The following is a 72,089-nucleotide window of genomic DNA, read 5'->3' as shown; positions in this document are numbered from 1 at the left end:
ATGAGAGACATGCTGATTACCCCAGACCTGCTAAGCGAGAGCGGTAGTCTCCCATGCTGCGTTTCCGTCTATTTTGCGAGAAAAGTGGCCAGTAAAGAGATGAAGCGAGTGATAAAAAGAGTGAGAGAACCCCCCTCTGGGGAAACCGGGACTGGGTCTCAGGGAAAGAGTGGGACCCCTAAGTAGGGGAGAAAAATAAAAGGTAATTAATTAGGAAAAAAAAAAATATAAAAGGTAAAATGTGTAGGAGGGGCCCCTAAAAATTCTGCTGGGTTGAGAGATTAATATTCCAAGAGCATCCAGGGTTGATTAAACCTGCTGGATTGAGGGATTAATATTCCAAGAGCATCCAGGGTTGATTCAAACCTGCTGGATTGAGGGATTAACATTCCAAGAGCACACAGAATTAAGTTTTGCTGGGTTGAGATATTAATATTCAAAAGCACCCAGAACTGAATAAAAATTTTGCCAGTTTGAAGATAAATCTGAGAGGATCTGGAGTTGGGAACAACACAGCTGGACTGGGGGTTATCCAAGAACACTGGGACTAGCCAGGGAGACCTAAAAGTGTAATAAGTGTGTTGAAAAATAAAAAGTACCTTGTTGTTGTGGTTGTTTTGTTGTGTGTGAGAGTAAGTGAAAAATAAAGTTAAGTGAATGTGGACGAATGAAAGTATATGTATGCATCCTGCCCTGTTACGCAGCCTCACTGTACTCCCCTAGTGTGACCCACAGACGCAGGTTACGATCCAATAGACAAAAGGACTACAGCTGACCATTGGAGAGTAACAAGCCAACCCAGAAACCTGAAGGTCACCTTGAAGAAAAACTAACGGACTCAGTGTGGGTAATCCAGATAGACCAAGAAGGGGAACAGAAAGGATACACTTACCCCTTGGCTGATGATTATAGAGTAGTGTGTAAAGAAATACATTGTGATTGTTATCCTTTTGTGTGCTTTGTTTGTAAAACTTGTCAAGAACGGTGGTGGGACCATTGCCGCAAAGGAAAGCCACCTACTGGGATTTGCTCCAGCTGCTACAAGCTAGAGCGAGGATTAACAAGAATCATATTAGAGTTAGGGGAATTGGAGAATAAGTGGGTAAGGTTCAAATCAGAAGAGTGGTGGGAGGTTTACAGAAAAGGGGTTAACCCTGAGAATTTTTGTTTCCACCTGAAAGAACCTGCCCCCTTTATTGCCCACAGTGTAAACCAGTGTTGTCGGAAAGAGCTGAAAGAAATCCCGTGTGACTCATCCCCAGTCAAAGATAAGAACTGGGAGCAGTATAAGGCTAGAAGGGGAAAAGGGAATGGATGCGCTGGAGAGTACCGCTGCTGCCGAGAAGATGGTAATCCCCGCGGCTCGAAGCACCCGAGTCGGTGGGCGAGGCAGAGGGGAAAGAACCAGGCTCTTCCCAATCCTGTCGCCTTCTGATGAGAAGGCGGGCGACCTGGTTTCGAGACACAGCACGGCAACCCGGCCTCCCCCAGGTCACTCGGGCCACAGACGTGCACAGACACCAATGTGGTGGATGGTCAAATGGCGTTTATTATCTTATCTCATGGGGTTAAATAGTCAAGGGGGCTTCACTACGTCAGAAGGGGATGGTAGGTCTGGCTAGGGTTAGTAAGGAGTGGAAAACTACTGGGTTTAGGAGGGGCTGCATGCTTTAGGGGTAATTGATTAACTATAGCAGGAAGAAGGGGGGAAGGGTCTAGCTTTCCGTCACATCCCGAGATCTTCCGTTCGCCTGTCCCTATCTACCACACAATCCCAAGTGGAATAATGCAGAAATACTCCAAATATTACTGACTGGGTATTGATAATGTCCCCAAAGGTACCGACTCAACCACCCCAGATAGACAAAAAGGGCAACAAGCTAAAAGGGGAATGGTAGGGAATTATGAGTTAAGTGCAAAACCAGGACTCCATCCTCCTTGGCAAGTTATCCTTATTGTAATTCTGATTATGTTATTGCCAGGGGGATATTCTCAATTCTCACATCAACCCTTTAAGTAGATATTAACCTGAGTAGATAAGAAGGAAATTCAAACTCAGATATTGTCCAGATCTCCTAGTTTTACATCGTCATTATGCACATTAGCCCCCATCGATGTGTCCAGCATCAAATCCAGGAAAGGGATATTGCAATTACCCCAGGGAATACTTCTGTGGGTATTGGGGCTGTGAAACAATAGCATCGGATTGGTCAGTAGAAGGAGATCAATGGCTTACTGTTTCTTAAGGACCCCACGGCTGTAAAGCTCCACAGAAGGACTGGTCGGGCGGCATAGTCAATCAGGGGAATTGCCAATTTGTGTATCTGAATGTAATTAAACCATCAGATCCAGGATGGACAGTGGGACAGACATGGGGTTTTCGGTACGTGGAACCCGGTAAGGACAGAGGTAACATGTTTACCATAAAGAAGGAGCCTATCCCACCAGATACCCGGCCAGTAGGCCTTAACCCGGTAATAGCCAAAGATGGAGAGCCAGGTTATGTTGAAATAATCAGTAATCAAAGTAACTCAGGAATGAAAAATTCAACTATTGATAACCAGACAATAATACCCACTAGCGAGGATTCTCGATTTGACACTCTTTAGAAGCTAGTAGAGGGAGCGTACCTAACCCCCAGGTTACAGAGCATTGTTGGCTTTGTTTTGATGTTAAACCCCCATTTTATGACACTGTTAGATTATCAGAAAAAGCAAGACGTGCAAATGGCAGTAACCCCCTTCATGTAATTAGAAAGATTCGCAAGAGCAAGGAATCACATTAGCCTTAGTAACAGGAAAGGGGAGATGCATTAGCCGAGTGCCCCAGCACATAGAGTTCCCGTGCGAAACAATGACTACAGCAAATCGAGAGGATAAGCCAGCCAAGTGGTTACTCCCTGCTAAAAACACAAAGTGGATCTGTGCAAAAAGAGGACTCACACCCTGCATCTCCCTAGAAATTTCAATGAGACCTTAAATTACTGCATACAAGTAGTTATAATCCCAAAAATTATATATCACCCTCAAGAATGATCATGGTGGGGGGGGGGGGAGCGGGTGTAAGCATGGGAGTGGCCTCCTTAGTAAAATAAACAAAAGAATTTCACTCTCTAAGGGTAGCAGTGGACGAAGCAAATAGAGCAATCAATATCAGCCTTAGAGAAATCAGGGAGATCCCTATCTGAAATAGTTTTGCAAAAAAGGAGAGATTAGACCTCCTGTTCCTACAGCAAAGAGGACTATGTGCAGCGCTCAGAGATGAGTGTTGTATCTATGCAGATCACACAGGGGTAGTCACAGAAACCTAGTTCAGCAGCTCCCCGTGGCTGACTACCCTATTGCCCACAATTGCAGGGCCCCTAATTTTACTGATTTTGGGACTAACCTTTAGCCTGTGTATTTTTAATAAGATCATAAACATAGTAAAAAGGAGATTAGAAGCCACTCACCTCATGTCGATAAAGGGTGCTGTCTGGCGTTTTGGTGGTTCGTCGTTTTCCTCTGGAACCGGGGTGTACGCGTTACGAGGACGGCCCACGAGCATGTCCTGCAAACAGAAACTCGCAATTCTCGTTAGTCTCATTCTGAAGGTCTGGCTTGATTGACTTAAGTGGGCACCACCTGATCTTGCCCTCTTTTTTAACCGCCGCATACCCTCGTCCCGTGAGCACCAGTCTCCTGCCCCGTTCCCATTCGCCCAGCTCATTTTTGATTACGACCTGCGGGCCCTCCTCTAGTGCTCGGGTGACCCAGTGCTTTCGAACAGGACTGTCTGCCTCATCTCTCCTAGGGAATCGATTCAGTGCTAGCAAAGCTGTTGCCAGCATACGCGCTTGGTCTCCTGGGGGAACGGAATTGGCAAAGCCCTCTGCCTTTGCCAATACTTCTAGCTTAGCTTTCAGGGTCTGGTTTGCTCGCTCAACAATGGCCTGCCCGGTGCTGTTATACAGGATACCTTGTACTAAGGTGATGCCCCATTTCGAGGCGAATTCTTGCACTGGTTTGGAGATGAAATTGGAACTGTTGTCAGTTTTAATTTGCTTGGGGACACCAAGCCATGCCATAGCTGTCAGCCAGTGCTGAATTGTGGCCTTAGAGTTAGCTTTGGGGTGCTGTGTGGCTATGATCGCTCCGCTGTAAGTGTCCACCATCACTGCAAGCCATGCTCGGGGCTTTAGCAGTTGACATAAGGTGAAGTCCGACTGCCAGATTTCCCAGGCCTTGAGACCTCTTGGGTTGACTCCACTGGTCCATAGGGGTGACTTCTGGCAGTGAGGGCAAGTGGCCACTACATGTTTTGCGTCCACTGTCGAGATCCCGCATCTCTTCGCCAGTGCTTTGGCTCCGATGTAGAGCGACTCGTGCAGTTGCCGAGCTTCCTGTAGTGTCCACACTCCCTTTCCTGCGGTGTCCGCTTTGTCATTGCCTGTCTGGAAGAAGCCTTTGACTGGGTTGTGGCTGTTGATGTGAATGACAGACACGGTGCCCCGTCGCGAGGAGAGCGCCTCTTCCAGCATTGAGGCCGCTGCTGACGTTGACACGCCTGGTCCTGACATGGCCAGGCAAAGCCTTGCCACGAATATAGAGTCCGTTACGATGTTGAGGTGCTCTTCTTGGAAGAGTCCGCACGCCAAGACCACTGCTGCTGCTTCCAGTTGTTGCACTGACAGTGTGGGGTCACATGTTTTGACGCAATGCCATTACTCTCCTGCCTGCCACACCGCCGCCGCAGTAGAGGTCGTGGAGGAAGCGTCTGTGAAGACCGTCGGTCCCGGCTGCGGTCGGTCCACGACCTTTGGCGGCATGTCTATATCGACAATGGTCAGCAGCTGAGTCCAAGGTGGTCTGGTGGCGTAGGAGATTTCTCCTCCGAAGCCGGTGAGAGCAAGGGCCAGGTGCTCCGATATTGCGGTTGACTCCGTGGTCGGCCGCTTGCGGAAGGGGAGGTGGATTCTTGTCGGCTCGGTTCCCAGGTGTCTCAGGGCGAGTCTCCTGCCTTTCATGATGAGGTTGGCGATGCATTCAACTCCCGGGGAAAACGCACGAGTTGGTCTTCCGAGAACCACCCATTGGATCGGCCGAGACTTTTCGGAAGGTCCTTGGGCCAGTGCTCCCACTCCTCCCTTCTGCGTGAAGTGGACGTATAGATCAAGCGGCGCATCTGGGTCCCACCTGGCAAGTGTGCCAGTAGACATCTGGTGCTCGATGAAGTCGAGGGAGCTCGCTGCTTGCGGCGTCAGCTCCTTGGGGTCCCAGGGGTGTTTTCCTTTCAGGAGGTCGTATAAGGGGTCCATGTCCTCGGGGGGAATCAGGATGATGTTGCGGAGCCACTGCAGAGATCCTACAAGGCGCTGCATGTCATGGAGCGTCTTGATGTCTCGGCAGACCTTCACCTTGGGGGGTTTCACGTAGGAGTTTGTGATCCCCACTCCCAGGAAGGTCACGCAGGGTCCTCTCTTGATCTTCGTGTTCACAATCTCAAAGCCATTGGCCTGGAGAGTTTCCGTGATCGGGGTCACCAAGTGATCCACTCGGCTCGCTGACGGTGCGGCGATGAGGATGTTGTCCATGTATTGAATGATGGTCGCAGCGGGGTAGGATTGTCGGACTGGCATCAGTGCTCTGTCCACGGTGATCTGGCATATGGTCGGGCTGTCCACGAGACCTTGCGGCAACACCTTCCATTGGAAGCGGAGGTTAGGTCGCTCGCCGTTTGGAAACACGACGGAAAAGGCGAACCGTTCCTTGTCCTCAGCGTGCAGGGGTATTGAAAAGAAGCAGTCCTTGATGTCCAGCACTGCGCATGGCTGCCCTTTGGGGATGGCTGAGTTCGTGGGCAGCAGTGTCTGAACTGGACCCATGGGTTGGATTGCCCTGTTCACCTCCCTCAGGTCGTGGATGAGGCAATAACCCTCTCCGGACCTTTTGGGGATTACAAATACAGGGGTGTTCCACGGGCTGGTGGAGGGTTCTATGTGACCCTTCTGCAGCTCGCGGCTGACCAGTTCCAGCAAGGCTGCCATTCGAGGCTTTGACAGGGGCCACTGCTCGACCCATATGGGGTCTGACGATTTCCAAGTCAGTCTGATTGGCAGCGGTGGGTGTACGGCAGTGGCCCTCACGATAAATTTGTGATCCTGACTCCTAATATAGCAAGGATATCCCTTCCTATCAAGGGTGGAGAGCTTTGTAGAATGTAGGGGTGGATTGCCACCGTCTGTTCCGGTCCCTTTTTCGAGTGGAGTGTTATGGCCACCAACTGGGTGCTTTTCCACGCCCGGGATGGCCCTCCCACTCCGTTCACTGGGGGGACCTCTTTGCATTGCCAATGCTGAGGCCAAAGCGCTTGGGGAAAAACCGAGCAGTCTGACCCCGTGTCCGCCCAGAACTGAAGCCCTATGACGTGGGGATCCTGACTGCCATAAAGGCGGCATGTCCCCCACACCATCAGGGGCTCCTTCCCTATTTTCATGGCCAAGGCCACCCAGGGGTCCCGCTCTGGGGCGTCCCCTGCTGGCCCTGTGGCACAGGCGCGGCTTGTGGCGGTGGTGGATACGAAGGTGCCACCGGCGGTGCTGCAAAACTCTGCAATTGTGTCGCTGGTGGGGGTGCGAAGCTGGCTGCCTCCTGTGGGGGCATGGGGTATGAGGGCCCCCCGCCCCACTGAGGGTTGACATAAATGGGCCGCTTCACATTCGTAGCGGGAGGAGGCTGAGTGCGGCCTGTGCGCCCCCTCCGTTTTCCGTTTCCCTGGTGCCGGGACCTGTAGTCCTTTGCGAAGTGCCCCTTCTTCCCACAGCTCCAGCAGGGCCCTCTTGGGCGTGCTTGGGGTGGGGGCACCGCCGCGGACTGCCGTGCCGGCTGGGGACAGCTCACTGCAATGTGGCCTGCCTGACCACATTTGAAGCATGCCATTGCACTGGTTAGGGTGCGGACGGCCGCTTGAATGGGTGTTAGGTGTTCCTCTCTTACGACGTGCCTGATCATGTCGGCTAGGCTGGCTCCGGCTGGCAGGGAGCGCAGGATGTCCTTGGTGACGGAGTTGCATTGCTGGCGCAAGCAGTCCGCCACCACGGGACCCTTTGCCTCCGCAGGCAGGGTAGAGGAGTCTACTGCCGCCTGCAGGCGGTCTACGAACTGCGTGAAGCTTTCGCTCTCTGCCTGTCTTATGGTGGACCACGGTAATGGCTTGGCCACAACCAGAGAGGCAGCCCGAATAGCCTCCCTAGCGGCTCGAGTGGTGGCCCTGACTTCCTCGGCCCGCATCTGTGCGGCTTGTTGCTGAGGTGTAACCATCTTGTCATGTTTTCCCAGCAGCCTGGATAGGCTCGACCCGTGCAGTGGCTGCCCCGCCCCAGAAGCCTGGGCTAGTGCTTTTGTACAATTATCTTCCCAGTCCTGCTTAAACACGATCATTCCTGCACCGCCGAGTATCATGCGACCTATTTGTTTGATATCAAAGGGGAGCAAGTCGTCATTGCCAAAAAGGCCGTCCACGAGGGTGGAGACCATAGCTGAGTCGATCCCTTTCTCTGAGATCGCTTTGACAATTGCCTGTATGTCTTTGGGGTTTACCGGACTATATATCCTTTGTTGGTTCCCCTCTGGTCCGGTGGTTCTCACTGGGAAGGCTTGAACTGCAGCTGAGGGGGCCCATTCAGCACAGGCTATTTTTATTTTTCCCCACTCGGTGAACTGGGCTGGTTCGCATTGTGATTGCCTTTCGATGTGGCTTAAGGCTTTATTCGTTTTTGTTTTAAACCGCGTTAGCTCCACTCTTTCTGTTTCTGAGTCCCAGTCAGCTTCCGTCAGCTCTCCTGAGCTGGTGGAGCTGCTGTCGCCGGACTCAGAGCCGGAAGTCGAATGCCAGCACACTTCCAGGCTTCGGTGACTTTTTGTGCGGCTCCGGCCCCGTCCCTCCCTTCGGGGGTGGTACCGCTCCCGCCCCCTGGGCTTGCCCTGTCGCCCGCAGGGGGAGGTCTCTCCCTTAAATGGTAGCAGCGTTGAGCGCGGCTCCCGATTGGACATGCACTCTCTGCCGCTCTCCTCCTTCTCTTTTTCCCGCGGATGCACATTAGCAAGAACCCGCGACTCCAGGCTCTTCCTGCCGAGAGCCTTCGTGCCCCGCCCATCCCCTTGGTCGCCAGCGCCCTGTTCGGCTGGGTATGGCGGCGGCGCCGCCCGCGCCTCCTCCCAAGCCACGTTCTCCGCGTCCCTGGCTCCCCTCGCCAGTTCCTCCCAAAAGGACTGCGCGCGCTATTGCGCTCCCGGCACCGGACCGCTGGTGGGTGGTGAAGGGACGGATGGGGAACCCGCGGGTTTTTCAGGAGGTTCCGCGGGGGGGTTTGGGCTCTGGCTCGTGGAGGGGGGGAACGCGCCTGGCCCCCCCGGATCCCTGCTCCCAGGCAAACCGCTTTCAGGGGCAGTTTGCGTTGCCGCTCCTACCCCCAGCTTGGGTGTAGCTAATAAACATGTGCGTGCGGCGCTCCATGTTTCCTGTTCCTCTAGCGCACTGCGTAGGGCTTGTTCGACTTTTCCCCACGCCTTGAGGCTTTTGCCGCTGCCTGAGGATTTAGTATCCTCGGCCAGCGCGGCCGTGCATTTTTCCCACACCTCCGGGTGTAATATTTCCACGGGACGTTCAATCGCCCCAAGCTCTAAGAGCCTCGCAATAGCGAGATAAAAATCCTTGAGCCTGCACTTAATTCCCCACTGCTTATAAACTGAACTCACGACCTTCGCGATGGCTTCCATGTCAATCGCTGGTCCGGGGACGTCTCCCCCGCCGAGAGTCGGTCCCGCTGCTCCGGCCGCTGCTCTTGTCCAGGCAATACCCGCTACCCGAGAGAATTTTTCATTCCCGGGCTTCGGCACCACTTTGTTGCCTTCTGCTGAGAAGGCAGGCGACCTGGTTTCAAGACACAGCACGGCGACCCGGCCTCGCCCGGGTCACTTGGGCCACAGACATGCACAGACACCAATGTGGTGGATGGTCAAATGGCGTTTATTATCTCATCTCATGAGGTTAAATAGTCAAGGGGTCTTACTACGTCAAAGGGGGATGGTGGGTCGAGCTAGGGTTAGTAAGGAGTGGAAAACTACTGGAGTTAGGAGGGGCTGCATGCTTCAGGGGTGATTGATTACCTATAGCAGGATGAGGGGGGAAGGGTCTTGCTTTCCGTCACATCCCGAGATTTTCCGTTCACCTGTCCCTATCTACCACAGTCCACGGCCCTGCAATGGTCTTTTCCATATGCACCTAAGTTCTAATTACACACCCAGCTTAAGTAATTAACATACTTAACTAGTTTCTGTCTGGCGGTTTTCTGTTATCTACACAACGCTTCTCCTTTGATTCTCTGTTATCTACACAAGGCTTCTTCTTTCTGTCTTGATGAACAAAGAGTCTTTTCTAACTTATCACAGACGAGTCGCCTCAAATTCGACCTGGAAAGGAGGCGGACCCAAGGTGCCTGGGAGCTTCCCCATTTGAGATCTCTCCGGATCGAGTTTGCAGACGACACAGTTAGTGGTAAGACCAGTCAAAAGCAAGAACACTTATCCCCAGGAGCTAAAATTACCTTGAAGCTTCAAGATCCAGTAAATATTATGCTGGAGGCAACTTTATAGGAAACCGGGGGGGCTGCTCATAGCTATTAGCGGCCAGCTGTTACTCCCCTCGGGACAGAGACGGGGGAGGAGTACCGTCTAGCCAATGGCGGACAGTTGGGGGCCCCTACCAAGGAAGTGGGGGCGGAATTAACCCCATCAAAAAAGAGGGCAGAGGGAATGGTCACCACCCATTGGGACTCCACACCCTGATGCTTTTTGAGGCATGTTTGCCTGATTTGCAAAGACCAAGGAGAAACTTTACCCTGGCGGCAGAACACATTTCACCCCCCTTCACAGGGAAACGGGCAGAGAGGTGGCGAGATGGGGGGGGGGCAGGGAGGCGGGGGGGGGGCAGAGACAGCGCCGGGAACAACAGGGGGGCAGGCGGGCTCTGTAGCCCCGGGGGTCGCGGGGGAAGGGCGGGAGCTGCATTTCCGGGGGCCGCGACAGCGCGGGGACAGTGCGGGGCCGGCCAGGGAGACCACGAGGGTGCGTGGAGCTGCGGCGAAAAAGCGCGCGGCAGCGTCCGTAATGGCGGGAGTGGGATCTGGGGTGGCAGGAGGGGCCGGAGACACCGAAGCGGCCGTGATCAGAATTCATCCACACTGTCTTCCCTAATAAACCTCTGATATGTGCCACTGGGACTTTATCTCCGTCTCCTATATTCAGGGACTCAGACTGGGCAGGACCTGCTCGATTGGTGGAACCTCGGGTGTTAACTAACCAGGTGGCCTTTGCCAAATGCTGCTCCCAGTTTTTGAAAGATCCCCCACCCAATGCTTTCAAGGCAGTTTTTAACAGTCCATTGTACCTCTCCACCTTACCTGCAGCTGGTGCATGCTAGGGGATATGGTACACCCACTCAGTGCCATGTTCCCTAGCCCAGGTGTTGATAAGGCTGTTCTTAAAATGAGTCCCATTGTCTGACTCAATCCTCTCAGGGGTACCGTGCCTCCAAAGAACCTGCTTTTCAAGGCCCAGGATGGTGTTGCGGGCTGTAGCATGAGACACAGGGTAGGTTTCCAACCATCCCGTGGTGGCTTCCACCATTGTGAGCACATAGCGCTTGCCTTGGCGTGTCTGGGGCAGCGTGATGTAGTCAATCTGCCAGGCCTCCCCATACCTGTACTTGGACCACCGTCCACCATACCATAGGGGCTTCGCTCACTTGGCCTGTTTGATGGCAGCACACGTCTCACAGTCATGGATAACCTGAGAAATACTGTCCATGGTTAAATCCACCCCTCAGTCTCGTGCCCACTTATAGGTGGCATCTCTACCCTGATGGCCTGAGGCATCATGGGCCCATCGCGCTAGGAACAACTCCCCCTTGTGTTGCCAATCTAAATCTATCTTTGATACCCTTATCTTTGCAGCCTGATCTACCTGCTGATTGTTCTGCTGCTGCTCATTAGCTCTACTCTTGAGGACATGAGCATCTACATGGCGAACCTTCACAGGTAGTTTCTCTACCCGGGTAGCAATGTCTTTCCATTCTTCAGCAGCCCAAATTGGTTTTCCTCTACGCTGCCAGTTAGCCCCTTTCCATCTCTCCAGCCATCCCCACAGAGCATTGGCTACCATCCATGAATCAGTGTAGAGGTAGAGCTTTGGCCACTTCTCTCTTTCTGCAATGTCTAGGGCCAGTTGAACGGCTTTGAGTTCAGCAAGTTGACTTGATCCACCTTCTCCTTCAGTGGCCTCTGCGACCCGTCGTGTGGGGCTCCATACAGCTGCTTTCCACTTCCGATTCATCCCTATGACGCGACAGGAATCGTCAGTGAAAAGAGCATAGCGTGTTTCCTCTGCTGGCAATTGGTTGTAGGGTGGAGCCTCTTCAGCCCGTGTCACTGGTTCTTGTTCTTCATCTGTGACAGCAAAGTTTTCACCTTCAGGCCAATTTGTAATTACTTCCAAAATCCCAGGGCGATTCAGTTTACCAATACGGGCACGCTGCGTGATGAGAGCAATCCACTTGCTCCATGTAGCACTGGTGGCATGGTGGGTGAAGGGAACCTTTCCTCTGAACATCCACCCCAGCACCAGTAGTCGGGGTGCCAGGAGGAGTTGCGCTTCTGTACCAATCACCTCAGAGGCGGCTTGGACTCCTTCCTAGGCAGCCAAGATTTCCTTCTCTGTTGGGGTGTAGTTGGCTTCAGACCCTCTGTAGCTCCGACTCCAAAATCGTAGCGGTCGGCCACGAGTCTCATCAGGCACCTCCTGCCAAAGGCTCCAGGACAGACCATGGTTCCCGGCTGCAGAGTAGAGCACATTCTTGACTTCTGGTCACGTCCTGACTGGGCCAATGGCTACTGCATGAGCAATTTCCTGCTTAATCTGGGCAAAAGCTTGTTGCTGCTCAGGGCCCCAATGGAAATTGTTCTTCTTGCGGGTGACCAGGTAAAGAGGGCTCACGATCTGACTGTACTCAGGAATGTGCATTCTCCAAAAGCCTATGGCGCCTAAGAAAGCTTGCGTCTCCTTCTTGTTGGTTGGTGGGGACATAGCTGTGATCTTGTTGATGACATCTGTAGGAATCTGACGCCGCCCATCTTGCCACTTCACTCCCAGGAACTGGATCTCTCGAGCAGGTCCCTTTACTCTTCTTGATGGAGAAACCAGCTTCCAGGAGGATTCAGATGATTTCCTCTCCTTTCTCAAACACTTCTGCTGCTGTGTTCCCCCACACAATGATATCATCAATATACTGTAAATGTTCTGGAGCCTCACCCTTTTCTAGTGCAGCCTGGATCAGTCCATGGCAGATGGTAGGACTGTGCTTCCACCCCTGGGGCAGTTGATTCCAGGTATATTGCACTCCCTTCCACGTAAAGGCAAACTGAGGCCTGCATTCTGCTGCCAGAGGAATGGAGAAAAATGTATTGGCAATGTCAATAGTGGCATACCACTTTGCTGCCTTGGACTCCAGCTCGTACTGGAATTCCAGCATGTCCGGCACAGCAGCGCTCAGTGGTGGAGTCACTTCGTTCAATGCACGGTAGTCCACTGTCAATCTCCATTCTCCTTCAGATTTACGCACAGGCCAAATAGGGCTATTGAAGGGTGAGTGGGTTTTGCTGACCACCCCTTGGCTCTCCAGCTCTCGAATAATTTTATGGATGGGAACCACAGCATCTCGAGTTGTTCTGTATTGCCGGCGATGCACTGTTGAAGTGGCAATTGGTACCTTTTGCTCTTCTCCCTTCAGAAGTCCTACTGTAGTTGGATTCTCAGACAGTCCAGGCAAGGTGTTCAATTGCTGGATGCCCTCTGTCACTGCAGCTGCTATCCCAAATGCCCACCTGAGTCCTTTTCGGTCTTTAAAATACCCCCTTCGGAGGTAATCTATACCCAAAATGCATTGGGCCTCTGGGCCAGTCACAATAGGGTGTTTCTTCCACTCATTTCCGGTCAGGCTCACCTCAACTTCCACCAAGGTAAAGTCCTGTGATCCCCCTGTCACGCCAGAGATGGAGACAGGTTCTGCCCCCACATGTCTTGATGGAACCAATGTGCACTGCGCACCAGTTTCGACCAAGGCCTCATATTTTTGTGGTTCTGATGTACCAGGCCAACGGATCCACACAGTCCAAAAAACTCGGTTTTCCCTCACCTCTACCTGGCTAGAGGCAGGGCCCCTCTAAGCCAGGTTATCCTTTTTTCCTTGGGCATATGTCTTAGACGTTCCTTCCAGGGGATCGGACATGTCATCATCACACCTGGAGGCTTGGCTACGGGCAATTGGGGCTACTTTCCTTTTGGTGGAACTTCCTCTTTGAGTCTTACCTTCCTTCAATTCACGCACCTGTTGTGCCAGAGCAGCAGTAGATTTTCCGTCCCATCTCCTCATGTTTTCTCCGCAATCACGCAAGAAGAACCACAGCTCAGCTCGTGGAGTGTACCTTCTCTCCCCGTCTGGGGAACGCCTACGTTGGATACCAGGGCCTCGAATTTGTACTGCCAAGATTTGGAGAAGGTCCTCTTTAATCTCCTCCCTGAGTTTCTGGTGATTCTCCTTTATCTTGTCTTCTAATTTCTGTAGACGTGTTTCCACTGCTGCAATTCTGGCATGTGTCGGGCCATACACAGCATCTGCATATGCTCGGAGCTTCTTTGCCATATCGAGCACGGTCTCATCCCTGTCATCCCGCTTCATTATTGCTAAAGCAGAAGCGTATTCATGTGGCCCAAGCCGTACAAGTTTTCGCCACATCACAGATGTACATGGTGCCATGTCTGGATTCCTAGTTGTTATTTCATCAGAGAAGATAATCTTTGCCACTGCCATTTCTCTTAGGCGTTGGATCCCTTGTTCTATAGTCTTCCACTGGGTCTGCTGCATATAAAGATCATCTGCACACAGGTATCTTTGTGCTACACTTTCCAGGACCCGTGCCCAGAGGCTGTGAGGGTTAGCTCCTCTCATCATTCCTTGGTCGATGACAGGATCATGTGACAGGGATCCTAAATGCCTCGCTTCAGTGCCATCCAGGACTGTGGCTTCACCTGCATCATCCCAAAGATGGACCAACCAACTAATTATAGACTCATCAGGTCGTCAAGTGTAATCCTTTCTCAGGCCACGGAGGTCCTTTAGGGAAAAGGACTCAATATTGGCCTCTGATCTTGTACCAGTTGCTCTGACTCCTGATTTTATGTCAGGAAGCGTTGAGGGTCCTTCTCCTGCATCATAATCATCATTGTCATCCACTGGTCGATCGGTCTTCTGTGTGCACTTTCCACTTCTCGTGCTAGTAGCAACATTCATTGGTTGAGGCTTACAGTCTGGTTTAGCTGCTGGCTTCGAGCCTGGGCTGTTTGCTGCAGCCTGAGTGACTGGGATAGCTGCTGGTTTATCTCCCTGCCCCCTTTCCTCTGTCTGCTGCCCTACAGTATCAAGCAGAGTGCGATAAGCATATGCCAGGGCCCAGCTCACTGCAATGATCTTTTTCTCCTTAGGGGTATCATGGCACTTCTCTTTCAGGTACTTTGCCACCTCTGCTGGGTTCTGAATTTGTTCACATGAAAAGTCCCAGACTATAGGGTCAGAAAACTCCTTTAAGATTTGGCCCATATCCTCCCATTTCCCACACCACTCAGGATTTCTCACATCTGGGTCTACTCCTGGGTCAGGGGTCTCATCAGCCCTTCTAGAAATCTCAGCCCTCATTCTAGAGAAGCTGCAGACTGTATAGAGAAAGCGTACCAAATTAAATACCAGAAAGATGGTTTCTTTAACATTCAGGGGAAACTGAACATTCTCCAATAGGGATGTAACAGATTCAGAGGAGAAGAAGGAAAGCAAAGGCTGAAAAGCCTCATCTCCTGCTTCTCCTCTAACAAACTGGGCGCACAACCATAACCACGAACCATACATTCCTGGAACAGACTCCAGCACCTTTATAAACCTCCTGCAAGCCATTACAACCAAGCCCAGCCCGATGGATATTCTGGTCAGTGCCCCTCTACTGCAAAAACTATGTATTAGGGACAATACTGAAGCTACTTCTGGATAAGAAAATAAACCTAAGGACCATAGAGGTATTAAGACCTCAAAAAACCCTAGGGACCAGAAACACGTGCAGGCCTGCACCCCGAGAGACATTATGAATTCAAACAACATAGCCAGTAACTGCTCTATGCCAGCCCAGAGTAATTGCAACCAAAATATGATTAGAACAGGGTTTTTTCCACTCTCTCGAGCCACGAGTTGGGCGCCAAAATATATGTCCTAGTTTAGGGCAAAATTTGGGAGAAGACCTCCAGAAGGAGCCCCCAGAAAGCAAACCCCCACGGCCCCTCCCCCACCTGGTTCGGGAAGGATTTCCTCAGAGAGAAATGGAAAAAAACCTGTTTATTTAACAAGCAAAAACACTCCCCAATACAAAAAAAAAAAAAAAAAAAAAAAAAAAAAAAATCAGCACCAGATGACAAAACCCTTCCACCGTTCTGAAGAGATGACAAATTCAGAAAGTCTCCCCTGGGAGTGGTCGCCCAGCTATCAGTTTCCGGTGCTGGGGCTGGCTGCTTGCAGGTCACAAAATGCAGACTCTCGGTGTTTCTTGATGTTTCCCAGGTCCAGGTCCAGGTCCAGAGCAGGTTCAGATGATATTCAGGAAAGGGAAAGGGAAGGGAAAAAAGAAACAGTCCAGGGTAAAAATTGGACTGCCTAGCTAAACTAACTAATAAGCAAAAGCAAAAGCAAAAGCAAGCAAGCCAGCAAGCAAGCAAAAGCAAGCCAGCCAAGCCTCTCCTAGACACAGAGCATGGGGGGAGGTGAGCCGGCTGATAACAAGACAAAACAATCCTTCACTTTCAGAGTCAGTCCTGAAGGCACAGAACATAATATCAGGCATAAACAGAACACACGATTTGGGATACAAACACCATACGGTCACCCTAGGACATCCAGACACTTTGGTTGGACACCAAATTTGTCTTGGTTTAAGACAATTTACAGGGCGGACAAAATAGCCAATATGATACTCTCTGGTGAAAAAAAAAAAATTATTTCAAAGAACTAGAAAAGTACTGGGGAAACATTAATTAGAAGTCCATTTTAATTTTGAGACAACTAGAAGCAAAAATTCCCTATGTGAAAAACAGAGTTCACTCTTTAGAATTTTTTTTAAGTTTAATAAAGGATAAAAAAAGGACAACTATCCAGTGCTGGGGTGCTTTTGGCGAACGGCATGTAGTTTAAAACCATGTTCTCTATATACAGCTACATTGCTGGTGTTACATGCATATTCGTTAGTTTATACATTATTCAAACATTCCTTTGAGTTTTCTGATGTTCCAGGAACTCTTTTGTTTGTTTTCAACCTCTGACTTGTCTGCATAACATTCTGTAAATTAGGTCAATATATTTTATTTCTTTCAGAGGTTCCCTCCTGTTGTTTCATACTCCCTGATAACAAGTAGTTAATAAATCCTCTCTGGTGTTCTGGTTTCCGTCACTGTTATCTCTTGGAAAGGGCGGTCTGCGGATGTGAGAAACAGCATAATTGTTTTACACCATTCTCTGAGTTATTTACATAAAAGCATTTTTAACATTACATAGTCTCTATTTTAACATTTTGCTAAAGTCTACAGCATAATATTTTTATCACACTACTATTTATATAAACTATATGGTGCATACATAAACTAACAGATTATACTATACCCAAAAATAGTTAAAAAGTAAGTATAAATTTTACCACATCAAAAATACTTGTGATTAATAACATGCAAAAGCTAGCACATGAATGCGAAAGCCAATATTATATTGTCATTTATAACACTTACACCTTGGTCTAAATATGTGGTTTTATTAAGTGTGTTTAAAGCAATTTTTCACTTCCTGGAACTGATGGAAATCATATAGTCTGAAGTAAAAATAATTCTATGAAATGGCACTGAACAGTACTCGCTGAACTAAAGGTTAAATTTTCCATATGCTCCAGTAGCATCAAGATTTCATTCATTACTTTATACACAACTTCCTAACAGTTCCATTTGCCTTAATACTGTTTCTAGACTTCCCAACCAGAATTTCATCAATTAAAATCTTTTTGTGACTGCTATTAATGTCATAGAAAGTGAATACCCAAGTATTTTTAGAAGGCACTTTTATTTATTTTCTTAAGCACTGTATCATTCATGTAATGACCAAATTACCCTATTTCTCATTTTCCTCCAACCATACATTCTGCCATTAAGAACTGACATGCACAGTGATGAGGTAGTGAATAAGGACTTTACAATTAAAACTGTAAAGCAGGTATGTTTTACTCCAGCTGGGACGCATGGGGAATATTTACACCTGTAGCAGTTTCAGTTCGAACTGGGCAGAAACACCAATTTCGTGTAGTGGTTTTGGTTCGCCAATATGAGATTTCGCCAATTTTGAGATTTCCTGGGCCATGCACCAATGAGAGTGGTGGGTTTCAGTGCTGGCCAATCACCAGTGCACTCACTTCCTGCTGTGGGGTAGGATTAGGAGAAAGGCAAAGCAGGCTCAAAACTTTAAAAGGGTATAAAGAAAAATTTATTAACAGTGACTAAAAGAAAGAGTAATAAGAATCAGAACAAAACCTTCAGAAAACTTCTCCTCCCCCTACAGCCTTTTTTTTTTTTCCCCACTGACAATGTAAAGAAACAAAACCTAAAATTTCAGTCAGTTTACCACCTCTAGAATAGTCTTTCTTCAGTTCACTTAGGGAAAGAAGTCCCTCTTGTTAATGTTATGGAGCCTTCTCCGCAAGAAAAAACAGTTCTCTCGTGGCTCTCTCACGAATATCAGCTGCCCGGGGAAATCTGCAATTGTGAAGTCCCTCCCATTTTCCACAAGCTTTTCCCACATCTGTGTTTATGGGCCATGTCAACTTATGGGGTATTGTTTTAAAGATGAGCTGTTCAAAGACAAAAGTTCTCTTCATCTATCTATGGAATCATCTTCATCTGTGAGAACAGAGATCTCTCTCTGGGGGCATAGGGCCACTCTTCTCTCTTTCTCTGTTCAAACTTCTCATAGGATCACAACTACCTTAACATCTGCTTACTTTGGCACAGAGACCTTTGCTTGATATCAATTTGAACCCATCATTTCCTCATGCTCTCATGTGTTACAGGGAAACAGAGTCTGATGTATCAATTACACCTTTCTCCATAGCTTTACAAGAGGATTTCAGTCCTAGGATTAAGGCATCTCCTTATCCCTCCCATCTGGAACTTGACTTCTCCTTCACTGACCTCAATATCTTCATGTTGCTCCTTCATATGCTTGCATCTTGTTCCTTTCTCTCACTTGAGGGAGGATTGAAGCACTGAAAGAGTTAACATCTCACCCGGGGCCTGCAGATGGTCACCTAACCCTGACCCTGGCCCTGGCCGGTAGCTGTGGTTTGGACAGCCTGGTCAGAGAGAGAAAGGGATAGTTTCCCAGGCATTATTCTGGGAAAAGCTGTGAGAAGCTCAGAGAAAAGAATTAAAACAATTCTTATCTTAAGGCTTTGAAGCTGGTGTTTTGAACAGTTGTTTCTCATAAAGTGTTTACCAAAGGGTGGTTTCTTAATTAGCCAGTGGTGAAGGTGTGTTGATTAAAGGAGCAATCAGGTCTACCTGTATCAGAATAGTGTATAAAAAGGAATAGGTTTCTAATAAATTGCATTATTAGCCTTCTGGAGACCTAAAGTCTATGTGTCACTTTTCACCCATTCCTGACTCAACAGTGACAGGTGGCTGGAACTGTGGCTGGGAGCCTGGGGGGAGGGGCTAGGATCCAATCAGCCAGGCCAGAACTCAGCAGCAGCACTCTGGGTGCAGGGGGGAGGGGCGTGGCTTCTCCTTCCCCCTGCCTAGTGGTTGCGGGCGAACTTCCATGGTGGCAAAATCTTGGCTGAACCGGCCCGGCCCAGGGCTGCTTCTGGGGGCCAGTGGACTCAGCTTGGCCCCGGGCTAGCGGCAAGATGTTAGAAATCACAGCTATGGTCCAGTCTGGCCCTGCCTGGCCCCCAGCACTCCCTCCCCTGCCCGGCAGCCAGTGGGGGGCTGGCGGGTGCCCTGGGGGGAAGGGGCCTAGCCCCATGGCAGGGGCCACCTGGCCTGGCCTGGCCTGGCTGAGACAGGGGGCCAGGGCGTGTTACTTCTGAAATGAAGAGGGCTAATGCCTTTATTAATGTTCAGCTCTTTATTGAAAAGATCAGCTGTGCAGGGGGCCTGACACGGAGCTCACCCTGCTGTTGTAGCTTTCCCAGGTAGCCGAAAGGGAAGGAAGCATGCAGAGTCTGTCACTGAAGTCCAGCGCAGCAGCTGTCCCCTCTTCTTTCCTTGTGGCACACCGGTAGTCGAAGGGTGAGGACGTGTGCAGAGTCTGTTGCTGAAGTCCAGAACAACAGCTGTCCCCTCTCCTTCCCTTGTGGCAGCATTAGGAAGTTCTGTCTTTCTGTCTCTGCTTCCCACAGCCTAATCTAGTCTAGTGTTTTTTAGGTGATGGTGACGGGAAAAGTCAATCAGGGGATGTGTTTCCCTCTTCTTCTTAAGCTAGGGCATTTGTCTAGGCCCCTCTACTGTGTTTAGTTCTTTATTTAGGGGCATCTTTATCCCCTAAAAATATTCCCATGATCCCAAGGGTTTTTTTATTTGCATTTTAGTCCCAGAATGTCGTTGTGGTGAGGGAGGCAGGTTATCTCCAGGTAGTTTAGAGAATACAAACAGAGCAAGTAGCTAATTAACATTTCAATATTGGTACTCAGCTAGAGCCAGCAGCCATTCCAGTGTTGCCATGGGAACTAGGAAGGCCCTGCCTGTATCTCTGGGGAACACCTGAGAACTTTGTTCATTATACTTCTGTCAGCCGGAAAAGGAAGAGAGCTTTCCCAGGATTTTTTGTCTTTTTAGTGTGTTTTTCAGAGGCGTGTACAGCTTCCCAGTGGTTCCACAGACTGTCAGTTACACAGAAGCTTTTGCATCACTTTCCTAAATGCCTCCCATGCAAAACCACCACGCCACCATACATGCATACCTGGTGTGAAAAATGCCATTCACTTGTGTTAAAATTTTAGAAGTTTAATAGTAATAAAATAGTAATAAAAATTAGGACAATAAGAATTTGGACAATCAAAGTTAGAACAATAAAGGACAATAAAAAGCAAAGAATTACGAACGTTCGGATGCTCCTGGGCACTAAGCCACAAAAGCATGCCTTGCTAACAAAGGATTAACCTTTAAAAGCAATAGCCTGTTGCATATTCATATATCTCATACATGATTCAAACATTCTTTTCGAACAAAGGGTGTTTTCTGGTTATTGTCAACTTTTCCCCTCATCTTGTAAATCAATGTTTTGGCTCCTTGAAGTTTGGAAGAAGTCTGGTTCTTCCCGATAAGGAAGCAATAATTCTTTTCTTGAGATCTTAGTGTCTTGTTGCTTTTATCTCTATCCAAATAGGATAATGCGAAGAATTTCTTGATTATTTTTTCCATTTCTTTCACTGGTTACAAAAATTATCTTACATCACATAGTTTCTATTCTAATATTATGCTATAGCCTAAAAACTGTATTTACCACACTACTTAAAAAGGAATAATACAGCACTACTTTCCAACATAACACATATAGTATTCATTTTAATATTTGCAAAAAGTCAATAATATAATATGCATCTATAACACCAGTGAGGCAGGTTCTAAGTTTAAGTACACATTGATCCCACAAGCCCACACCTCCCTGCCCGCCCATTCCCTGCCCATTCTCCACCTTCTTGCGCTTCATATTATAATTAGTCTTTGGTGGTGCCATGCCTCCTGGTGGTCATGGGCAGGGGTCTTCGATGAAGTAGCATCATCTTTCTGAGTGTTCGCTGTTTGACCTCTGCTTCTGGGCAGGTGCCGTGGAGGTTTGGCTTTCTCCCGGGTCAGTTTGCCCTGGCCAAAACTAGGAGCCTGGTTCTTGCTGGCTCCTTAAGCAAAAGGTTCTGCTTTATGGGTTTCAGCAATACCTGAGTCTTGCTTTACTGAGTTTTCTTATCTTTATGGCCTTTACCTAGCAAAAAAATTCTTATGTGTTTGTGGCAGGCACATTCTTCTCTCTCTCAGGATTTTTTCATAGAGGAGCACAGAGAGAAGAAAGAGAAAACAATTTCTATTTCTACTCCTTGTTTTTCCCATGTGGAATGTGTTTAGAGAATTGTTTACCTGGGGTGATTGCTTGATTGGATTCTGGTGAGGATTGTTCGAGCCTGATGGCCAATCAAATCCACTTGTGTTTGGACTCTTGAGAGAGGGTCATGAGTTGTGAGTTAGATATGGTAGTTAGAAAAGTAGGTATGTAGTTTAAGTATCTCCTTTAAATAGTATATTAATGTGTTGTAGTATAGTTATAATAAAGAAACCATTCAGCCTTCTGAACTGGAGTCAGACATCATCATTTCTTCTCACCGGATTCACCTGCATTTACAATATGTGTTCTGTTACAAGTTGTCTCTACCTAGCAAGTTACATTCCTGTTGCAAACTGTTTCCTGTACTTTTGCAAACTTGCTAAATAAGCTATTTATATTTCTGTTTTCTTCCATCCGCCTGAGTACATTATATGCTTCTAAAATTCTGAGTTTTCATAAACATACGTGTTTCTCATATCAATGGTTGCCACCTAGTTTTGAAATATTGCACATTTAGTTCTGTGAAAAATGCATATTAAACGATTGGTTCTTCACAAATATTAAATTGAATACTATATGTGTTATGTTGGAAAGTTATTTTGTAGTACGGTATTAATCCTTTTTAAGTAGTGTGGTAGATATAGTTTCAGGTTATAACATAATGCTATAATACAAACTATGTGATGTAAGATTTTTTTTTAACTAGCTCAAGAAAGGAATTGTGAAAAGCACCAATCACTTGTTTTTTTAAATCTTAAAAGTTTATTAGTAATAAAATAGTTATGAAAAAATAGTAATAAAATTAAAGTAATAAAAATTTGGACAATGAGGATTAGGAAACTGCGAGACAATAAAAAGCAAAGAACTACGAACGTTCGGATGCTCCTGGGCACTAAGCCACAAAAGCATGCCTTGCTAACAAAGGATCAACCTTTAAAAGCAATAGCCTGTTGCATATTCATATATCTCATACATGATGCATAAATTCCTTGCAAATTAAGAATTTGTCTAGTTTTTGTCAACTTCTTCCCCTTAATCCTGGTGGTTCTATAAAGATGGAGAGAAGGTGGAAGAATGTTTGTCTTTTCTGATAAGGAGGCCGTTACTCTTTATATGTCCTGTCGCTGTTATCTCTGTGCGAAGAGTTTCTTGATTATTTTATCCCTTTTCTTGAGGTAGTAAAAAAATATCTTACATTGCATAGTTTCTATTTTAACATTATGTTGTAACCTAAAACTATATTTAACACACTACTTAAAAAGAATTAATACAGTATTTCAAAATAACCCTCCATAATACATACAGTATTCAATTTAATATTTGCGAAGAGCCAATCATAAAATACACATTTTTCACAGGCATGAGATAATCAAGAAATTCTTTGCACAGAGATAACAGTAACAAGACAACTAAGCATTACTGCCTCCTTATCGGAAAAGACAAGCATCCTTCCACCTCCTCTCCGTCTTTAAGGAGCCATCAGGATTAAGGGGAAGAAGTTGATAATAACCAGACAACACCCTTTTTTTGAAAAGAATTTATGCATCATGTATGAGATATATGAATATGCAACAGGCTATTGCTTTTAAGGGTTAATCCTTTGTTAGCGAGTCATGCTTTCAAGAGGAAAGCATCAGAATGTTCGTAATTCTTTGCTTTTTATTGTCCTTTATTGTCCTAACTCTGTCTAAATTCTCATTACTCTATTTTTATAACTATTTTATTACTATTAAACTTTTAAAATTTTAAAACAAGTGATTGGTGTTTTTCACTGTTCTGTTTCACTCTGGTATCCTGTTAGAGACTGAAATATTATGGTTTATGACTTAATCATTTTCATTAAGGACTTCTAAAACTGTATTACAAAAGCTGCAGAGAAGACCATCACACCCTGAAGGGGGCTCTGAGAGGCCCTACACTGCTCGTTGATGAAGATAAGATAAAGTAGCAACTCAGGGCTGGGGACATTCAAAAAGCACAAGCCTAATACCTTTGGGGAGGATGTTGCATCCCGGGTTTGCGTTCAGATTAGGGGTTCTGATCTATGTTAGCTAGCCGATTTCTGTGTACCCCCGTGCACACCCTGTGTTTCCCCCTCCCCGCAGTGGTTCGCTCCAGGCTGCCTGCTATTGGAGCTTCCCCCCATCACTCCTGTAACCACTCCCTGTCCCATCCAGAGAATTCAGTGTCTGTCACCCTGATCCCGCCACCCTGTTCGCCCCGGAGCCCGAGGTCTGCCCCTGTCGTGTCCCCGTTGGGCGCCGTGGTCCACGTCATTGCCACGGTGTCTGTCCCCATTGGGCGGGGGGGGGGGCTCCTGCTCCCCTCGCCCCACCCCTGATAAAACCCCACGCCTCCCTGGTCCTTCCGCCATTTTCGCCCACGCAGAGTTGGGATCGGTCTGCAGCTTCTCCATCGTGGCTCCCGCGGCCATTAAAGCCTTCCAGCCACCACATGGATGAATTTGGACAGTTCCCTCGCCTCTTTATTTCGCCGCTCGCTGCTGGTGTGCGGATAAACGGTATGTATCGAAAGGGCCCTGGGGGGAGAGAGAGAGACAGGACTTCTGGTAAGACATTCAAAGACGTTTGAGTGCCAAACCTCGTTCCTGTGCCTGCAGGCACCCAGCCAATAGGGCGGCTGGGCTGGAGACATGTTCACTGTTCCGACAGAGCAGCCGCTAGCGACTTCTGGGGGTGAAGTCGAGTGAACCCAAAATTTGTGTGCTTGTGGTGTCCGGACATTGTGTGGTTAATGCGTTTGTAATCATGTGAGTGCGTGGTGTATAAAGGGAGTGAATGAGCGAACGAGTGAGTATACCCGCGGTGCAGGGGGGGGAAGTTCTACTCGCGTCTGAAGCGGCATCTGAGGCGGCTGAGTGAGGCCCAGGGCGCCAGCTGGGATAAGCTGTGGGGGCAGGAAGTGCCCCACAGGGAAGTGGAACAAGTGGAGAAACGTGGGTGAGGATGTTTACTGTGTTTAAAGGTGGTGATTTGTGTAGACGGTGCACATTTTACCCGTCGTTAGACGAATGGGGGGGGGGGGGGGGGGTCCCTCTGCCCCAGTGGTTCAGACTTGATTCCTGGAATTTTACTGTGTGCTGTTATTCTGATTGTGTCCAGAGTGAGTGGGGATCATAGGAAGCTGATGTGGATAGGTGCTGAAGTGCAGTATGCTGTGCTGTGTTGAGAAAAGTGGGCACTTTAAGAGATAACACCTTTCCCAGTGAGTTGGTGTGGTTCTTCTCCCGCATTTTGGAAATTTGATTCTCGGGATTGTATGGTTGTGTTTGTGGAGATGTTAGGATTCTGTTTGCAACAAGTGTAGCATTTTACGCAGAAGAGCTACAGTATGGTGATTTATGTTTAACTGTGGTGTGGTAGATAGGGACAGGCGAACGGGAAATCTCGGGATGTGACGGAAAGCAAGAACCTTCCCCCCTCTTCCTGCTATAGGTAATCAATCACCCCTGAAGCATGCAGCCCCTCCTAACTCCAGTAGTTTTCCACTCCTTACTAACCCTAGCCAGACCCACCGTCCCCCTTTGACGTAGTACGACCCCCTTGACTATTTAACCTCACGAGATGAGATAATAAACGCCATTTGACCATCCACCACATTGGTGTCTGTGCATGTCAGTGGACCGAGTGACCCGGGGAGGCCGGGTCGCCGTGCTGTGTCTTGAAACCAGGTCGGCCGCCTTCTCATCAGAAGGCGACATATGGTGCCGAAACCCGGGAAGTGGAAAGGGAAAAGAAGAAACCCTCGGGTAGCGGGTATCTCCTGGACGAGAAACAGCGGCCAGAACGGCGGGCCTGATTCTTGGCGGGGGAGACGTCCTCGGACCAGCGACGGATATGGAAGCCATCGCGAAGGTCGTGAGTTCAGTTTATAAGCAGTGGGGAATTAAATGCAAGCTCAAGGATTTTTACCTCGCTATTGCGAGACTCTTAGAGCTTGGGGCGATTGAACGTCCCGTGGAAATATTACACCCGGAGGTGTGGGAGAAATGTACGGCCGCCCTAGCCGAGGATACAAAGACCTCAGGCAGCGGCAAAAGTCTTAAGGCGTGGGGAAAGGTCGAGCGGGCCCTGCGCAAGGCGCTAGAGGAGCAAGAAACATGGAGTGCCGCAAGCGCATGTTTCTTAGCTACACCCAAGCTGGGGGTAGGAGCGGCAACGCAAACCGCACCCAAAAGCGATTTACCTGGGAGCGGGGACCCGGGGGGGCCGGGCGCGTTCCCCCCCTCCCCGAGCCCGAGCCCAACCCCCCCCGCGGGACCTCCCGAAAAACCCGCAGGACCTCCCGAAAAACTCGCGGACCCCCCATCCGTCCCTTCACCGTGGATCAGCGATTCGGCGCCGGGAGTGCGGCATCGCGCGCAGTCCTTTTGGGAGGAACTGGCGAGGGAAGCCAGAGACGCGGAGGCGCGGGCGGCGCCGCCGTCCTACCCAGCCGAACATGGCGCCGGCGACCAAGGGGATGGGCGGGGCACGGAAGCTCTCGGAGGGAAGAGCCCAGAGTCCCGAATCCTTGCTAGTGCGCATCCGCGAGGAAAAGAGGAGGAGGGGGGCGGCAGAGAGCGCATGCCCAATCGGGAGCCGCGCTCAGCGCTGCTACCATTTAAGGGAGAGACCTCCCCCTGCGGGCGGCAGGGCAAGCCCAGGGGGTGGGAGTGGCACCACCCCCGAAGGGAGGGGCGGGGGCGGGGCCAGAGCAGCACGAAAAGGCACCGGAGCCCGGAAATGTGCTGGCATTCGACTTCCGGCTCTGAGTCCAGCTCCAACAGCTCCACCAGCTCGGGAGAGCTTACGGAAGCCGACTGGGACTCAGAAACGGAAAAAGCGGAGCTAACGCGGTTTAAAACAAAAACGAATAAAGCCTTAAGCCACATCGAAAGGCAATCACAATGCGAACCAGCCCAGTTTACCGACTGGGGAAAGATAAAGATAGCCTGTGCAGAGCGGACTCCTTCAGCCGCGGTCCAAGTCTTCCCGGTTAGGATCACCGGGCCAGAGGGGAATCAGCAAAGGATATATAATCCAGCAAACTCCAAAGGGCAGCCATGCGCAGTGCTGGACATCAAGGACTGCTTCTTTTCAATACAGCCACAACCCAGTGGACTAACGAGAATTGCAAGTTTCTGTTTACAGGACATGCTTGTGGGTCGTCCCCGTAACGCGTACATCCCGGTTCCAGAGGAAAACGACGAACCACCAAAACGCCGGACAGCACCCAAGAGTCCTACACCGGTGAGACCCAGACAGCAACGGTGGCTTTGTGTGATCTTGCTATTAGGGCTCATCGCCGGGGGGCGAGCTAACCCAGACTATTACCCCCATCAGCCATTCAGGTGGGTCATGCAGCATCTTTCAAGTGACAAGGTATCCTTGAACGAATCCAACCCGAACCTAACCAATTCCTGCTGACTTTGCTACGATGTTAAACCTCCTTTCTACGAAGGAGTTGCTCTAAACACCCCCTTCAGTTACTCCACAGCCGAAGCCCCTCACCAGTGCAGATGGGACACTCCCCGTAGGGGAATCACCCTGAGTCAAGTCACAGGCCAGGGCAAATGCTTTGGCAATGCAGCCTTGGCAAAGCAGAAAGGCAACTTCTCCACCGAAGTCATCAAGCCCAACAGAAAGATCAACAAGTGGGCGGTCCCATCCGCATCTGGGATGTGGGTTTGTCAGAGATCTGGGGTGAGTCCTTGCGTGTTCCTTGCCAAGTTCAATGACGCTATCAACTTCTGTGTCCAAGTTCTGATTGTTCCTAGGGTCCTGTACCACTCAGACGAAGAGGTATACCACCTCTTTGAGGAGCCCGGCCGACTCCACAAAAGAGAAATAATAACGGGAGTGACTATCGCAATGCTGCTCGGCCTGGGAGCAGCTGGCACAGCCACAGGTGTCTCGGCCCTCGCGACCCGACACCAAGGGCTTGCTCAGCTGCAAATGACCATCGATGAGGACCTGCAGAGGATCGAGAAATCCATCTCCTTTCTAGAGAAATCAGTTTCCTCGCTTTCCGAAGTGGTCTTACGGAACAGGCGAGGACTGGACCTCTTGTTCATGCAGCAAGGAGGTCTGTGTGCCGCCTTGAAGGAGGAATGCTGCTTCTACGCGGACCACACAGGAGTCGTTAAAGACTCCATGGCGGAACTCCGAGATAGACTAGCTCAAAGAAAGAAAGACAGGGAAACCCAACAGAGCTGGTTCGAGTCCTGGTTCAATCAATCGCCATGGCTCACCACTCTAATTTCCACCCTAATAGGTCCGCTAGCGATACTGCTTTCAACCTTCACATTCGGACCATGCCTGCTAAACAAGCTGGTCTCATTTGTTCAAGCTCACCTAGAACGGGCCAACATCCTTTTTATAGGCCGGCAACAAATGCTGTGAACCAAAAACCGAGGACACTGCCAGTCGCAAAGGTTCTCTAAACTTGCCTTGCGAAGATTACTCAGGTTTACCAAAAACCCCTTTTCCCTTATCATACTATAACTTTGTACCTCACCTTAGTGCCTATGTTTATAACTACCTCATTCATTAGTAAAAAAGGGGGGGGAAATTGTGGTAGATAGGGACAGGCGAATGGGAAATCTCGGGATGTGACGGAAAGCAAGACCCTTCCCCCCTCTTCCTGCTATAAGTGATCAATCACCCCTGAAGCATGCAGCCCCTCCTAACTCCAGTAGTTTTCCACTCCTTACTAACCCTAGCCAGACCCACCATCCCCTTTTGACGTAGTGAAGCCCCCTTGACTATTTAACCCCACGAGATGAGATAATAAACGCCATTTGACCATCCACCACATTGGTGTCTGTGCATGTCAGTGGACCGAGTGACCCGGGGAGGCCGGGTTGCCGTGCTGTATCCTGAAACCAGGTCGCCCGCCTTCTCATCAGAAGGCGACACTGTGGTAAAACAAATTAGAGGAATTCCAGGAATTCCTCCCCTCCACAGCAACTTAAGCCTTGACTCACAGAAATTTCAGATAAGGAGTAAGGAGGCGGGGGGCTCTGTGTTTGTGAGCATATCAGAGTTTTTGCTGTAACAGGCACAGTCTTTTGCAGGGCAACAAAGTAAGTGTCAGCAGAAACAATGCTTTAATTAGATTGCGCAGGAAGAGAACTGGAAAAGACTGAGATTTTGTGAAAGGGAGTTTTTGGTGCATTGAGAGGCTGGCACCTTGCATGAGTACGATTGCAATACAGAGTTTGTGAGAGGGGCTGGTATTGCTGTTCAATGCCCCAAGTGTAAATTGGAGGTTCCTGATCAAGCCGATTCAGAACCTGAGATCTTAAAGCTTAGGTGTGGAGGATCACATCTGATACCTGCCACCTGGACGTCTGTGTGTGAGAAAAACTGAGAAAAGACTGTGAGTCTTGGGTGGAAACAAAAGAGTATAAGGAATGAAAACTAACCAGAGCAAAGAGGTTCCCGGACTAGCCTCTTTGGCGGGGGCGGGGGGGCTCACTGGGAGAAAGCCACCAGTAGGGGCGTCTCGGAAAATAAAAACATTTATAATACCTTATTGCAATCAATGCTGTTTTAAGACTGGAAGGCAAATAAGATGAGGTCTTGTATGCTGATATGTTTTTCACCTTAAAGAATCAGCCAGAATGGCAGAGTAACTAAATGTGGGTTCAGAGTTCCCTCTGACCCACTGGTGTTAGCTCTTGAAAAAGAAAACACAGCAAAGAGAAGGCAAATCAAATGTGTTGTTCAGCATGCCGTATAAGGCAGCAATGTATAAAATCAGACAAAGCTTATCATCTTGAAACACAAAAATATACATGATTTTAAAAGGCTCCTCCTAAGGTAAGGGAGGATGAGGAGGACCTCCCCAAAAGGGAAGAGGACTCAGGCTCCAAACGTATACCCCCTCAAACCCATCCCCCTCCTGGCAGTCCAATCTCATTCAGAACAAGGAGGTAACAGCACTCTGCGAGAGGCAGTGGGACCAGGAGAAAGGAGAGGGTGGAATTTTGGTTGATACAAGGGCCATATATTCAGTTTTAAATAAAGCTTTAGTGGGAATAACTGTCCAGTCTGAGAAGGCATACTTTTGCAAACCTTTAAAGTAAAAATGGGGTATTTACAAGTTTTTGTATATGCCCAACTTGCTAAACATTCTAGAATGAGGAGGTTACTCTGGAGGTAAATGATCAAAGGTACATAGAGGTATTAAGTTTAACATTAACAGCCACTGAAAATAAGGAGGAAATTAGTGAAGAGATATTAGGACAAGTATTTTCAGGGCTATGGGCCTCTGATGTACCAGGGAGGGCAAAGAATGCCCCCCCCCCCGCCCCCATAGTAATCAAGCTTAAGGAAAAGACACAAACAGTGAGAATTAAGCCGTACCCCCTGAAAGAGATAGGGAAGAAATCCGCCCAGTAATTGATAGTACAGGATTGAGGGCTGTCAATTAGATAACAACGGATTTATATCCTGTGGTAGCAAATCCATATACCTTACTAACTTGTTTAACACCTGAACTAACCTGGTTTACTGTGTAAGATTTGAAAGATGCTTTCTATTGCCTCTCTATCCATGAAGCCAGCCAGAAAATTTTTGCATTTGAATAGAAAAGCCCTAAAAGTGGGCACAAAACCTAGCTCACATGGTCCATGTGCCTCAAGGCTTCAAAATCCCCACTCCATTTGGAGAACAACTTGCAAAGAACCAGAGTGCTGGGAAACTCCACAGGAAGAAGGAAGAAGCCTTTCAAATTTCCTAGAACTCCAAGGATACAGAGTATTAAAGAAAAAGACACAGGCATGGCAGAGTGGTGCTGGCTGTGGGTTTATAATTACAGACTGTTCATCAGATAGAGATCTCCAGTAGACAAAGGAAGCCACAGGGGCCTTCCACCAGCTAAAGAGTGCCTCATGTCAGCTCCAGCTTTAGGACTTCCAGATGTAAGTAAACTATTCTTTGTATTCTCCTGTGTGGCTCAGGACTTGAATTCATACCGGAGGGCAGTTGCTTACTTTTCCAAGCAACTAGATGCAATGCCAAAGGATGGCCAGGTTGCCTCAGAGCTGTAGCAGCAGTCGTGCTGAATATACAAGAAACACGCAAAGTTACCCTGGGACAGAAATTGACCGTACTAGTGTCCCACACAGTGTTCGCAGTACTGGAAGTAAAAGGTGGCCACTGGCTCTCACCACAGAGATTCCTGAAGTACCAAGCCATCATAGTACAAGATGATATAGAGAGAGTGGTAACTAAAATTGTCAATCCAGTTTCTTTTCTCAGTGGAAATCAAAGAGAAGCAGAACACCATGATTGCCTGGAGACTACTGAAGCTACTTACTCCAGCCATCCAGACTTAAAGGACACTCATTTGGACGATGCAGAGACCTGGTTCACTGACAGGAGTAGCTACTTTGCCAGTGGAAAGCGACATGCTGGATATGCAGTCACTCCCTGCAGAGAGGTAATATTATCTGGACCCTTACCAATAGGCACGTCTGTGCAGAAGGCCGAGATAATTGCTCTGACCCGTGCCTTGGAAATGCATTCGGAGTTGTGCGCACACATGGATCTATCTGGAGAGAGAGTGGACTGCCGAAGAGATAATCCGGCTGCTGGAAGTATGCATATTAAAGCACACCAGAGAGTGAACTCAGAATTGGAAAAAAAGAAATGAGCTGTTGGATGGAAAGGCAAAGAAAGCAGAAAAAGGTGAGGTAATTATGGACAGATTTCCCGTAAAGGTAAGCCAGAATATAATAATAATACTAATCAAAAGGGACATATAATCAAGAGGGGTGGGCTACCATTGAAGGGGAGCTAGTAATCCCTCCCCATTTGTGTGGTCACTAGTAGAGGGAGGAGCACCAGAAGACACACTGGGGCTGAACTACTTAAAAGCTTTTATAAAGTGTGGCTCCTTTCCCAGAATGACCAAGGCCTCCAGTGTTACAGAGTGCATTGAAATGAAGTGTTGACTTTTAAGTGGTAGTTTCCACAGGCTTTTTATAACACATATCTGATTGAAAGGATCATTACCAGGAATTTATATGCCACTATCACTCAGGTGAACTGACAGTGTGATCCTTGCCTCCAAACTAACCCCAAGAATACCCCCAGACAAAACTTGGCCAGATTGGGAGGGGCCATGGATCTGGACAGCAGTGGTAAATTGGCTTTTCAAAACCCCCATGGAAAGGGGAGTGTCGGTGTTTATGAGTATTGGGAAATACATTTTCAGGGTGGCCAGAAGCATTCCCCACCAGAACTGTCTAGGTGACCAGAGTAAATAATACTGCTTTTGGAGTTCCAGTCACAATACTCCCAGACAGAGGATCACATTTTATTTCCAGAATAGTGCAGGAGACCTATATGGTGGCTTTAAGTAGACAGGTCAAAGAAAATGAAAAGACATGTGGCTGGAACTCAGAGCAGGGAGCTAAGTGAACCAGTACATAACATACAGCCTGGGAATTAAGTATACGTTAAGTCTCTTACAGAAAAGACTTTGGAACCACAATGAGAAGGACCATCCCAGATGCTTTGTTGCTGTTGAGCAGGACGGGAACGAAATGACTCCAAGTTAGAAGGCAAAGAGAATGAACTCTGATTTATTTCAAATGCACTGCTCTATATATAGAGAACATAGTGCAGACTAATTTCATTGGTCTTAGAGTAAAAACATCTCACACCATTGGTGTGCAGTGAATGACGCACGGTGGCAGAACATATCTATAAACAATGTGAACAACAAGATAGATTAGAGAATTATTTACATTCTTTCCCAACTGCTTCCCAGGCTCTCACCTGGTTAGAAAAACCCTCTCTTTTTCTCTCTGACTGAACTGAGAATATCCACAATGGTTCTCACCACCTTCACCGCAATCAAGATTAAGAAGCAGAATACCCGGATCCACCACGCTCGAATGAAGCAGGCCCCAGAAGCCCCTTTAAAATTGACACCAAGAGACAATGGACTGAGACTAAAACTTACTCGGACAAAATGAGTATATTGTGGCCGGGGGTAGCTTGTAATTTCATTTACAGAATTGTTTTGTATATAAACATAATTGGAGTCTCGGAATTAGAAAGTACCTCTATCCAAACTGATACTGAATGGCCTTGGTCCCAGGCTTTTAATCAGTATACTGGATCCATGGGGGAACCTTTTGAGATAAAAGATTTAAACCTATCTACTGCAGTAATCCATGGGAATCAGGTATATGAAAAGCAGGAGTAACAAGAATTGTGGAAGTTAGTGTCTCCGCCTCTCCTGTATACAGGCACCGGTAGGTTTGTGATAGCCCAAGTAAATTAGATTGTTGGTGTAATATCACATTAATTCAGCTTGTAGAAGTGATTTGTCTGTGGGCTTGTGATGAAGTTGGACTCTCATTTAAATTTAAAATAGATCTTATACCTGTTACAACGGCAAAACCACATACAACTCACACCATTACTTAAGCAGCTCAGATCCAAATCACTATTGAACCTAAGGTATATGAAATAGGGCCATACATAGTGAAAAATATGGGTCAACAACAACTGTTGTTCAATCCAGAGTGGTCTCTCAAACATGTTGAATTGCTAATGCAAATTAACATCTCAGAAATCCAACCAGCCTGCTCCTCTTTCCTAAGAACATCCTTTGAGGGCTGGACAACGTGGTTACAAAGAAAAGTACACCTCAGGAGCAGAATAAAAAGGGATCTAACTGAGATATTAGGGACAGGATTAGGAGTTTTAAATGGAATTGATTCAGAAATACTGATGAACAAGCTAGCCACTTCAATAAGTAGTTTAACAAAATTGAGACAGTCATCTCTATGGGCATTAGGAACCAGCCAGTGGCAGATTCCAAAGGTACTGCCAAAGTGGGAAAAGGCCAGGGACCAAGACCACAAGTTAATAGTAGAAGCGCTTAGTACAGTTCAAGATAATGTGTCTTTAGCCTTCAGCTGTATACAAGCACAGTTATGGATGCAGGCAACAGCAGCTCTGATCATATGGGAAGGAAGTGAAAGTGATTTTCCACCTGAAATTCAAAAGATTGTCTGGGATAATGCAATTGATTTTGAAAGGAAATTTCAATCCTGGTGGACTATGGTAAATTTTACCTATGATCCTGCTTCTAATGTGGCCACTGCCTTTGTGCTTAGTATATGTAATGCCACTGTTCATGTGATCCACCCCATCATCGCACTAGGATTAAATCATAAAACACAGTGCTCTACCCTTCAGAACATAGGGTATGGGCACGAAAGGTGAATGAAAAATGGCAAACAGTAAACTTAGAATCTTGTGTTACTAGAGAACAACTAAGATTCATTTGTGAAGGCAATAGCATTAATACTCAAGATGTGCGTCTTGGCACTGAACAAAGTATTTGCCACTTTGAGATTCATCCAGTCACTGATCAGAAAACTATGCTTGTATATACTAGTGTCCTGGTTTAGGACAAATTAGGGGAAAACATCTCCAAAGGAGCCCCTTATAGGAAACCAAACCCTCCGCAACTTCCCCCCACCACCGGGTTCGGGAGGAATTCCTTCAGAGGGGAAGTGGAAAAAACTTGTTTATTAAGGAACAACAAAAAACACTCCCCAGCACAAGAGAAATAGCCCAAGATGACCACAGATGTTTTCACCAGTCCAAGGGGGTTGAGCTGTATCTCTCTTCGCCGCAGAGGGTACGAAGCTTCTTTCGCAGACCCCGGGGGAGCTCCTGCCCGGAGTAGGTCCGATGTCTTCGGGGGGGGGGGGGGAAGGGAACAAGGGAAACCGGGGAAAAGGAAAAAAATGGCAAAAAAGCAAGCAAGCGAAAAGCAAAGAAAAAAGAGAGGAAAACAGAGCCAGCAAAGCAGGCAGCCAGCAGCAAGCAAAAGCAGCAAGCAAGCCCAGCAGCAAGCCTGCAGCGAGCCGGGGGGGGGGGGGGGGGGGAAGGAAGACAAAACAAACTGAGAACAGGGAACAGAAACCACGATTGGGATAATGTGCATGAAAATGTCCTGTCCCCACGACAACTAGTAAAGGTTGTGTATGCTTGAGAACTACTTGTAATGTTGAAAAAAATCGATAACAGAGATCTTATTTTGTCTACGAGAAATCATTGTAATTTCTGTATTTGCAATTTTGTTATTGAAGTTTAGGATTATCCTTCATATTGGTAATTTGGAATTGGAGAATACTACAACAAGTAACTGTGTTAACCTCCTCATCAAATGTACATGGTACAGAATTAAGGGACACTTATTATTGTAGTGATTTCCATTAAGTAAAAGAATTTACTTATATGTATGATAGGGGGGGATGAAACAGAGTAAAAATTTAACGGGGTAGAAAACCCATTTGGATTTAGGTGAAATGTGCTGCTTTGAGCTTGCTAACATAAGTAAAATATGCTGTTTAGTCTGGCAACTGCAGCACTAGCAAAACTGCCCCAGCTAAGGAGAAAGAATGCAAATTTCCAAGCTAAAGAGATAAGAGATAAGAAAGACTCCTCGGACCTTGAAACAGACAGTGCAGAGTGACCCAGGAGTTCTTTCTGTACTTTCTGACAAAAACAGAGTACAAGTGTAACTAGCTGTAAGTGAAACACGAAATCAGTAGAATGAATATGCATGAACCTATTGTGAAATTCTATGAATATGTAAATTTGTGTCATGGTTTGACACTGGCGCAATGCCAGCATCCCCATGAAAATTCACCTTCCCTAAATAAATGCTGTGAGATGTTATCAGGGACAGAGCAGAGCAGGCCCAAGCTTAATAACAAAGGAAAAAAACTTTATTAAACTACTACTAATACAGAAAACACATAAACTAAATCCAGGATGAAGACCTTTTAAAACCACCCCTCCTCCTCCCAATTCCAAAAACACCCAGCCATGAAACATCACCCGGGATTCTTGATCAAATTACCACTCTTCAGGTAATCTATGTTTAAACTATCAAGGGAGAGAGAAGTTTCTCTTGCACCACAAGCCCCCCAGGAAACACAGCTGCCACCCTGTGTTTCCCTGTCACACATGGCAACCGCCCAGAAGAAAAATCTGCCAGTGTGACACTCTCCTTTCCATGTCACAGTGCTCTCACCACCGTGCATAGACAGACTGCTCGTAGGGCTCCTTTAAGGATGCTTTGCCACGGACCTAAAGATATAACAGTTCAGTTTCTCATCCTGGGACTACAGTCCCCCCCATTTTCCCCTGGGGCCGAGGGGTCCAAAAACAGGACTCATCTTCTTCCCGAAGACAGAGGGTATCACCATTCCCTCTTCAGCTTTCTTCGTTTCTCGCCATTCTTGTGCTGTTCGAAGCTGAAACAGGTCTCCCTAAGTCACCACCGCATCCCCCTAAAATGCAGTCTCTATTGCAGGAGATTTTAGTTCAGTCTATGGCTAACAAGAAGAGTCCAGCTAAAAGCTACTTCATCATCTCCTCCCACCTAAATATTTCTTCTTCTAACATCTCAGGTCCCGGACTATCTCTCTTCCACTACAAATCAAGGAGGAGTAATACTTTTAAAAAGCCCTCATTTCCTAGAAAGGGTTAAAAGTTCAGACTCCCTAGACGGCCGATATCTCAGTCCGGCGTTCCGCCTCCCACTCTGGGCATTCCCCCCCCTCTTCTCCTTCTCCTCTGCCGGCAGATTTCCAAGTGCCGCCAAGCTCTCTGTCTCTTTCCCTCTTAGGTGGGGGGGGGACAAAGGCATCTCCACTTCTCTCCACCCTTCCGTCCACAGGAGCTAGCTGAGTTCCAGACCCTCAGCCCCCTCGGCCTACCTGGACAAGGCCGCGTGGCTTCCCCTCCCCCACCCAGCCTAAGGCTGGGCAGGGGGGGAGTCTGCACTCTCTGACGACCAGAACCAAAAGAGAGAGTTCTCCTAGAAGTTCTTACTTTTAACCCCCTGTGTTCTCAGAGGCGCGTCCATACTTTCAGTGGTCACTCCAGGTACCAATATCCAAACCTGACCACTGATTGGTTTGACCCAACTTCCTAGAAAAAATTCACTTCTATGTCAAACCACGACAATTTGTAAGAGTAATAAAAAAGGATTGGGAATTCTCAGGGGCGCGCATGTCCTTTGAAAGGGAAATGATTCCCCACATGCGCCCAGTGCTGTAATAAACATAACATCCCTACAAATCTTTATAGGAATTGTGGGGTCTTGATTTTTCACGGCAATTCAGGACCCCAGGCCGCATTAGGAAGTCTCAATACTGGAGCTGCCATAAGCGCTTCCTTTAATTCTTTGAATCCCTCCTCGTCCTGTTCTGTCCACTTTAGCCTGTCAGTAGTGAGTTTCTCATACAGGAACTTAACCTTTTCACTATACCCCTCAATCCACTGTCTGCAGTATCCTAGAAGTCCCAGCAACTGTCTAATCTCTCTTTTTGTCCGTGGGGAGGGTAGAGCAACAATCCCTGCTACTCTTTCAGGGTCTAATTTCTTCTTCCCTTTTGTTAGCCAATGTCCTAGATATTTAACCTTGGGCTTAGTAAACTGCAGTTTTGACTTTGAGACCTTTAATCCTTTATCCCCTAGGAAATTTAGCAACACTATGGTACTCGCTCTCACACCTTCCTCTCTTGGGCCAGCTACCTATAGGTCATCCACATATTGTAATAATTTAGTCCCTTCTCTTGGTGCAAATTGACTTAGTAATTGTTCAAGAGCCTGGCCAAACAGAATTGGTGAATCTACAAACCCCTGAGGCAAAGATGTCCACCTAAATTGCTGCTTTCTGTTTGTATCTGGGTCCTCCCATTGGAAAGCAAAATAGTCCTGGCTATCTTTAGCTAAGGGACAGGTCCAAAAAGCATCTTTCAAGTCTATCACACTATACCAGATATCATCAGGAGAGATATTATTCAACAAGGTATAAGGATACGAGGCTGTAGGAAAGAGCATTTTAGTCCTCCTGTTCCCAGCTCTCAGATCCTGTACTAACCTATAACTACCATCAGTCTTTTGTACTGCCAAGATAGGAGTGTTATGCCTCGACATGCAAGGTTCCAAAGTCTCTTTTTTTATTAGGTCCTCTATCACAGGTTTCAATCCACTCCTACCTTCCATAGGAATTGGATATTGTTTGATCCTAATAGGATCTTCTGGTCTCTCAATTTCAATATGGATCGGTTCTATCTTTCCAGTTTCCCCTTTGGTATACCAGACCTTAGGATCAATTTTATCCTCATCCTCTGTGGTCACTCTATGTAGACTTACCTTAAGCTGGGATGCCTGCACAATTAGACTTTCTTCCAGAGCTACCATTAAGTCTCTTCCTAGCAGATTATAATCTGCTTCTTCAACCAACAGTATATTCCCTAAGCAAAACTTTGTTTTTGATTCTATTTCTACATTTTTAATAACAGGTACTTTGAAAGGTTCCCCCTTTGCTCCAATTACCATCATAGTATCCTTGCTTTTTGTGCACCCTGGTGGCAACCGCTGAGCAGTACTTTGTTCGGCTCCTGAATCTACTAAAAATACCAATTCTTGTCTCTGGGGTCCTATTTTTAGCCTTATCAAGGGCTCTCTGGATGTTCTGGACCCTAAATTAAAAAGCCCCTGACACCTCTAATCTTCCTGGAAGATTTTCTCATCTTTCATCCTCTTTTTGCACTGTCTCTTAAAATGCCCTTTCTTTTTGCAATAAAAACACTCCAGGATATTTTTTTGACTGTTTGAATACTTCTTCTGAGAGGGGTTCTGTCTCCTCTGAGGTTGGTGGCTCTGTGTTGATTTTGCAGGGTTTTAAGCCAGTTCCTGTTTCTGGGCTTCCCTAACCGCTGCTACCAACACCTTTGATTGTGCTTTCTGCTTCTCTTCATCCCTCCTCATATAAACCCTCTGTGCTTTGCTAAGTAAGTCCTGCAATCCTCTCTCCTGCCAATTTTCGATTTTCTCAAGTTTCCTTCGTATATCTTCCCAAGATTTTGCTACGAATTGTGTTTTTAACAGGATCCCCCCAATGGTGGAATCTGGATATGTTCCTGAATACATTTGGAGGCTTCTTCTCAGCCTTTCTAACCACTCGGAGGGTGTTTCATCCTTCCCCTGGAATTCCCCTAATACCTTGCTAATGTTCTGTCCCTTTGGTACTGCCTTCCGCACGCCTCATATTACCATATGTCCTTAGTTCTATCATTTTCTGTCTGCCTTCCTCTGTCTGGGCGTTCCACGTTGGTCTCTGGTCGAGCCATCTCTCTTCTTCCCGCCCTCCCTGGGGGTTTCTACGTTCCCAATCTCGTATCACGACTTGCCTTATAATTTCTCATTCCTCGCTATTGAAAAATGACCCCAGTATAGCAGTAATATCATCATACAAGTAAATGCTAGTTCCCAGGAATTCATCCAATCTATCTGCTACTCCTAACGGGTCATCCAGCAGTCTTCCCATTTCCTTCTTAAAGGCTCTTACGTCACCGGTATTAATTGGTATGTTTACATACCCTATGACTCCCGGGGCAGTTGGCACCTCTCTTAAGGGGAGGAGATTATGATTATCTTCCTCGCTCCCACTATCATCATGATTTGCCTTTCTTGTTTTGTGCCATGTCCTGCTGGCTGGGGGAGAACCGGTTTCCCTGGTGGGAAGGGTTTGCCCTCTGTTTTCTGCTGCCTGTGGTGGGGGTGGGGGCTGGGAATACCCCGAAGCCTGCCCTGGTAAGAGTGGGACATCTGGAGGCTGTATAAGAAGCCTGCGCCTGTATGGTTTGCTGCGGAGGACCCATGGGTGCTGACAAAGGGGCGTGAGCTTGCACAGGCTGAGATGGGGGGGTAAGATACAGGGGTGGGAGGTTATCTAAAGGTTCCCATGCTTCGCTCTGGGTCATAGTACCCTTGTAAATTTTAATTGGGAATAAACCTGTGCTAGCATATTCCCATAATCTGGCATAGTCCCTTTCCTCCTCATCCCGCGAATTCTTACTATACACATGGTCATGTAACGCTTGGCAAATCCATCTTTCGAAGGTGCCAAACACAGGCCAAACTAGATGCTTTCTGATTTCCTTGCCTCCCCATATTTTTATGCAATAATGAATAATTTTCTCCTTAGATTTTCTCCTCCTTTTGGGACAATCCTCCCAATATTCTAACATCCACTCCAACAAGCTGTCTCTTGGAATCTCAGGTAAACCATTTTTTCGTTCCTTCCCAGATTTCTCCTGGGTTTTTCCCTGAACTTTGCTTTTTCTCAGTCCCATCTTTCTTAAAAATGTAATAAATTACTTTGCTAGCATCTCCTTACCATAACTCTGCGCTGAGTTCCAAAAAGGATCCAAAAAAAATTTTAATCGGTACCTTACTTATGCCTGATTTTTCAAAGTTGCCAGCCTACTAGCCTCACAGCGAACCGATCTGTGGGTTTTCCGACTGGTAATGAGCTCTTGATTATTTCTCCTCTTTTCCTTCCCGGACTTACCAAGTCCTGGATCAAAAAGGTTTACCAGTTCCCAAACACCTGAGAACGTATCCTCCCTTTTTGATCCTCCCCATGATGGACCCCTGAACTCCCCGAGTTTCAGGCTTGACACGTGAAAATGAGTTTCGCTTCCCCCTTGACCGGCCACATCCCTTGCGGAAGAGTGGAACTGCGATCCTGAGGTCCACACTCGCTCCGTGATAATATCACATCTCACACACGCGCTCGATCACACCTCACTCAACCACGCGATACTCATGGTTCTTTTTCCCACATGGGTTCTTCGTGCATGTAGAAGTTTATGAGTGAAAGAAAAATATGCTGCAGCTCCGGAGACTCTTCCTGAGTCTGTCCAATTTGCCTGAGAACTCTGGGCCCATTTTTATCCCTTCTTTGACTGTGGCTCTGGCTTTTAGTTCGTGACCCGATTGGTTCCACGAGGTTTCCCGATCCCGTCAGGCCGCTGAAATCAGCGGGGCGCTGTCTGAACGGTGCAGGGAGTCCCTAGACCTCTAAATCGGATCACGTCGGGGTCACCAAGATTGTTATAGGTAAAAATGATCAAGACGAATTAATAATTAATAAAATAGGTTTTTATTTTGCAACCGAGATTCAGTCGTAGATAGCCACAATCAAAAAACCAGTGCCGAGCCCGGGATTGGCGCTGGGTGAACACAGATCCAACCTCTACCGCATCAGATCTCCTCTGTTCACAAATGCGGTCTCTGTCCAGTCAGTTTTTATACACTTTTTTCTGCCTGGGCAGAGGTTCTCCTATTCTTCTCTTTGCTTCATGTATTCATGGGTCTCCTTTTCTCTGTGCTGAGCTGGACAAAGCTGTTTCTGGGAACCAATGAATGCTGATGTCGGGTTATGGGAACCTGGCACTGAGTTGTGTGTTCCTTGATGATGCTCCTGACGACTCTGACTGTCTTGATCGTAGATATCTCCCATGTATTCATCACTGGGTGTCTCCTAGATGGCCCAGGAAGGAGCCCATCTCCGCACAGAGACACGCTTTTTCATTTGTAAATGAGGTCTTTCTGCTTGCTGCCATCTGTGGTTTCACAACCTTTCCCCCAGCTGCGGCTTGTGATTTAAAACTTTAAGAATTTTTCGTACAAGCATTATTTATTACATATATATATATATATATATTTTACATAAGCACAAATTATTCCATAACATATATTACATGCATATGTAGAATCAGTAAAAACATTCACTGTCTTGGCCCAGTATAATTCACAGGCTCTCACAAGGGCATACAGTTCCACTGTCTGAGCTGACCAGGTGGGCGGTAACCTCCCCCCTTCCTTTAATTGCCTTCCATTCATGATAGAGTACCCTGTAAATCTTTTCCCTTCTATCACCCTTGAAAACCCATCAATAAAGACATTTTCTCCCTCAGGCCAGAGAGCATCCTGCAAATCCTCCCCAGCTCGGGTCTGGAGGCCAACCACCCAAACACAGCCATGGGTGTCCTCTTGGCCCCCTCCCCAGGGCCGCCCAAACAGGAGGCTGGGTTAAACCTCTCCCCACTTCCAAATTCTAAATCCTCCTGTTCCATCAAGCAAGATTCACACTGTAATAACCAAGCACTGGTCATCCACTCAGAGGCTTTCACTCAACAAAGCTTTAATCTGATGTGAAACTTCAACAACCAGACACCGTCCCCTTGTCAGCCCTCGGGCCTCAGCCACCATCAGAGCTGTGGCTGCACAGTTCTGCAGAGAATGGGGTCTGTAGGAATCTGCCCCCTGTTGACGAAGTGAACAAATTACCCTTTTTCTCCTTAAAAAGGAAAAAAGCCCAGAAGTTTCTTTCCTCAATTTTGTTAGAAGACACCTCATAGGACCTTGGGGACTTCACCTCAAACTTAAGGATAGCCAATTGGACAGAAGCCAAAAAGTCCCGCCTAAGCAATTCACAAGAAAAAGAAGAGAACAAAAGAAGTAATAGCTTTTGTGAAGTGTTTTAGCAGCAGCAAGAACCTCTTGCCCTGGCTCGGTTTTTCTCTGTAAAGAGCTTTGTTATTTTGCCTTTTATTAAAACTTTTCTGTTTCCAACACTGTCACAGAAGCCATCCTGCTACTTTTATGCCATCTGAGGTAGCTGAGCTATCTCAGGTGTGGTACTTTTCTCTGAGAGCTTGTGAGACCTGGCTCTCAGAGATAAGTATCAGGGAAGAATAGGGAAGTCATAAGCTCTATTTTTTGGGGGAAAAATACCATCTGGAGCCTGTGATAACTTTAAAAGTGGGTCCTCAAGAAGAAAAATTAGAATTTGTGGTAGAAAGAATCTGCTTGTTAAATATTCCAAAAAGTTATAGTGTAAGCAAAGATACTGTAAAAATAATGGGAGCAAGAGGAGAGAGTTTCACTGTTCCTGTCATTAAAGATGTGGCAATTGAGGGAGAAACTAGAATTTAGATAAGGGATGTCTTATTAGTCCCTGGGGCAGGTAGCAACTTATTGGGAAGAGATTTACAAATAAAATTAGGAATAACGGTCATACTGAAGCGATACACAGAATAAATAGACTCCACAACCTGATGTAGTTATGAAGTGGGTATGTATGTCAGCACCCAGCACAAGTGAGAAGTGAGATAGCTCTCCAAAAACTTGTGCCCCGAGCCTCAGTCTGACCCACGCCTTTATTCACAAAGGTGTTCCATATGCAATACATTACAGAACCTTTCCATGCATATTCAACCCCTGGCCCCACCTGTCCTTGCCTCTCATGCTAAATAAGTCCACACCCTTCTGGGCATGCGTGGTTTGCTCTGGTGGTCGTACGGGGGTTTCTCGGTGGTCTCTGAGGCTGAAGATTGTGGTCTTCCTCATTATTGAACTTTTGGACTTTTCTCCTTTGCGCATGCACTTTTGGTCCTTTGGTGCTTATCTGAGTACGTCTGTCAGTCTTGATAAGCTTGGAGACAGAGGAGCCCCTTTATCTGGGTTCTTTGCATCTCCTGGTCTCCTCAGTATTGTTCTTTATTCAAGAAGCTTCAGAAATTTGCATTTTCCTATGCCCTTTGTACCATGGCAGAGGTTTCTTAAGTAAAAGGTTAAAATGCAACACATAATTCTACAAGTTAAAATTTAAATGCTTAATTCATTTTGTTAATTCAAGTGAACTCCAAAAATCTCCATTTCAATACCAGAAGAAAGGAAAACGCAATTTGTAAAACCATAGGTAAAATATTTTGGACACTTAATAAGTAAGAGTAGCCAGAAGCTCAACACTGAGAGAATTGCAAGAATTTTATCTCTTCCCCCTCCCTCTTTGTGAAAAATGCCAATCACTTGTTTAAAATTTTTAAAAGTTTAATAGTAATAAAATGGTTATAAAAATAGAGTAATAAGAATTTAGACAGAGTTAGGCCAATAAAGGAAATAAAAAACAAAGAATTATGAACGTTCGGATGCTTTCCTCAAGAAAGCATGTCCGCTAACAAAGGAATAACCCTTAAAAGCAATAGCCCGTTGCATATTAATATGTCTCATACATGATGCAAATATTCCTTTCAAACTAGGAATTTTTCTGTTTTCTGTCAACTCTCCCCCTCATCCTGTAAATCAATCCTTTTGGCTCCGGGGTGTCTAGAAGAAGTCAGCATGGTCCGATAAAGAGGCCATAAAATCCTGTCTTGGAATTTTTGGGTGTCCTCTTGCTGTTATCTCTATGTGAAGAATTTCTTGGTTATCTTATCCATTCCCTGTGCTGGTCACAAAAAGGTATCTTACATCACATAGCTTCTATTTTAATATTACGCTATAGCCTAAAACTATATTTACCACACTATTTAAAGAAGATTAATACAACATTACTAAAAAAGTGTTAATACAACATTACTTTCCAACATAACACATATAGTATTCATTTTAATATTTGTGAAGAGCCAATCATATAATGTGCATTTTTTCACAATCCTCCCTCTTTCTTTTTATAAATAATTTGACTTAAGCAATATTCCTTATTTTCTATCCTTCATTATTTGCTTATTTTTTCACAAATCAATCTCGCTTCTTGAGGGGATCTTCTATATTATTTTGTTTCTTCAACCCCATGATCCTTTGTGCTGTTTGAGATGTAGTCAACTTTTGGTCCACGGGCATGGTCACTACTTGCATGCCTTGGACTACGCTGGTGATGAGTCGAATGAAACAGGGGATCAAACAAGGAAGAAATATTAGACCAGCTGTAGCGCATAAAAGGAAGTAGCCTAACTTCTTCCATCATTCTACTCCCAATACATTATCCTACCAGCTAGTATTTAGCATTGATTCCCATTTTTTAACTGGTACATGGGCAATTTTTCTGGTATCATTGACTATATCCAGAACAGCATCCCTATTGTCATCTATTTTTAAACAGCAGTCTGATGTATTGAATTTTCCACAAACACCCCCTTCTTCAGCTAACAAATAGTCTAAAGCCAATCTGTTCTGATATACAGCCACTCTTGTTTGGGTTTGTTGCCTTGATATTAATTCCATTGCCCGACCAGTTTTGTTCGTTATTATCTCTACAGCGGCTTGGAGTCTTATAATACAATTTAACATATAAACTGGGGTTCGATATCCCCAATTTCCATCTGGTGCCCAGGTGGCTGGCCCATATGTTTCCAGTATGCGTTCAGGGGGCCATTCCTCATCTCCCCATTTTTGGAATCGTCCAATCAAATCCCTTTTGTTTCTCTTCAGGTCCTCATAAACTGGTATCGCTAATTGATCTCCATCAGGACCTAGTAAAAGAAAAAATCCTGGCTGTATGATTGCCAGAGTACAGCTCCCTTTCTGCTGAGGGGGGAGTTTTGGGTATGCTCTTTTTCCACATATCCAAAATAGGCCATCTGGAGCTTTCCATTAATCATTTTTCTGTTGATCTATATTCTCCCAAAATTTGGAGCTTTCTGGGATGCCAAAGTAATGATTCTTGCCTGTATCATTACATTTAAAAAGTCTAATTTTACTATTATACTTTAAAGTTCCTTTTTTTATTTACTGGGTCCAGTACAGGGTTGATTCCTCTGGGATCCACCACATAAGTCCCATTACTAACCTTATATCTTTGACAAGGAGTTTTTCCTACTTTCTTGATGGGGCTCACCCCCAGATTGGGGTGACCCCGGGAGGTGGTAAAGTCTCTCCTCCAACCCAGGCCATCAAAGAAAGACTCAGTAGTCTTCAGTCGTCCGGTCTCAAGGTAGTTTATTGCATGTTATCTCAAGGCACACAGACTCCCTGACATTCTCTCTGACTCCTTCTCCCTCTGCATCTCTCTCCGTCTCTCCGTCTCTCTCCATCTCCCCCACCCAAGGGCTGGTGCTATCTTTTATATAATACATTACGTGTTAAATGTTTATAGTTTTTCCCCAATGCCTATCACCTATACTGAGCAGTGACTTTCTACTTTAAACCAAACTGTGAGTGCCAACATCACCAAGAACATGGAGGATAGGAAGGAGAAAGAAGGAGGACAGGGCACACCCAAATCCCTCCATCTTAGAACTTCTGACCCCCATGTACAAAACTCAGACCCCTCTGTACAAGGCCTAAAACCCCCCTGTACAGCACTCAAAAATCCTTCCTTTCACTTTGTGACTACTTCTATTATAATATCTAAACTTTTGTGATTTCTTGTTCTTCCTGCAAGCTTGGTAAATTGTTCCATGGGTCAAAATCAAAACCACTGGGATTTCCAGCTGCCTGCTAGGGTCTCAGATGCTTCTGACCTTGACCTGGAACATCCAAGGGTGTCTGAGGGACACCTTGGGTTCTGACACTTTCTGAAGAAACTTTTTCCCAGTACGCCAGAGACATTCTTCCCCTATCACTATTGAACTTAAAATCCACCCTTCTGGTCAGTTTTCTCCACTTATACTTGTTTGGTTCCACTTAAGGAGCTCTATTGGGCCTAAGCTGCTGCCTTGCCGTGGCCATTCTTCTGACATCAAAGCCCCTCCACAGACCCAGCAATTGGTTAAGTTCCTTACTTATTCTTTCCCCCAATTTCACAAACTGATTTTTACCCATCCTTGAGATATCTATTTCTTTTTCTAATTGCTGTTCAAGTTTTGTATACAAATCGTCAAGTGAGATTGGCACAGGTTTAGGTGGTTGTGCTGGCTTAGCCTTTTTGTTTATCAACTGCTCTTATACCAAATCTTGTGCCTTGTTCCCAATAGCATATGTGAAACAAATCCATCTCTCCCCTTTTGGGCATTCACTTCCCATCCTGTTACCACTTATTCCTAAGTTCTCCGCAATCCAGTACTTTTTCTCATTGTGCATGCAATTGCCTAATTTGGATAGGTTATAACAGTGACTGTTGACATGGGTGTGAGTAATAAAGAAGGAATCTCAGTGTCTTTCCATATACAGCTTTTGGTAACACCTGTGGCATGGCTTTGTTGATATCCCAAAAGGGAAAAGACAAAAAATGAGTGACAGAAAAAGGAATGACAGAGGTCCAGTATGGCTTATACTCCCACCTCTCATGCCTATGGGGTTGCAACCCACAGCAGGTGCATTTGATCTTCTTGGTGGCGAATAGAGAGGCCAGTTCAGTCTTGCCCTCTATTTCCTTGTCACTTTCTCTTAGCTAATTTCCAGGCAAATAGTTTTCGATACTTCTTAGCTGTGTTTTCCCACCATTCCTCAGATATCTCCCATTCATCAATAATAACAATTCCCATCCACAAAACAAAGTTGTTATTTCAGTTGCTTTGAGTTCTACCTGGATAGGGGATCTATTTGGCACTCGACACTTCCTGCAATGAGGGCATAGATTGTGTGAACTACAATACCAATTATTCCCACAATTCAAATATTTACATTTAACCCAACTAGCATGTTCGGTATTTGGATGAATCAAACAGGGTATATGATATAGCTCTGATTGAAGTTGTAACTCATCCTCCTCTTTGTATAAATCACAGGTTAAGGCCAAAATACAAGAGCTTTATATCCGAAACAGTCCTGATCCTCCTGTTTGAAGTGGCAGAATTCCTCCCCAAGGAGGGTATTGGAGGTGTCTCAGAACTTGTCCAAGTGGTACTTGAAACCACTGATATAAGCTTGGTCTTATTTCCCAATCTGGTGTGATTCTTTGTACGTTTCCTAGATCATTTGGGTCTTCCCAGTTCATTACCACCCATTCCTCATTTAAGAGTCAATTTGGTATCACCCGATTTAGATGTTATCGTCCACTTCTTGGGTACTTCTAGCAGTCCTTTGATTCTGCTGGCATGGATCCACCCTCGTTCCCTGGTCCAGATCGCAGCCTCGGTTGACAGCAATACCTAAAAAGGACCTTGTCATTGTGGAGTTAAAGATTGTTCTTTCCAAGTTTTTACTAGCACACACTCCCTTGGATGAATATTATGGATTTTAAAGTCTAAAGGTGTGGTTTGAGGGATTATCCGTTTGTCCTAGGGTGACGTTATGGTGCTTGTATCCCAAATCGTGTGTTCTGTTTATGCCTGATATTATGTTCTGTGCCTTCAGGACTGACTCTGAAAGTGAAGGATTGTTTTGTCTTGTTATCAGCTGGCTCACCTCCCCCCATGGTCTGTGTCTAGGAGAGGCTTGGCTGGCTTGGCTTGGCTTGCTTGCTTGCTTGCTTGCTTGCTTGCTTTTGCTTTTGCTTTTGCTTATTAGTTAGTTTAGCTAGGCAGTCCGATTTTTACCCTGGACTGTTTCTTTTTCCCTTTCCCTTTCCTGAATATCATCTGAACCTGCTCTGGACCTGGACCTGGACCTGGGAAGCATCAAGAAACACCGAGAGTCTGCATTTTTGTGACCTGCAGCAGACATCCCCAGTGCTGGAGACTGATAGCTGGGCGATCACTCCCAGGAGAGACTTTCTGAATTTGTCATCTCTTCAGAACGGTGAAAGAGTTTTGTCATCTGGTGTTGTTTTTTGTATTGGGGACTGTTTTACTTGTTAAATAAACAGGGATTTTTTTCCACTTCTCTCTGAGGAAATCCTTCCCGAACCAGGTGGGGGGAGGGGCCATGGGGGGTTTGCTTCCTGGGGGCTCCTTCCGGAGGTCTTCTCCCAAATTTTGCCCTAAACTAGGACACCGTTTTAACCGCAAGTTTTCAAGAGTTTTTGCAATGGTGTTCACATATCCTTTAACACTCATTTCCCCTACTTCATAGGTAGCATTTTCACGTTGGTTGGTTAGAAAAGGTAACCCAAACATAATCTCATAAAATGACACTCCCAGGTTTGACCTGGGTTGTGTTCGGATCCTCAGTAAGGCCAAAGGTAGGCATTGTACCCATGACATTTGGGTTTCCACTATTAATTTAGTCAAAGTTCTCTTTAAAGTCTGGTTCATCCTTTCTACCCGGCCAGAACTCTGTGGATGCCATGGGGTGTGTAACTCCCATTTTATCCCCAAGGCTTGAATTATTTGTTGTAACACTTTTGACGTAAAATGCGTTCCTCTGTCCAAGTCTATCCTATTAAGCATTCCATATCTGGGAATAATCTGTTCCAAAAGGGTTTTACTTACCACGTTGGCTGTGGCCTTGACAGTGGGAACAGCTTCCACCCAATGAGTTAGGCGGTCTGTCATTACTAATAAATACTTCCATTTTTGTACTTGAGGAAGTTCAGTAAAATCTACTTGGTTACTTTGAAATGGTCAAAGAGCTAATTCAGAACATCCTAAAGTTGTTTTCCTCATCACCTTTTTATTTACCCTTTGGGAAGTTATACATCTTTCAGTTACTTGCTTTGTTTAATAGTTATAAAATAGTTATTAAAAAAAACAGCAGTAAAAATTAGAGCAATGAGAATTTGGACAATCAGAGTTAGAACAATAAAGGACAATAAAAAGCAAAGAATTATGGATGCCTGGATGCTTTCCTCAAGAAAGCATGTCTGCTAACAAAGGAATAACCCTTAAAAGCCATAATCTGTTGCATATTCTTATATCTCTGTCATGCTTTGACAGGGAAGTGAAATTTTTTTCAGGAAGTTGGGGTCAAACCAATTAGTTGTCAGGGGTGGATACTGGCACTTGGAGTGACCACTGAAGGCATGGACACGCCTCTGAGAACACAGGGGGTTAAAAACAGAGAACTCCCAGGGGGACTTTCTCTTTGGTTCCGGTCAGAGTGCAGTGCAGACCTCCCCCGCCCAGCCACGGGCTGGGCGGGGGAGGGGAAGCCATGCAGCCTGACAGAGGTAGGCCAGGGTGTGAAGGGACTGGAACCAGGCCCCCCCCCCCCCACCAGACGGAAGGGTGTAGAGAAACGGAGATGCCTTTGTTCCTCCCCCCGCCCCGCAGAGGGAAAGAGACAGAGAGCCTGAAGGCACCTGGAATTTGCCAGCAGAGGAGAAGGCGAAAGGGGGGGGGAAAGGTGCCCAGCCATGGGAGTTGGAGTTCTGGGCAGAGATTTCAGCTGTTTGGGGAGTCTGAGACTTTTAACCCTTTCCTGGGAAACGACAGCTTTGCAAAATGTTACTCCTCCTCGATTTGAAGTAGAAGAGAGACAGTCTGGGACCTGAGATGTTAGAAGAAGAAAGTTTTAGGTGGGAAGAGATGATGGAGTGGCTTGTGGCTGGACTTTTCTTGATAGCCATAGACTGAACCAATTTTTCCTGCAACAGAGACTGCATTTTTAGGGGGATGAAAGAAAGCAGTCTCCACCAATAAACAGCAAAGAAGAGTTGACTGACAGACTTTGGGAGGGGCCAGGGTTGGCTGATGCAACCCCCAGGAGTATAAAAGGTGAAGCATCCATCTTGAAGATGAGCCAGCCATGTGGTAGGCAGCCACGAGGGCAGCTTCCAGGCCTGTTTTTCCTTATTTAGACTTTTTGTTGTATTTTTGTTAAGGTTTAATAAACTTTTTGAATTTTTAAAGTGAGCAGTCGTTTCTCACATGGGGTAATGTATTGGGGATGGAATGGTGGAAGAAATTAGGCTTCTTCCTTTAATGTGTTACAACTGTTTTGATATTTCTTCCTTGTTTAATCTCCTGTTTTATTTGATTAATTACCAGCAGAGTCTAAAACATACAAGTGGACAAGAAATATTGCTCAAGCCAAATGATTTATAAAGAATAAGAGGGGGGATTGTTATTGATACATATTATAATATTGGCTTTTCGCAAATATTAAGATGGATTCTCTAAGTGATGTTAAAGTAACTTTGTTATATAGTTTTTATTTCTGTTGTTAATTAAGCTTAGACATAGTAGTGCAATAGCTGATGTAAGTATGCTTGTGTTAAAATGCCTGCTTGGCTGGGATAACATCCAGTGAACATTGGATGAGGACACCTGCTACAGATATGCCAACTATCAGCATCTGCCGTCTGAGGAAAGTATGGACCAAGGCCCAAACTGGAAGTGATAAAGAGAAGGAGCCAAAACCACAGCCAAGAAACACGCATGCTCTAAAAAGGTGGACCCAAGGAGGGGCCATATAAAATAATTCCTGGAATATGTAAACTAGTTTATGGATATGCATAAGAGTCTATGAATATGCAACAGGTTGATGTAATAGAAAAGGTATTTAAGGGGCATCCCCAAAGGTGACGGTGTGCTCTTGGCTGAGTGCCAAGATGCACCCAGCCATAATAACCTTTACTCTATGGTGCTTGTCACCCATTGTCCTTTTGTCGGAACACAAGGTATCCCTCAGACACTCTTGGATGTTCCAGGTCCAGGTCAGAAGCATCTGAGAACCTGGCAGGCAGCCGGAAACCCCTATGGTTTTGAATTCAACCCATGGAACAATTTACCAAGCTTGCAGGAAGAACAAGAAATCACAAAAGTTTAGATATTATAATAGAAGTAGTCACAAAGTGAAAGGAAGGATTTTTGAGTGCTGTACAGGGGGGTTTTAGGCCTTGTACAGAGGGGTCTGAGTTTTGTACATGGGGGTCAGAAGTTCTAAGATGGAGGGATTTGGGTGTGCCCTGTCCTCCTTCTTTCTCCTTCCTATCCTCCATGTTCTTGGTGATGTTGGCACTCACAGTTTGGTTTAAAGTAGAAAGTCACTGCTCAGTATAGGTGATAGGCATTGGGGAAAAACTATAAACATTTAACACGTAATGTATTATATAAAAGATGGCACCAGCCCTTGGGTGGGGGAGATGGAGAGAGACGGAGAGACGGAGAGAGATGCAGAGGGAGAAGGAGTCAGAGAGAATGTCAGGGAGTCTGTGTGCCTTGAGATAACATGCAATAAACTACCTTGAGACCGGACGACTGAAGACTTCTGAGTCTTTCTTTGAAGGCCTGGGTTGGAGGAGAGACTTTACCACCTCCCGGGGTCACCCCAATCTGGGGGTGAGCCCTGTCATCCTTTATTAAACTTTTAAGTTTTCACCTGAGAAAGTGTTTTTCACAGTGTTATGATCCGGTTATTAAAGTTCTTAGAAATACCTCAGCCTGCATTAAGGTGCAAATGAGACCATATGTCAATGTCAATAGTATGGGTTTTATTTTATAGTAAATATGAGAGCGAGAGAGGGAGAGAGAGAGAGAAAAGAAAGAAATAGGAAATAGGTGGGGGGGACAGAAAGGGAGTGACAGAGACAGAATAAGGAAAATATCGGCACTCCATGGATCCCAACGATGTTCCATTGATCCTTTCCAGTGGGTCTTCTTGGTGGAAAAGGTCCCCACCGAAAAGCATAGGATCCAATGGGTTAATATATGGTCAGGCCAGGTGGCAATGTTCAGGTACTTCTCCCCTCCAGGGTGAATTGCGGTGAAAAATTAAGATCCCACAATTCCAATAGATTTGTAGGGCACAGTATGTTTTTATTACAGTGCTGGATGCATGCGAGGGATCTTTCCCCTTCAAAGGACATGCGTGGCCCTGAAAACTCCCGATCCTTTTTTATTACTCTAGGTAATTTACATATTCCTAGAATATCACAATAGGTTCATGCATATTCATTCTTCTGATTTCATGATTCACTTACAGCTAGTTACACTTGTACTCAGTTTTTGTCAGAAAGTGCAGAGAGAACTCCTGGGTCACTCTGCACTGTCTGTTTCAAGGTCCGAGGAGTCTTTCTTATCTCTTATCTCTTTAGCTTGGAAATTTGCGTTCTTTCTCCTTAGCTGGGGCAGTTTTGCTAGTGCTGCAGTTAGCAGACTAAACAGCATATTTTACTTATGTTGGCAAGCTCAAAGCAGCACATTTCACCTAAATCCAAATGGATTTCTACCCTGTTAAATTTTTACTCTGTCTCATTCCCCCCTTTCTCTAAGATGGTAAGTAAATTTTTTTACTTAATGCAAATCCTTATGTTAATAAGTGTCCCTTAATGCTTTACTATGTACATTTGACCTACTAGGCACAATTACAATAGCACAAGGAGTTCTTAAGCATACACAACCTTTACTAGTATATACAAGCACAGTTTTCTGATCAGTGACTGGATGAATCTCAAAGTGGCAGATACTTTGTTCATTGTCCAGACACAAATCTTGAGCATTAATAGTATTGCTTTATCCTAGTTGTTCCCTAGTAGCACAAGATTCAAAGTTTACTGTTTGCCACTTTTCGTTCACCTTTCGTGCCCATACCTTATGTTCTGAGTGGTAGAGCACCATTTTTCATGATTTAAACAGTGGCATTGCATACAGTAAGTACAAAAGCAGTGGCCTCATTTGAAACAGGATCATAGGTCACAGACGCTTCTGAGATTTCTTTATATAATCAGGAAATTTATCACAGTCCACCAGGATTGGAACTTTCTCTCAGAATCAATCGCATTATCCCAGACAATCCTTCAAATTTCAGCTGGAAAATAATTTTCACCCCCTCCTGTATGATCAAAGCTGCTGTTGCCTGCATCCAAAACTGTGCTTGTATAAAACTGAAAGCTGAAGACACGTTATTTTGAACCATACTAAGCACTTCTACTATTAACTTGTGGTCTTGGACCCCGGCCTTTTAGGGATAACTCAAGGGGTTGAGTTTTCCAGTCCACCTGCGGCAGTGGCCAGCTCTCTCATAGATCCAGTGTACTGATTAGAATCTGGGACTAAGGCTATTCAGCATCAATTACAATTATAGACAAAACAATTCTATAAATAAAATTACAAACTACCCCACCATAATACACTCATTTTGCCTGAATACGTTTTAATCTCAGTTCATTGTCTCTTGGTGTCAATTTCCAAGTGGCTTCTGGGGCCTTTTCATTCAAACATGGTCGATCCAGGCATTCTGCTTCTTAATCTTGATTGCGGTGTAGGTGGTGAGAAGCATCTGGAATGGTCCTTCCCACTATGGTTCCAAAGTCTTTTCTGTAAAAGACTTAACGTATACTTAATTCCCAGGCTGTATGTTATGTACTGGTTCACTTAGCTCCCTGCTCTGAGTTCCAGCCACATGTCTTTTCATTTTCTTTGACCTGTCTACTTAAAGCCACCATATAGGTCTCCTGCACTATTCTGGAAATAAAATGTGATCCTCTGTCTGGGAGTATTGTGACTGGAACTCCAAAAGCAGTATTATTTACTCTGGTCACCTAGACAGTTCTGGTGGGGAATGCTTCTGGCCACCCTGAAAATGTATTTCCCAATACTCATAAACACCGACACTCCCCTTTCCATGGGGGTTTTGAAAAGCCAATTTACCACTGCTGTCCAGATCCATGGCCCCTCCCAATCTGGCCAAGTTTTGTCTGGGGGTATTCTTGGGGTTAGTTTGGAGGCAAGGATCACACTGTCAGTTCACCTGAGTGATAGTGGCATATAAATTCCTGGCAATGATCCTTTCAATCAGATATGTGTTATAAAAAGCCTGTGGAAACTACCACTTAAAAGTCAACACTTCATTTCAATGCACTCTGTAACACTGGAGGCCTTGGTCATTCTGGGAAAGGAGCCGCACTTTATAAAAGCTTTTAAAGTAGTTCGGCCCCAGTGTGTTTTCTGGTGCTCCTCCCTCTACTAGTGACCACACAAATGGGGAGGGATTACCAGCTCCCCTTCAATGGTAGCCCACCCCTCTTGATTATATGTCCCTTTTGAATAGTATTATTATTATATTCTGGCTTACCTTTACGGGAAATCTGTCCATAATTACCTCACCTTTTTCTGCTTTCTTTGACTTTCCATCCAACAGCTCATTTCTTTTTTCCAATTCTGAGTTCACTCTCTGGTGTGCTTTAATATGCATACTTCCAGCAGCCAGATTATCTCTTGTGCATGTTTGATGTTCTTTCCTTGTGAGGTCAGCAGTCCCCTCTCTCTCTCTAGACAGCTCCATGTGCATGCACAATTCCGAATGCATATCTAGAGTCTGTATAAATGCTTATTCTCTTTCCTTTTGCCATTTCCAAGGCATGGGGCAGTGCAATGATCTTGGCCTTCTGTGCAGAGGTGCCTGTTGGTAAGGGGGCAGATTCTATTACCTCTCTGGTAGTGACAGCATGTCACTTTCCACTGGCCATGTAGCTACTCCTGTCAGTGAACCAGGTCTCTGCATCATCCAAAGGAGTGTCCTTTAAGTCTGGATGGCTGGAGTAAGTAGCTTCAGTAGTCTCCAGGCAATCGTGGTGTTCTGCTTCTCTTTGATTTCCACTGAGAAAAGAAACTGGATTGACAATTTTAGTTACCACTCTCTCTATATCATCTTGTACTATGATGGCTTGGTACTTCAGGAATCTCTGTGGTGAGAGCCAGTGGCCGCCTTTTACTTCCAGTACTGCGAACACTGTGTGGGACACTAGTACGGTCAATTTCTGTCCCAGGGTAACTTTGCGTGTTTCTTGTATATTCAGCACGACTGCTGCTACAGCTCTGAGGCAACCTGGCCATCCTTTGGCATTGCATCTAGTTGCTTGGAAAAGTAAGCAACTGCCCTCCGGTATGAATTCAAGTCCTGAGCCACACGGGAGAATACAAAGAATAGTTTACTTACATCTGGAAGTCCTAAAGCTGGAGCTGACATGAGGCACTCTTTAGCTGGTGGAAGGCCCCTGTGGCTTCCTTTGTCTACTGGAGATCTCTATCTGACGAACAGTCTGTAATTATAAACCCACAGCTGGCACCACCCTGCCATGCCTGTTTCTTTTTCTTTAATACTCTGTATCCTTGGAGTTCTAGGAAATTTGAAAGGCTTCTTCCTTCTTCCTGTGGAGTTTCCCAGCACTCTGGTTCTTTGCAAGTTGTTCTCCAAATGGAGTGGGGATTTTGAAGCCTTGAGGCACATGGACCATGTGAGCTAGGTTTTGTGCCCACTTTTAGGGCTTTTCTATTCAAATGCAAAAATTTTCTGGCTGGCTTCATGGATAGAGAGGCAATAGAAAGCATCTTTCAAATCTTACACAGTAAACCAGGTTAGTTCAGGTGTTAAACAAGTTAGTAAGGTATATGGATTTGCTACCACAGGATATAAATCTTTTGTTATCTAATTGACAGCCCTCAATCCTGTACTATTAATTACTGGGCGGATTTCTTCCCTATCTCTTTCAGGGGGTACTGCTTAATTTTCACTGTTTGTGTCTTTTCCTTAAGCTTGATTACTAGGGGGGGGGGGGGCATTCTTTGCCCTCCCTGGTACATCAGAGGCCCATAGCCCTGAAAATACTTGTCCTAATCTCTTCACTATTTTTCTCCTTATTTTCAGTGGCTGTTAATGTTAAACTTAATACCTCTATGTACCTTTGATCATTTACCTCCAGAGTAACCTCCTCATTCTAGAATGTTTAGCAAGTTGGGCATATACAAAAACTTGTAAATACCCCATTGTTACTTTAAAGGTTTGCAAAAGTATGCCTTCTCAGACTGGACAGTTATTCCCACTAAAGCTTTATTTAAAACTGAATATATGGCCCTTGTATCAATCAAAATTCCACCCTTTTCCTTTCTCCTGGTTCCACTGCCTCTCACAGAGGGGTCTGTTCCTTCTTAGTTCTGGATGAGATTGAACTGCCAGGAGGGGGATGGGTTCGAGTGGGTATACGTTTGGAGCCTGAGTCCTCTTCCCTTTTGGGGAGGTCCTCCTCATCCTCCCTTACCTTAGAAGGAGGCTTTTACAAATCATGTATGTTTTTGTGTTTCAGGATGATAAGCTTTGTCTGATTTTATACATCGCTGCCTTATACGGCATGCTGAACAACACATTTGATTTGCCTTCTCTTTGCTGTGTTTTCTTTTTCAAGAGCTAACACCAGTGGGTCAGAGGGAACTCTGAACCCACATTTAGTTACTCTGCCATTCTGGCTGATTCTTTAAGGTGAAAAACATATCAGCATACAAGACCTCACCTTATTTGCTTTCCCATCCTAAAACAACATTGACTGTGTCCTAGATTAGGGCAAATTTGGGAGAAGACCTCCGGAAAGAGCCCCCAGAAAGCAAACCCCCCACGGCCCCTCCCCCCACCTGGTTCGGGAAGGATTACTTCAGAGAGAAGTGGAAAAAAACCTGTTTATTTAACAAGTAAAACAGTCCCCAATACAAAAATCAACACCAGATGACAAAACTCTTTCACCGTTCTGAAGAGATGACAAATTCAGAAAGTCTCTCCTGGTCACCCAGCTATCAGTCTCCGGCGCTGGGGATGTCTGCTGCAGGTCACAAAAATGCAGACTCTCGGTGTTTCTTGATGTTTCCCAGGTCCAGGTCCAGAGCAGGTTCAGATGATATTCAGGAAAGGGAAAGGGAAGGGAAGAAGAAACAGTCCAGGGTAAAAATTGGACGGCCTAGCTAAACTAACTAAAAAGCAAAAGCAAGCAAGCCAGCAAGCAAGCAAGCAAGCCAAGCCAGCCAAGCCTCTCCTAGACACAGAGCATGGGGGGAGGTGAGCCGGCTGATAACAAGACAAAACAATCCTTCACTTTCAGAGTCAGTCCTGAAGGCACAGAACATAATATCAGGCATAAACAGAACACACGATTTGGGATACAAGCACCATAACGTCACCCTAGGACAGACTGCAATAAGGTATTATAAATCTTTTTATTTTCTGAGCAGCCCCTACTGGTGGATTTCTCCCAGTGAGCCCCCCCCAAAGGGGCTAGTCTGGGAACCTCTTTGCTCTGGTTAGTTTTCATTCCTTATACTCTTTTGTTTCCACCCAAGACTCACAGTCTTTTCTCAGTTTTTCTCACACACAGACGTCCAGGTGGCAGGTATCAGATGTGATCCTCCACACCTAAGCTTTAAGATCTCAGGTTCTGAATCGGCTTGATCAGGAACCTCCAATTTACACTTGGGGCATTGAACAGCAATACCAGCCCCTCTCACAAACTCTGTATTGCAATCGTACTCATGCAAGGTGCCAGCCTCTCAATGCACCAAAAACTCCCTTTCACAAAATCTCAGTCTTTTCCAGTTCTCTTCCTGCACAATCTAATTAAAGCATTGTTTCTGCTGACACTTACTTTGTTGCTCTGCAAAAGACTGTGCCTGTTACAGCAAAAACTCCGATATGCTCACAAACGCAGACCCCCCCTCCTTACTCCTTATCTCCAATTCCTGGGAGTCAGGGCTTAAGTTGCTGTGTGGGGGAGGAATTCCTGGAATTCCTCTATTTTGTTTTTCCACAGTTAAACATAAATCACCATACTGCAGGCCTTCTGCGTAAAATGCTACACTTGTTGCAAACCGAATCCTAAAATCTCCACAAACACAACCATACAATCACGAGAATCAAATTACCACAATGCGTGGGAAGAACCACACCAAGTTGCTGGGAAAGGTGGTATCTCTTAAAGCGCCCCCTTTTCTCAACACAACACAGCATACAACACTTCAGCATCTACCCACATCAGCTTCCTCTGGTCCCCACACACTCTGGACACACTCAGAATAACAGCACAGAGTAAAATTCCAGGAATCAAGTCTGAACCACTGGAGCAGAGGACCCCCCCCCCCCCCCCCCCCCCCCCGCCCCGTGTTCGTCTAATGACGGTTAAAATGTGCACCGTCTACACAAATCACCACCTTTAAACACAGTAAACATCCTCACCCACGTTTCTCCACTTGTTCCACTTCTCTGCAGGGCACTCCCTGCCCCCCAGCTTATCCCAGCCAGCGCCCCGGGCTGCACTCAGCCGCTTCAGTCGCGAGTAAAGCATCCCCCCCGCACTGCGTGTGCACTCACTCCTTCGTTCGTTCACTCCTTTTATACACCACGCACTCACACGATTACAAACACACTGACCGCACAATGTCCGGACACCACAAGCACACAAATTTCGGGTCCACTCGACTTCACCCCCAGAAGTCGCTAGCGGCCGCTCTATCGGAACAGTGAACATGTCTCCAGCCCAACCGCCCTATTGGCTGGGATGCTTGCAGGCACAGGAACGAGGCTGGGCACTCAGACATCTCTGAGTGACTGACCAGCAGTCCTGTCTCTCTCTCCCCCCAGGGCCCTTTTGATACATACAGTTTATCCACACACCAGCAGGTTGTTGCCTGTCTCTGCAGGTAGCAAGCTGAGGCAGAGTGGAGCCCCCTCCAGGGAAATTCCCTGGGGCGCACCAAGGAGGTCCATTCTCCCCTCTGCCCCTGCAAGGACAGAAACCCTCCTGCCTGGCTAGCCAAATGAATTGCAGGGAAAAATTAAGACCCCAAAATTCCAATAGATTTGTAGGGCACAGTATGTGTTTATTACAGCGCTGGGCGCATGCGAGGGATCTTTCCCCTTCAAAGGACATGCGTGCCCCCAAAAACTCCCAATCCTTTTTTATTACTCTAGGTAATTTACGTATTCCTAGAATATCACAATAGGTTCATGCATATTCATTCTTCTGATTTCATGTTTCACTTACAGCTAGTTACACTTGTACTCTGTTTTTGTCAGAAAGTACAGAGAGAACTCCTGGGTCACTCTGCGCTGTCTGTTTCAAGGTCCGAGGAGTCTTTCTTATCTCTTATCTCTTTAGCTTGGAAATTTGCGTTCTTTCTCCTTAGCTGGGGCAGTTTTGCTAGTGCTGCAGTTAGCAGACTAAACAGCATATTTTACTTATGTTGGCAAGCTCAAAGCGGCACATTTCACCTAAATCCAAATGGATTTCTACCCTGTTAAATTTTTACTCTTTTCTCGGGGGGGACAATCACTTGCAACAGACTGGATCTGTTGCATTATGTGCAATCCTGTGTTGCAAGGCATCTGGAGAGCGGTTTGGGGGGTCTTTCATGGATTACAATACCCCCTGAGCTTAATGTGAATGTCCCATGGATGTGGCCTGTGGGATTGGGGGTTCTACAGGTGGGCCAGTCTGTGTAAGGGAGGATGGGTGTTCACTGCCTCTGACCAGAGGTTACACCCGAAACCTCCTCCCTTCTTTTTCCTAGGCCTTGTTTGTTTTTTTCCTAGACCTGAGATGATTGAACAATAGCATCTTATCTAGGTGGTTTAATTTACAGTCCAAAGTCCCAGTCAGGTATTTTCAGGGAGGCTTCTTTGGTTGTAGTTTTTGTTATAATGAGCAAAACATTATATCAGTGTTTGAGGCATGAACTATTTCAGTCTCTGACAGGCATAAAGGAAAATTGAACTGAATGAGAATTGGAGTTTAAAGGGGACATGTCTCATAGACTTTATTCAGTTGTTTATGGACACAAAGTTTTGGGTCTACCTGTTCCTAGGGCATAACACCAAAGGCTATGATGACTATGAATCATGATTTGAAAGGGTTAAGATTTTAGCTGAGAGTTAGAACCAATTCATATTGAAGTTAGATACACCAACGATAGGTTAATGATTATTAGATGCTTAAGCTAAGCTAATTGTTATATTATGAGCTCATTTGTAGAAGGAAGTGGAGGAAGTGAACCATTATAGGAACATATTGAAACCAGTGGAACAATGCCCAGTACCTGGACTCTATGTCAATCCATCATGAAGCAGAGGGCCCTGGATTGTGCCAGAGGGTCACAGAGACCTGACGAAGACTTTCCTGACTTCATCCCTGGGACCACTGACCCAATTCAAGACCACCGACCCAATTCAAGAGAAGAATTGCGCACGTGTGAAGGACTAATAACCACATTTTAATACAAAGTGGGGATGGGAGGTGCTGGTGTTATGCATATGTATTATTTTGGGAAATAAATAGAAGGCAAAAATCTTTGTGTGGTGTGGTCACGCATTTCGGGGACGACCCTGCCCGTGCTGCCCACTGGTGTAATAAACATACCACTTTCTAACTTTGACTAGTTAGAGAGTCTTTGTCCATGATTTTCAGCTTTAACAATTCAATTGGCGAGCCAAGCCAGGGGGAGACTCTGCTCGGCTGTGAGACCAGTTTGGGATGTGGACCCCCTCGGGGCGCCCCCGGGATATTCCTGGAAGAGTGGGCTCCGCTGCCCGGACTGTTCATCCAGCAGCAGACAAGTGATTTATTAAAGAAATATGGATATTGATCTAGTACCGATTGTTGTATTGTACAGCTACGCAAATGGAGCAAAAAAGCTTTGTGAATTTGAAATGGGAGTTTCTGTTTCCTAAACCTAAAGCTGGAGTTACTATTCTGTATTTTTACGTATATTCACCCTTCCCCCTGAAGTTATTCCCATTGGATTTTACCTATAATATATTCATACAGGCATCGTTCCATTGCTTTCACCTCATCTCTTATTTTCCCCTATAAAACCTGTAACTCAAACCCAGACCATCGTCACTTGTATGTTGACGTTCGAGCAAATGCAACCTACTACATAGCAAGTGTCCAATCTCTTGAGTCTCTTTATCCCGGTCTTGATCGCACTCTCTAAACAACTCTGTCTGTATCAAACGAACCCACAAATGTGTTTGTTGCTTCTCTCTGGCTGATCCCGGAAGCGCCTGGACAGTGCCCCGGGAAAAAGGAGCCAGGCGAAAACAAGGAAGACAGAGAGAGAAAAGCCACACCGATATCCAACTGTGACGGACAGAAACTCTCTAACAGTTTAAAGTTAGAAAGTGTATGTTTATTGTGAGCCCGGGCAGCGTGTGGGATAGCTCCCAAATACACACCGCCCCTTTCAAATGATTACAGAGTCCTTTTATCCACACAGGTATTGAATACCCAAAATACAAATACATATTCATCATTTTGGTACATCCCATTCCTCGCTTCATATGCTAATCATTTCAAAAGCTATTAAGCATGTGTAGTTTGTTCCTTGAAATGGGTTGGTGGTCCCTTTCATGGGGAGGGGTCCCAAAATGAGGAAGTAAATGAAGTCTTCCTCATTCTGACCTTTCTACCTTTTCAATGCAAATATGACAAATGAATCTTGGTAGAACTCCCATTCTCTGTCTTCAATTGGTTTCAGAACAGAGGAGGCCCACAATTGTCTTATGTTCCTAAAAGGTATTTGTCAGTTTCTATATTCTTCATTACAAACCCAGCTAACTAAACATTGTGTTGACAAGCAATCAATTATTAGTTAACTACTAACTCTTAACTTCATCAAGGCCTACTCATTTATTTTAATTAACTCTAGTAAGGCTTATCTCTAACTAAAACCTTAGCTCCTCTAAAATCTCTAAATCTCTTAAAGTTTATGTTTCATTCCACACTTCTTTGAAATGAGTAAATTCTTTTACTCAATATATAGATTCCTCTTCATCTGCCCAAGACATGTGTCTACTGTCTCTTAAGACTAAACCATATGCTTTTGATAGCGAAGATAGTGCCGTCATTTGTTGTATCATCTTCCAATTCCAAACAAGTATCATAATAGACAAAATCCAGCTTATAGTAACTAAAATAAGCAACACAATGATAGGATGAATTAAAGTATTAAGTATGCCGGTTGCTGTTGATGACCATCCAAAAAGCACATCCCACCAATGATAAGACAAGTGTTCCTCAAGTCGTTTAAAAACTCCTTTGATGGTTTCTGTGTCATGGTGATTAGTGATTAAAGTCTTTTTCCCTGCGTCTCTAATCCCATTCAAAATTTCTCTCAATTCTTGATGTTTTAACAACTGAGCAACTAAAGTCAAATTCATTCCTATGGGCACAGGCACTATTTCTTGTACAGTAACGAAATTGGCTTTTATATACTGGTGTGATACTACAAGTGCCCGGTAGGAGAAGTCACATCCCTCAATTTTGACCAAGTTACAGACACATAAATTAAACTGAGTCTCATTCATGCTTAGGTTGTCTATCATTACGGTGGGGCATGCTGTCCTGAGACAGACACAACCTTGTCCTATATATACAAGCAAAGTTGTTTGATTGCCTGAATGTGTTTCGAAGTGGCAAATGCTTTGGTCTGTATCCAGACATGTGTCTTTATTACTCTCTAATGTCCCCTCACATATGTACCCCAGTTGCTTCCTCATGGAACAGGGCTCTAGGTTGATGGTTTGCCACTTTCCTCTAATTTCTCATGCCCATGTTCTATGTTCAGAAGGATACAACACAGTCCCTTCATGGTTTAATACCAGGGGAACTATTGGGTGAATTAAACTCACTGATGCATTATGTATTGTTAAAACAAAGGCTGTTACTTTACTAGTCATAGAGTTATAAGTAAAATTGACCAAAGTCCAACAAGCTTGCAGTTCCCTTTCTATATCGGATGCAGTATCCCAAACAATTTTACGGAGTTCAGCGGGGAATAGTCCTTCTCCGCCTTCCCTGATAACTGCAGCAGCTACTGACTGCATCCATAGTTGTGCTTGAGTACACCCAAGAGCTAGTGAAACATTTTCACTGGCTGTGCCTAATGCATTAATTATTACTTCATGGTCTTGCTCTTCGGTATTCTCCCACTCTGGTAATACTTTGGATAACTTCCAATGGTTGTCACCTAGTGCTAATAGGGAGGACTGTAAAGGTTGCTGTAATTTAACCAAGTCATTCCCCACTGTGGTTAATTTATTCATCAATACTTCTGAATCTATGGTGTTTAGCACTCCCAGTCCAGTCCCTAGCAGCCCAGTGAGATCCCTTTTACTCTTAAAGTTAGAGGGCATTCGTTTTTGAAGCCAAGTGGTCCAGTCCATGAAAGGATTTCTGAGAAATGGGGCACACTCTGGCCGGATGTCCGAAGCATTTACTTGTATTCCCATTTCTACTCGCTTCAGAGACCATTCTGGATTGACCAGCAGTTTCTGGATTCCTGTTTTCTTAATAGCATACGGCCCAATTCTAGTAATTGTGGGAGCTATAGGCTGCTCTTCTACTTCTGGGATAATTGGTCTTTGGGTAGTGACAGCTTTCTTTTGTGTTGGTGGGGTAGTTCTAGTCCTGTTCTTATGATAATCAATACATACTTGAGTGATGTTAAAGTCAAGATCATACGTCTTATTGCACATCCATCTAGTTTTAGCCTAAACTCAGGACATTTACTCAAACATTTGTCACAGCATTCAGGGCTAATCCAAATGAGTTTCATGGGCGGATAATAAGCCTCATGGAACCCATCTTGCACAAATGCATAATTACATCCCCAAACATTTCTCCCTTCCCACAAATGTGCATTTGTGACCTTTAGAATCTCGTTTAGGGCCTTATGAGAGTGGGGATCGTAGGCCCTTCCTTGGCACCAGTATATTCCAATTACATTGTTACCTGCGTGATATTGTATTGGCTCCTCTTACAACTATAGCAGTGGCTATAATAGTTACGACCTTCTCCATTATGTCCATGATTTCTATAGGTCCATTTATTCGCTGTTCCAGGTGAGCTTCAGCTTCAGTTCGTTGTTGCCTGGTGTCACTTTCCAGACTCCCTCAGGGGCTTTCTTCACTCAGGAGTGATGGATCCAGGCCTTCTGTTCTTTGATCTTGATTGCAGTAAAGGTGGTGAGGAGCACCTGGAATGGTCCTTCCCACTGCGGTTCCAAGGTATTTTCTGCAAAAGACTTAACATATACATAATCCCCAGGTTGTACATTGTGTACTGGTCCATCTAATTCTCTGTTTTGATCTCCAGCCACATATTTTTCAACTTCCCTCAGTTGTTTATTCAGGGCTACCATATACTTATGTAGGGTTTCCTCCCCTACTTGTGTTGGTGTGGTTCCTTCTTGAACTGCATATGGCCTCCCATATACTATTTCAAAGGGGCTCAGTTTTTCTTTTGTCCTTGGTTTTATCCGGATTCGCAATAATGCTAATGGGAGAGCCTGGGGCCAAGGTAGGTTTGCCTCTTGTCCCAATCTCACAATTTGTTGTTTAATGAAATGATTCATCTTTTCCACTTGGCCACTTGATTGAGGATGATATGGGGTATGTAGCTCCCAGTCTATCCCCAGGTGGTGGCTAATCTGTTGCACTATTTTGGAAATAAAATGCGGCCCTCTATCTGAGGATATGGTGGCTGGAACTCCAAACCTTGGTATTATTTCTTGCAACAGTGCTTTGGTTACTTCTCATGCTTTAGCTGTCCTAGTAGGAAAAGCTTCTGGCCAACCTGAAAAGGTATCAGTCAATACCAGGAGGTAACGATATTCCCCCTTCCTGGGTAATTCTGTGAAATTGATTTGCCACTGCTGCCCAGGTCCGCAACCTTTCCCAATTTGTCCAACTTTAGGCTTTGGGATGTTTTTAGGATTAGTTCGGAGGCAAAGGCTACACTGACGAGTTACTTGTATAACTGTGCCCTGTAGTTTTCTAGCTAAAATTTTTCCTTTCAGATGGTTATACAGGGCATCTATTCCCCAATGTGTCTTTTCATGTTCTTTCTGCACTAATGACCACAACAAATAGGAAGGCACTATAAGTCTCCCTTCCTCTGTTACAGCCCATCCTTCTTGATTATAATTTGCTTTTCCTGCCTTAATAAGTTTCTTATCCTTTTTATTGTACACTGGCTTACCTTCAATAGAAATCTTTCCATCTGAGATCAATGTTGCCTCCACTGTCTCCTCAAATACCTCACCTTTGGCTGCGTCTTTTGCCTCTCTGTCTGCTAGCATGTTCCCTTCTTCTAATTCAGAGCTCACTTTTTGGTGTGCCTTAATGTGCATGATGGCTACCTTCTCAGGTAGTTGTACTGCATCTAGTAGTCTCAATATCTCTTGTGCATGTTTAATATCCTTTCCTTGCGAATTCAATAGTCCTCTCTCTCTCCAAATGGCTCCATGTGCATGAACCACCCCGAATGCATACCTTGAGTCCGTGTAGATATTAATCTCCTTTCCTTTTGCCAGCTCTAAGGCTCGAGTTAAGGCGATTATTTCAGCCTTCTGTGCAGAGGTGTTTGCTGATAAGGGTCTAGACTCTATTACCTCTCTGCTTGTGGTAACCGCATATCCAGCATGCCTTTTTCCACTGATGACATAGCTGCTTCCATCAGTAAACTATTTCTCAGCACCTTCGAGTGGGATGTCCTTCAGATCCGGGCGGCTGGAGTAGGTGGCTTCAATGATCTCCAGACAGTCATGGATCACTGGTTCTCCCATACTCCCGCTGAGAAAGGAAGCTGGATTCACAATGTTAGTTACCACAATTTCAACATCATCTTGTTCTACTAGTACAGCTTGGTACTTCAGAAAGCTCTGTGGAGAGAGCCAATGTCCCCCTTTTGCCTCAAGGACTGCAGACAATGTGTGGGATACTAGCACAGTCATCTTCTGGCCCAGGGTGAATTTGCGTGCTTCCTGGATGTTCACTGCTACTGCTGTAACGGCTCTGAGACACCCTGGCCATCCTTTAGCTGCCGTATCCAGCTGTTTGGAGAGATAAGCCACTGCTTTCCGATACGGGCCCAAGTTCTGTGCTAATATTCCCAAGGCAATCCCTTGCTTTTCATGGGAAAACAAGAAAAATGGTTTACTCACATCTGGAAGTCCTAAAGCTGGAGCTGACATGAGGGCCTTCTTTAGTTGGTCGAAGGCTTGGGTTGCTTCTCTTGTCCACTGGAGATCGCTGTTCCCTTCTGTGATCAGGGCATATAAAGGCTTAACAAGCAACCCATAGTTATAAATCCATAGCCTGCACCAACCTGTCATGCCTAGAAAGGTTCTAAGTTCTTTCACTGTCTGAGGTCTCGGGGTCTGGCATATTGCCTCTTTGCGATCTTGGCCCAAGGTCCATTGTCCAGCACTCACTTAATAACCCAAGTAAATGACTGTTTGCCTCACTGTCTGGGCTTTCTTCTGGGATACTTGATACCCTTGCAGGCCCAAAAAGTTTAGGAGGCTTTCCGTCCAGTCCACGCATGTTTCCTGGGTCTGGGTGGCTATCAGGAGGTCATCCACATATTGGAGCAGCTGCCCTTCTCCTGGTGGAGGTTCCCAAGACTCTAAGTCCTTGGAAAGCTGTTCCCCAAATATAGTGGGGGAGTTCTTGTATCCCTGTGGTAGTACACACCATGTGAGCTGATTCCTCCGTCCAGTTTTGGGGTTCTCCCATTCAAATGCAAAAATTTTCTGGCTGGCTTTGTGGAGAGGGAGGCAAAAGAAAGCGTCCTTCAAATCTAAAACAGTAAACCAGATTAGTTCAGGTGTTAAATGAGTTAACAAGGTATAAGGGTTAGCAACTACTGGATACAAGTCTTCAGTTATTCTGTTAACAGCCCTTAAGTCTTGTACTAACCTGCATGACCCATAAGGCTTCTTTACTGGCAAAATGGGAGTATTAAAATCAGTTTGACACTCTTTTAACAGTCCTATCTGCAAAAAGTTTTCTATAATTGGGCTAATCCCTTCTCTTCTTTCTTCAGGGGGTATTGTTTAACCCTCACTGGTCATTCCTCTTCCTTGAAGCTTGATTTGTATAGGTAATGCATTCTTTGCTCTCCCTGGTATATTAAAAGCCCATACCCCTGGGAATACTTGATCCATTATTTTCTTGAAGTTTTTCTCTTCTTCATTTACAGGTTTGATTTCCTTGGTTATTAACATTAGGCTTAACAACTCCAGGTATTGTTGGTTCTTTACCTCCAAGCTAATCTCTCCATTTTTAAATATTATTTTTGCATCCAGCTGCTCTAGCAGATCCCTGCCCAAAAGTGCAGATGGAGCATTAGGCATATATAAAAATCGTTGAATTCCCCATTGCTTTCCCAATTTATACTTTAATGGTTTGCAAAAATAAGCCCTTTCAGATTGACCAGTAGCCCCCTTTACCATAACATAATCATTTGTTAGAGCTATTAGGGCCTTATTCAACACCGAAAATGTTGCCCCTGTGTCCACTAAAAATTCCACTTCTTTTTCTTTATTCCCCAGTTTAACTATAACCAGAGGGTCCCCTAGGGCAGGGCCCTCCGGTCCTCCTCAGTCCTCCTTCACATGAGCAACCACCCTTCCTCCCCCCCCCCAGTCACTTTTTCTCTGTTCATCACCCCTTCTTCGTTCCGGGCACTGGTTTTTCCAGTGTCCAAACTTCTTGCAAAATGCACATTGATCTTTTCCCGGTTGGGGTGGTCCTTGTCTTGGTGGGTCTTGCTCATGCTTCTCCTTTCCTTCCTCCCTTACTACTGCTACTAATTTCTTCATCCCTTGTTTATATCCTTCCTCCCAATTATTAAAGACTCTCCATGCTTCATCCAATAGAGTCTCCAAGTCTCGGCTGTTTGGGCCCCGGATCTTCTGAAGTTTCCGCCTAATATCTCCTGTGGATTGTCCTAAAAATAAATTTATTAGTTGTTGTATTCCTTCATCTGATTCAAGGTCCAGGGTGGTATACCTCTGCATCGCGTCCCGCAGGTGATCTAAAAATGCAGAAGGTGTTTGAGAGGGACCTTGTTTAACAGCATATAAGGCTGACCAATTTGTGGTCTTAGGAATTGCTCATTCTAATCCTTTCACTATAAAGTCTTGATATCTCTTAAGCTGTGCTAATTCAGGGACTGTGGATGCCAGCCTGGTCAGGGAGAGAGAAACGGCAATCGTTTCTCACAGTGGCTTGTGAGAATTTTTAGGGAGTTGTAGGAATGTGATAGCTTGTTAGTCTAAACAATCTTCAGGTGGTGTTCTTCCACCTTACTTTTCTGTTCCTCTCAAGGACGATGTGCGAGAAAGATGTTTTTTATTAACTAATTAATCGAATAGAATGTATCGTATTGGTCTATTTAAGCTGAAGTTTCCTTTCCATTAAAGCCTTCTTTTCTTCCTTTTTGTGCTGCATGTCTCATCTGTTCTTGTGTCATTCTTGGTGCAAGGGTGACAAGGGACCACCTCGGCTAAGGAGAGATCAATGTGCATTCTGCAAGAGAGTTGGACACTGGAAGAACCAGTGCCCAGAACGAAGAAAAGGCAATGAACAAAGAGGAGGAGATCAAAAAGAGGGGGGCAGTGGTTGCCCATGTTAAGGAAGACTGATGTGGACCAGAGGATCTTACCCTAGGAGACACTCTGGTTACAATGAAACTAGGGAACAAGGAAAAGGAAATTGAATTTCTGATAGACACATGAGCAACATATTCAGTGTTAAATAAAGCTTTAATACCAATAACAGATTATAATGTCATGGTAAAAGGGGCAACTGGCCAATCTGAAAGAGCTTATTTTTGTAGACCATTAAAATATAAACTTGCGAAACAATGGGGAATTCATAAATTTTTACATATGCCCAATCCTCCATCAGCACTTTTGGGTAGAGTTTTATTAGAACAATTAGAAGCAAAAATAATATTTAAAAATGGAGAGATTACTTTGGAGGTTAAGGACTAACAATATGTGGAATTGTTAAGCCTGATGTTAATAACCAATGAGGCTAAATTTGAAAGTGAAGATGAGATTCGCTGGAAAATACTGGATCAGGTATTTCCTGGGATGTGGGCTTCTAACATACCAGGGAGAGCAAAGAATGCGCCCCTAGTGCAAATTAGGCTTAAAGAAGGAAAACAACCAGTTAGGGTCAAGCAGTACCCTTTGAGAAAGGAAGACAGAGAAGGGATTAGCCCAGTAATCGAACACTTTTTACCGATAGGGCTATTAAAAGAGTGTCAGTCTGAGTTCAATACTCCTATTTTACCTGTTAAAAAGCCTGATGGATCATACCGAGTAGTACAAGATTTAAGAGCTGTTAATAAGATAACTGAGGATTTGTACCCAGTGGTTGCCAACCCCTACACTCTGTTAACTTGTTTAACATCTGAACGAACATGGTTTACCATTTTAGATTTGAAGGATGCTCTCTTTTGCCTTCCTGTCCATGAGGCCAGCCAGAAAATTTTTGCATTTGAGTGGGAAAACCCCAAAACTGGACACAAAACCCAGCTCACATGGTCAGTTCTGCCTCAAGGGTTCAAGAAGTCCCCTACGATATTTGGAGAACAATTAGCAAAAGATCTGGAATCCTGGGAAGATCCATCAGAAGAAGGACAGCTGTTACCATATGTGGACAACCTCCTGGTAGCTACCAAAACTCAAGAGGCATGTATGGAGTGGATGGTAAGCCTCTTAAACTTTTTGGGCCTACAAGGGTATCGAGTATCCCAAAAGAAAGCCCAAATGGTGAAGCAAACAGTTGTTTATTTGGACTACGAGGTTAGTGCTGGACAAAGAACTTTAGGATCGCAAGGAAGCAATATGCCAGACCCCAGACAGTAAAAGAACTGAGAACCTTTTTAGTCATGACCGAGTGGTGCAGGCTGTGGGTTTATAATTAGAGACTGTTAGTCAAACCCCTATATGCCTTGATTACGGAAGGAAACAGAGACCTCCAATGGACAAAAGAAGCAACACGAGCCTTCGGCCAACTGAAGAAGGCCCTCATGTCAGCTCCAGTCCTGGGGCTTCCAGATGTGAGTAAACCATTCTTCTTGTTTTCTCACAAAAAGCAGGGAATTGCTTTGGGAATACTAGCACAAGATCTGGGCCCGTACCGCAGGGCAGTCGCTTACCTCTCTAAGCAGCTGGATGCAGCGGCTAAGGGATGGCCAGGATGCCTCAGAGCTGTTGCGGCAGTGGCAGTGAACATCCAGGAAGCATGCAAGTTCACCCTGGGCCAGAAGATGACTGTGCTAGTGTCCCACACAGTGTCTGCCGTGCTGGAAGTAAAGGGGGGACATTGGCTCTCCCCACAGAGATTCTTGAAATACCAAGCCATAATGGTTGGAACAAGATGATGTAGAAATTGTGGTAACTAACATTGTGAACCCAGCTTCTTTCCTCAGTGGTAGTATGGAAGAACTGGTGATCCATAACTGCCTGGAGACTATCAAAGCTTCCTACTCCAGTCACCCAGATCTGAAGTACACCCCTCTCAAGGACACTGAGACCTGGTTTACTGATGGAAGCAGCTACATCATCAGCGGAAAAAGGCATGCTGGGTATGCGGTTACCACAAGCTGGGAGGTAATAGAGTCTGGATCATTACCAATCAACACCTCGGCACAGAAGTGTAGGCTGGTCCATTGTCTGTTTTAACTTCTTGAGGAATGCCTAGGAATGCAAATGCTTGTAAGAAATGTTTATTTACATTTCTCCTCTTTTCTCCTTGATGTGCAGAAGCGAAGATTGCTCCTGAGAACGTATCTATTGATAAGTGTATATGTTTGAACCGTTCAAATGACTGAGTTATGTCAGTTTGCCACATCTGCAGGCTATTTAAGCCTCGAGGGTTAACCCCTGTTGCTATTGCTGGTATCGCTAATTTTTGGCAATCTGGACATGATTGAACAATTGCTTTAGCCTGATTCTGAGAGATTTTAAACATTCTAACTAAGGCAGGTGCATTTTGATGATAGAAAGCATGGCTCATTCTGGCTTGTTCGGTAACATTGGGAAGTGTATTCTGTATTGACATGGCTAAAAGATCAGCCATGGCATTGCCTTCTGCTAGGAAACCTGGGAGCACAGAATGTGAACGAATGTGTATTACGAAGTAAGATTCCTGTCAAATTGAAAGAAGGAAGATTAATTTCTTGAACAAACCGTATATCTGGTCATTGGAAACCTCTTTTAGCAGACACCCTTCTGCTTTGTCTACTACACCTGCAACATAGAATGAATCTGTTACTAAATTAAAAGTGAATTTAGAAAAGGCCCGCATGACTGCCATTAACTCTATTATTTGTGAAGAGCCATCTACTTCTTTGTGGATTTCTTCTCTCTTGGGGTTCCTGTGACCCCAAGAGAGATCCAAAAAGAGTCTTTGCTTCCTTAGTCCAAACGTCACCAAAGAAGAGGTTTTGGAATGCTTCCAGTTGCTTTTTCAAGGTTGTTTATTATTTCTAATCTACAGTATTTTCTCTCTGACCTGCCAAGGTCCTCTCAACAAGGCGGCCATGGCATTCTGCTCTGCCCTGTCGGGCGGTGTTTACCTTTTATATCAAGAGTTACGTATACTATGTTTACAATTTATTACCAACACCTAACATTTATGTTGGACAGTGTGTCCCTACCTTAAACCAATAGAAAAGTGTCACTATGACAGCAAGACATGGAGGACAAGAAGAACAAGAAGACGGTCAGGACACGCCCAAATCCCTCCGTCTTGTTCCCTGAACCCCTTATCTTAAAATCCCAAAATTCTACTTTTCCACCCTGTGTTAGTTCAAATATCACAATACTAAAACCCTTGTGACTTGTAATCCCCCATACAGAGTTGGCAGTTTGCCACAGGTGTTTTTTGACTTCATGCCAGGGTCTCTGAGACCCCTGCGAGGGTCTTGAGACAGCCAGGGCAGCCAGAGGGATTCCTGGACTCTGACACTTCTTCAATATCTGATTCCCATTTTTTTGTCTCTGGATTTTGCCAAGCAATCACAGATTTTTTTTTGTCTTCCCTGAACCGTCTGTAAAAAATGTGATTGCATTGAATTGCAGATAAAAAAATTCAATCTCACAACTTTGTAAAAGTTGTAAAGCTGGTATGTTTATTGCAGCTCTGGATGCATGTGGGGATCATTCCCCTTCAAAAGACATGCATGCCCCTGAGAACTCCCGATCCTTTTTTATTCTTGCTTCTAGTACATATGCATAGAATTTCACAATAGGTTCATGAATATTCATTTTACTGGTTTTGTGTTACAGCTTGCAATTAGTCCTTGTACAGAGAACAGTCCTTGTACAGAGAACTCCCTGGTCACTTTGTTCATCTCTTGCAGACTCAGCTTTGGATTTTTTGGTCTTAGTTTCAAAGTTCAAGGGGCCTGTCTTATCTCTTCAGCTTGGAGATTCGCATTCTTTCTCCTTGGCTGAGGCAGTTTTTACAAGAACAGCAGAGCTAGCAGACAAAACAGCATATTTTACCTATGCTAGCAAGCTACAAATCATTCAAAGCAGCACATTTCACCTAAATCCAAATGGATTTCTACCCTGTTAAATTTCCACTCTGTTTCAGCATCTAGGGGTGCATTACTTCTTAAGGGCTTATGAATTAATTTTAGAGATGAAATTAGTAGCTCATGTTTTGGACATTTGACTGATATTTTCCCTGTAAAATTTTCTAGGGCAAATTGCATAACCTCTGATTTTTGAATTAACGATTCCAAATAGATGGATGTGAAAGGTAGAAAGATTTCTGCAAAATCCTTTCCTGAAAGGGAAAACATTCGGGATCTAG

General features: G+C 45.4%; 1 pseudogene; it reads right to left on the bottom strand.

Annotated features, from left to right (window-relative positions):
* Positions 1-13,254: 13,254 nt before the first annotated feature.
* On the bottom strand, positions 13,255-67,026 carry LOC128802368 (uncharacterized; annotated as a pseudogene).
* Between the last annotated feature and the right edge of the window lie 5,063 nt (positions 67,027-72,089).

This window comes from Vidua chalybeata, chromosome W (assembly GCF_026979565.1).
Source record: "Vidua chalybeata isolate OUT-0048 chromosome W, bVidCha1 merged haplotype, whole genome shotgun sequence".
NCBI lineage: Eukaryota > Metazoa > Chordata > Aves > Passeriformes > Viduidae > Vidua > Vidua chalybeata.
The sequence above is the reverse complement of the archived record's forward strand: the minus strand, read 5'-3'. Positions and strand labels throughout refer to the sequence as shown.